The 55,728-nt window shown below is 49.1% G+C and overlaps 1 protein-coding gene, 1 long non-coding RNA gene and 2 other non-coding genes across 9 annotated transcripts; 2 read left to right on the top strand and 2 right to left on the bottom strand.

Annotated features, from left to right (window-relative positions):
• Positions 1–38,553: 38,553 nt before the first annotated feature.
• TRNAG-GCC lies at positions 38,554–38,624 on the top strand. Its single transcript has one exon. It is a non-coding gene; the product is annotated as a tRNA-Gly (tRNA).
• A 436-nt stretch (positions 38,625–39,060) lies between these two features.
• On the bottom strand, positions 39,061–39,134 carry TRNAM-CAU. Its single transcript has one exon. It is a non-coding gene; the product is annotated as a tRNA-Met (tRNA).
• Positions 39,135–45,200: 6,066 nt separating this feature from the next.
• On the top strand, positions 45,201–49,399 carry LOC100830418. 4 transcript variants are annotated; one of them, XR_001406491.2, is made up of 8 exons: positions 45,307–45,691; positions 45,797–45,860; positions 45,936–46,017; positions 47,924–48,015; positions 48,104–48,192; positions 48,874–48,911; positions 49,008–49,068; positions 49,169–49,399. It is a non-coding gene; the product is annotated as an uncharacterized LOC100830418 (long non-coding RNA). The 4 variants fall into 4 exon arrangements; XR_730408.3 differs by having other exon boundaries at positions 45,309–45,691; positions 45,936–46,116; XR_002963438.1 differs by having other exon boundaries at positions 45,201–45,691; positions 45,792–45,860; positions 45,936–48,015.
• A 2,558-nt stretch (positions 49,400–51,957) lies between these two features.
• LOC100835397 lies at positions 51,958–53,635 on the bottom strand. Of its 3 annotated transcripts, none has more exons than XM_010232797.3 (4): positions 53,506–53,635; positions 53,269–53,420; positions 52,481–52,674; positions 51,958–52,379 (listed from the first exon to the last, which is right to left on the bottom strand). In XM_010232797.3, the coding sequence occupies exons 2-4, from the start codon at positions 53,389–53,391 to the stop codon at positions 52,172–52,174; spliced, it is 525 nt and encodes a 174-aa protein (XP_010231099.1). In that variant the 5' UTR covers positions 53,392–53,420; positions 53,506–53,635; the 3' UTR covers positions 51,958–52,171. The 3 variants fall into 3 exon arrangements, with proteins under 3 accessions (XP_010231099.1, XP_010231098.1, XP_003565989.1); XM_010232796.2 differs by having other exon boundaries at positions 53,269–53,424; positions 53,506–53,627; XM_003565941.3 differs by having other exon boundaries at positions 53,269–53,634.
• Between the last annotated feature and the right edge of the window lie 2,093 nt (positions 53,636–55,728).

Below are 55,728 nucleotides of genomic sequence, written 5' to 3'. Positions count from 1 at the left end.
GACTAATGTTTTTAACATCTAAATCAGTAACACCCAAACCACCTTGATCCTTGGGTTGACATATCTCATCCCAATTCACAAGGTGGTACTTCTTTTTACCTTTATCTTCTTGCCACAAAAGTCTGGCACGAAAGAAATCTAATTTCTTTTTAACCCCCTTGGGGATCCTAAGTAGGGACATCATATAACTAGGAGCATTGCTAAGACAAGTTTCAACTAAAATGAGCCTACCACCCATAGATAAAAGGCTACCTTTCCAGCCACTCATCTTTTTCTCTACCCTATCCTCAATATACTTCCAATCACTATTGCACAAATGTTTATCTTTGATGGGAATCCCCAAATATTTGAATGGTATTTGACCACGTTGGCAAGAGAACATTTTAGCATATTCATCTTGTCTCTGGACAGACTCTCCAAAACAATAAACCTCACTTTTATGAAAATTAATGTTCAATCCAGTCAAGTGTTCAAACATACAGAGAATAAACTTTAGGTTTCTAGTGAATTCAAAATTATCTTCCATAAGAAAGATGGTATCATCTGTAACAGCCCAAGAGCAACATTTACATTTAAGCCCTTGTTTGGACCTGTTTGTAATTTAATTCTTGTTGCATAACATTTTACATTTGCATCCATGCCATGTCATCTCTTCTTTGCTTCACATAAATTTGAAATTTACAATTCAACTTGTTGGTTGAATCTTGTTGTTTGAATTTGCTAGGAGATTCAAATATGAATCATCCTTCTTTGAGTTTGAATTCCTTTTCCTATATTTTACAAAAGATATTCAAATGGGATTTGTTTTTAAAACCTTTATCCCATTTGAATACTCCCAAATATTAGTGCCATATTTGATTTCTCCTACTTCTCGGCTATTCAAAATGGTATTTGAATTTTGAATCAAAGACTATTTGCAAAAGAGAAAATAGAAAAGGAAAAGGAAAAAGAAAAGAAAACTTACCTTACCTCAGGCCCGAGCCGGCCCAGCAGCCGCCTCGGCCCACTTTCTCCCGCGCGCCGCGCAGCCCAGCAATGCGCCCCGCGGCCCATCTTCTCCCGCGCGTGCCCGCGTTGCGCCTCCCAGCCGCGAAGACGTAATCTCCAAAATGCGCCACCTCTCACAGCGTCGTCTTCCTCCTCTGCTTTTCTCCTTTCCGACTGGTGGAGCCCCCGCGCCACGTCGTCGGCGATGGCGACAGCTCTTTCGGCGCCTCCTTATAAGATGCGCCGCGCCCCCCCTTTTCCTCCCAGCGCAAGGCAAACCCTAGAAGGGTTTCCTCTCCCCCGTTTCTTGCGCCGCCGCCGCCGTTTCTTCCGGGCCGTGGACGTCGCTGCGTCGCGCCGCCGCCTCCGGCCGAACCACCACGCACCGACCGCGTCACCTGCTGCGCCTCGCCTTCCTCCACGCGCGTGTGCAAGGAATTAGAGCGAGATCGTCTACATCGACGCCCGCGACGTCTTCTTCCTCTCCGGCCGCCTCCCTTCTCCGGCCAAATTCCGGCGAGGTCATCCGTCTCTTCCTCGTAAGCTTCCGCCTACGTCACCGGGGTGAGCTCCTCTCTCTTCCGCATCTTTCCGTGCTCTCTCTGGTGCACCGTAGTGCCGTAGCCGTGCGCGCACGCTCCGGCTTGCTGCCGGCAATCTCTAGCTCATCGCGCCGCGCCGACGTTCATGTTAAGGTTCGTGTGGTGGCCTTCGTGCCACCTGGTTTTACTTCTCCGCGCGCTGCTTTCCGTGCTAGGTAGTTTCCTCCGCCGCTAGCTTGGTCGCCGGCGACATGCCTCGCCGTGGCCGCCGCGCGTGCCCCAAGCAACCAGCTTGGGTTAGTTTAAGAGGGTTTGCGCCCTAGATCTAGCAAGATCCGATCCGCAGCCCGTTTGGTTACCTCGCTCGTCCGTTCGCTCTCGTCAGATCGGACCCGGGTTCGATCTCCCTTGGCTGCAAGGTAAAACCCAACCTTTTTACCTCTTGACCGACCCTGACAGGTGGGACCCATTGGTCAGTGATCGCGGGCAGCCCGCGCGCCTCGTTAGCTCTCCCGGGCGCGCTGTCAGCCGCACAGGCTAGCTGCGCCCGAGTAGTTTTAGTTCTCAGTGTGTTTTCGTTTTGTTTTAAAATTCCAGAAGTTGTTTTATCTTGTTTAATTCCTAGTAATTGCATGCTAAATCCAATTTGAGCAAACCATATATGTTTTTGAATCAGAAAAATGCAAGGAATTTAACTGTGCAATTAGTTTTACACCTTGTGTCGTTGCGCGGGGCTCCGACACCGGGATGCGCGGGCACCCCCTTTTTAGGTTCGGCAGTGGCTACGGGGATCGCTCCGGCGATCGCCGGCGGGGCCAATGCGAAGCGTAAGAACGCATCAAGAACACTATCAGAGACACATGCGCACGCTTTTTACGCAGGTTCGGGCCACCTTGCGGTGTAAAACCCCACGTCCTGCTTGTTTGAGCTTGTATTACTGTGGAATCGGCTGTTTACAGGTTGCCGGGGGAAGCCCCCGAGTGGTCTCTTTTTGGCTAAGTGTTGCTTGCTACTCTGGGCTAGTGCTAGTGCCGAACTATGAGTTGGTAGAACTGCTTGTTCGTTGGATGTGCCTGCCCCCCAAAAAATGGAACCCTTTGACCGCTGGCGGGGGTCCTCCTTTTATAGCCAAGGGGATACCACAGGTGCCACGGTGCATGGTTTACAAGTGGCGAGTAAGGAGCTTCGACAGCTCCTCCTCGGTGCGCTGGCATGCATGAATGAGTGCCAACCCCGCAGCTAGGGGTCTAAGGCCTAAAAAATAGGACTAGACTGCTACTGTTCGTCCGACTAGACGGATAACGCCCCTCCTGGTGGCTCATTAAATGCGCCGTGCGCTTCACTCCTTGCCCTGGCGAAACTGCACACTGGGTGCCTGCCGCGCGCCCACGTGGCGTCTTTGCTCTGCTCGCTCGGCCCGCCCTCACGGCGGGAACCTGCGCCCGGGAACACCTCCTCCCGGCAAGTGCCTTCCCGGGAGGTGCCCAGGAGGGAATATTCCCCGAAGCCCCGCTAGCCCTTCCGGGCTGGTAGCTTGCCGGGCAGCCTATACGTTGCCGCCCGGGGTGAGATCCTCCCGGGAACTCAGCGGTGCGACCCACGCGTCGTGCAACGGTGGTACCCCGGGTGCCACTGGTGTGACAGTAGTCCCCGGGCGTGGGCCGGCAACACCCATTCCCGGGCGAACCCTTCCCTGGTCAGTTGCCTGGCTACGCCCCAATCGATGCGTAGGTCCTGACTCGCCTCGGGCCCGCGTCTCTTCGCCGTCCCACGTACCCCGCCGTTACGGACGGAGTAGTGGGTGCGAGATTTCCGCTGTAACCTCCCCCTTAAACAAGGAAGTTAAGGCCACTCTTCGCATTATCCTTTTGATTAGGAATTATCCCAGCGCGCCCATAGGGTGCGGAACTGGCCATTACCAAACGACGGGGGTGCTATAGAGCTTTTATTGTTGTAGTGAGGGGAAAACACTCTGCTCCCCAGGCTTCGTCTTCCATCTTCTTCGCATCTTGCGCCCAAAAGCTCTGCTAGCCCCCGCCCTCGCTCCCCATGGCGCCCCCCACCACGAGGAAGGGAAAGAAACCGGCGGCCAGCAAGAGCGAGGCGGCCACCAAGGCCGCCGCCGACAAAGACCAGAAGAAGCGGGCGATGAGGGCCACGCTCGCCTTCTACCGGCCCAGCTACAACGGTGAGGCGCTGGCCAAGATTCGGCACGCCGTCGCCTCTGGATTCAACGAGCACGGGGACACCCCGATCTTCCCCACGGGCGCCAACCACCAGGAAAACGACTTTCGGGTGTTCGGGCGCTTCATCCTCACCGGGTTGATGCCGCCCTTCTCTTTGTTCCTCCACGCGCTCATGGAGTCGTACCAGCTGCGGGTGGCGCAGCTCCACCCCACGTCTCTCTACGTCCTCGCCACCTTCCAGTTCCTCTGCGAAGCATTCGTCGGGGTAATGTCGTCGGTGGCACTGTTCCGGCATTACTTCTACCCCCAGATCGATAACGCGAATGCGATGTCATCAGGGGTGGTGTTCCGCGCCCGCGACCGGATGAAGTCCGAGTTCATCGTCCGGTCGGAGAAGAGGATCGAGATGGAGTGGCGGGGCGACTGGTGCTGGGTCCGGGTGCAAGACCCCGAGGAGTTCGTCCTCTCACCCACCGAGCTGCCACAACCTCACAGCGGCTGGCAGGACCGGTACCACCGCGATGCCGATCTCCTCCCCATCGTGGAGAAGATCAAGGCTTTGCGGCTGGCAAGGGTCACCGATGTTGACGTGGCGCGCACCTTCATCACCCGGCGCGTCGTGCCACTCCAACTGCGCTCCCGGCCCGCATGGATGTACACGGGGCCCGGGGACAGGACATGCTTCCATCGCGAGGGCGTGGACCGGGAATCCCTCCAGGTGTGGATGAAGGGGATCTCTGGCGAGGACCTTCCCACTACGGGGTTACCGCCGGGGGTTATCTCCCTCCACGCCGGTGTTGCGGTGCTCAACGACATCGTCGCCTCCTTCCCGCCCTGCAACGAGTGGGGGTTGATGGACGACTCCCCCACTCGGACCCCGCGCGCTCCCCCACCGGCACCTCGCGGGGGTGAGTCGGAGATTAGCTGGCCCTCCCTTCGGTCCTCAGACGACGTGGCGGGCCAACCTGCCGCGTCCCAGGTAGTCATCCCTGTGGACGACGATGAGGAGGACAGCAACGACGCGCCCCTGATCGTGCGAAGATCAAGGGCGCACGCAGCGGCCGCGGCGACCTCCATGGTGGCTGCGACGGCATCTGCCCAGCGGCGACCACCAGCTCCGTGGCGGCAGCCGCCCTGGGGGCGTCCGCCGGCACCTCGGCGGCGACCACACCTGTGGCGGTTGCCGGAGCCCCGGCGGTGACCGCCAGCGGCTACCTCAGCAGCAGCTGTCGGGTCGCGGCGGCAGCTACACCGGCGACGGTCCCCGTCGTTGCGGCGGCCTCGTCGTCGGCGCCCGCAGTGCCCTGGGCCGCGGCACCCCACGGGCACCCACGGCCCCGCCTGCTCGGGGGGTCTTCCGGGGCTTCGCGCTCCGGCGCAACCCCCCGAAGGCCGATTCGTCGGTGAGCGCCAGCAAGAGGGGGAGGGACGACTGACCGCCTGCCGCGCCGAGCAAGAAGGCACGCGCGGACGCTGGCAGCGCTGCCGACCCGGCCGGCACAAGGGCCAGCGGCGCCACCATCGCACCTTCCGGCGACCCAGCCCCAACGGAGGTGGCACCGGCAACAGGTACGGCTCCTTCCCACCTCCTTCCCTGCACATTAGATTCTTACCAAGCCCGAGATGCTGCAATTTTTTTTTTGAAATTCATGAAAAGCACAAAGCAGCAGTATGGATAACTCTCGTGCCTCCCAGCCCCCGGGCACTGAAGGGTCGATACCAAACTTGATTGTGAGCACTTTATTTCCCAGACGCAGCGACTGCGTGATGCACGTTGCGGGAAGCCCGGCAACTGCATGTCCTGTGATGCACGTTGCGAGAAGCCCGGCAATTGCATGTCCTGCGATGCACGTTGCGGGAAGCCCGGCAACTGCATGTCCCGTGCGAAAGTGGTCCGGCAACGGGTTTTATGTTTTCGAGGCTCCGGCAGCCCCTGCTCACAACTAAGTATGGGAAGAGACTTCTGTACACCTAGGGCAGGAGACAGAAGTGAAAGGAACACGCAAATAAACGAGACAATCTTAAAATTCAGGAAACGGCACTTATTTTTATTCACAGTAACTAGTGGTTTACACACGGGGGCTGTCCGGCTACACTAGTTCGAGAGGTATGCCGCATCACCTCAGGATTGGGCTCCGCTGCTTCACGGGTAGAACTTGCGCAGGTGCTCAATATTTCAGCTATTTTGCACCGGCAAGCCTTCTTCGGTTTCCAGCCAGACAACCCCCGGCCTGGTCACCTGCACTACCCGGAAGGGGCCCTCCCATTTCGGAGTCAACTTGTTCCCAGCCTTCGTTCCTTGTATTCGGCGCAGGACAAGGTCTCCGTTCTCGAGCCCTCGGGGACGGACTCGTCTGTCGTGATAACGATGGAGTCCCTGCTGGTAGCGCACGGCTCGCACAGTAGCCCGTCATCGAAGCTTTTCGATGAAGTTCAGATTGTCAACCCTTTGCTCGTGTTGGCTGGGGTTGCCGTACGCGCGTACTCGGGGAGATCCGTGCTTGAGCTCGAGGGGCAGCACCGCTTCTGCCCCGTAGTCAAGGGCGAAAGGAGTTATGCCCATTGCCCGACTAGGTGTGGTCCTGATTGACCACAGCACGGGCTGGAGTTCTTCGACCCAGTGTTTCCCGTGGCCTTTGAGCTTGTCAAAGGTTCTCGTCTTGAGCCCCCGCAACACTTCCGCGTTGGCTCGCTCCGCCTGCCCGTTACTCCTTGGGTGAGCAACGGACATGAAGTGTATCTTGGTGCCCATGCCCTCGCAGTAGGCCTGGAACATCGCGCTCGTGAATTGCGTGCCGTTGTCGGTGATGATGCCGTTAGGCACACCAAACCGGCACACAATGCTCTTGAAGAACTTGATTGCCGCCTGGGCGGTCACCTTGCACACCGGTTCCACTTCCACCCACTTGGAGAACTTGTCGATGGGCACGAGCAAGTACTCGTAGTCGCCGACTGCTCTCGGCAGCTTGCCGATGATGTCAAGCCCCAGACCGCGAATGGCCACGAGGACGGGATGACCTGCAGGGCCTGCGCCGGCTAGTTGCTCTTCTTCGAGTGGAACTGGCACGCCTCGCATGTTTTTACCAGCTGCTCCGCGTCGGCCAGGGCCGTGGGCCAGTAGAAACCGTGCCGAAACGCCTTGCCGGCCAGCGCCCGGGAGGCCACATGTTGAGAGCATGTGCCTCGATGTATCTCCTCCAACAGTGCGCGCCCTTCATCTTGGGGCACGTAGAGGAGCTTGACTCCATTTGCACGCCTGCGGTATAGGTTCCCGTCCACCACGGCGTACATCTTGGCTGGCCGAGCCACTCGCTCCGCGGTGACATCGTCTTCTGGGAGAGCCTCCCCCTTCAGGTAACGGGCGATTTCCACCGCCCAGGGAGGGGTCTCCCTGCCAATGCATGCCGCTACGTCAGCGGCATGGACCCCTGCTATGGTGGGGTTTCCTTCGGTTGCCGGAGGGGCTTCCTCGGCAACCGGCTTGGGAGCGACTGAAGGAGCCGCCTGCTTGTGGCAGAACACCTCGGCCGGGGGCCTCCGGCGCTCTGCTGCCATCTTGGACAGCTCGTTAGCCGTGAAGTTGTCCTTCCGCTTGACGTGCTCGAACCGCAAACCCTTGAACTTGCGTTCTAGCTTGCGGACTTCCTCCACGTACGGTGCCATCTGCGGGCAGTCGTAGTCCTTGTTAACCCGGTTGATCACGAGCTGGTAGTCCACGCGAACGACCAGGCACTTGATGTCCAGGGCGATTGTTACCCGCAACCCGGCGACTAAACCCTCATACTTTGCCGTATTGTTGGTGGAGTTCGGAAAATTGAGTTGGACAGCGAACCTCAACTGATCCCCCGTCGGTGACGACCCCGGCACCGGCTCCCTAGAGACTGAACGCGCCGTCAAAGTAGAGGACCCAGTGGCCTTCGTCCAGCTTGCCCGGCAGGCTGGTCTCCGGCGCCTCCTCTTCTACACCCGTCGACGTCCACTCCGCGACGAAGTCCGCCAGGTCCGCACTCTTGATGCTCTTTGAGTTGGTGAAGTGCAGATCGAACTCCGACAGCTCCATCCTCCATTCGGCCACCCGCCCGGTGGCTTCACGGTTGGTGAGGGCTCGCCTGGAAGTAGTGGCGCAGCTTGCGGGAGGCGAGCAGAATCCCCAGAAGGAGCTTCTTCACCTGTGGGTACCTCGTACGGGCGTCGCGTTGCACCGTGCTGACAAAGTACACCGGATACTGCACGAGCCGCTTACGCGGTGCCGATGCTGCCGGTTCGGGGGTGGTCCCGGGGTCCGAGGTGGCTGCCGGGGGCCGTTCAGCCCCCTGCCTCGCAGCCTCAGTCCCCGGGACGTCTTCCTCCCTCTCGGCAACCAGAACCGAGCTGACCACCTGGTCAGTCGCGGCTAGGTAGAGTAGCAGCCTTCTGTTTTATATAATCTATTTAAATAAAATACTTTTTCAATTCCAAATAATTATCCAAAAATCATGGGATAGGTTATATATGCATTGAACCCTTTTTTATAAATAAACCCTATTGGTTTGAAGATCCCTTGCATTTGAACACTTTCAAAACCCTAAAATTTGCCCAGAAAACCCTTCTGCAAAAATGCTTTTATTTGATTTTGGGCTTTGATCTTGCTCTTGAGTATTTGCATTTTAACCCATGAGGGTATTGCGATAAAAAGGGATTTAATGCATATATAAAGGTATCCCATAAGTTGGCCTTTGAAACTATTTTAAAAAAATAAATTTATTTTGATAGCCATTTTGTAGGCAAATGTATTTTTAAATATTTTATTTTGAGGAAATTCTTGTTCCAAAAGTTAGATCATATGAAAATATGATTTTACAAATTTTGTTGCATTTTATTTGGAGTGATTTGGAGCTTCGAATCAATTTTGAGGTTCAAAAACAGAAAATAGATAAAAGAAAAGGAAAAACCGAAGAAAACCGGTCAGACCGGACCGAACCGGCTGAACCAGATCAAACCGGACCGGCCTAGCCCGAACCCTCCGGCTTCTCTCACTGACCGGTGGGCCCCACATCTTCTTCAACCTCCGTCCGATTTTCCCGGCCACGCACAGTCCGAGTCGCCCACGACTCCCCCTCCAATTTCTCCGCGCACGGGCCGTTTCCTCCAAATCCCTGCGCGTCACTCCGGAGCCCTCACTTTTCTCCTCCACTTTCCCCAAACCGCTCGCCTGATTTCGCATCGGTTAGAAAGTAATTGCTCGCCATAGTTCGTTGTTGCCGTCGCCGTTCTTCGCGTTTCGCCGTCGTTCCGGTGAGCTTCTGCCAGCGCCGACCCCATCTCCTTCCTCCTCTCTCCAGCGCGAATGCCGTGACGCGCTCAGCTTCGTGTTTGGGCGCCGCCGGTCGCCGCGCCGCCGTCTTCCCCAACGCCAGCCCCCGCGCGCTGCCCGCGCTCCGCCCACCCGCGCGCCGCCCGCGCCCGTTCCGCTCGGCCGCGCCCCGCGAGCCCGCGCCCGTGCGCTGCCGCCCGCCTGCCGCGCTGCCCCGCTGCCTGCCACGCTCGCCGCCCGCCGCTGCCGAAACCCTAGCCCTGGGCCAATCAGTTGCTGCCACGTGGCGAGGCCTTTTTATTTTATTTTATTTTCGGCCGAATTAATATTGCACTTTTACAGAAAAGCCCCTACAACTTCAAAGCATCATATCATTCAAACCGTTTGACCAAAAATTGTGGTCTGCACCTTTCTGGAATCGTCACAACTTGTAGAATATTTTGGCACTGTCTAATTTCAGTTTTGAACAATTTAGTCAGAAGCAATTTACAGAATGGTTGAATATGGTTTAAATTTCAAATGAATTGTTTCAAAATGGTTTGGAGCATGATATCTTGCTGTAAATTTTTTTAAACTTGTTCTCTGTCCATTAGGACCAGAAGAGAAATTATTTTGTGAATAATAATGTCATACAAGTTTAAATCTTGTTCTATGTTGCAAAAACCACACAATCTTTTAATTTAAACCCTATCCTTGTTTCCTGCATATTAATTACCTCTCTGTTAATGTGTAAGTTGCCCAAACCTTTTGAAAAACTTTTCAAAACAGAAACAAAACTTGTTACATTAAAAGTAACCAAGTGTGCATTAACATAGCATATGCATCATGGCATGATTTTTGCATTGAATGTTGTGTTTATTGTGTGCATGTTTGTTTTATTTTTAGATTGTGTGGAGTGTATTCCTTGTTGTTGCGAAGAGTGCGAGAACTATCACAACCTTGGACAAGGCAAGTTCACTTTGATCATATCCCATTATTATTGTTGTTTTAAAATACTTATGCATTAGTGTTGTTGGTAGAGATGCATTGATAGGACTATTACTCGTACCTCTATGCTAGTTATAAATCTCAGGTAGTATAGTTTACCCTCGCCATTACCTTACCACCAAATTGCCATCGATAGTAGTTGAATGCTAAGCTATGTTAGTATCGTGGGGAAAATAACTACATTATGATATTGTTATGCCGTTGGCTATATGAAATGTTTTTGTTAGATGTAAGGCAAAACAACTAATTCAATGAACCATCCTGGGTGGGCTGCTTTGAGGATTTTGAGGATTAGCGGCGTCAGGTCCATTTCTATGGGTCCCTTTGAGTCGAGTTCCTGTGGATTCAGGAATGGATCGTCCATGGACGTCTCTCCCGTGGATTCGAGGAGCGCCTACGTTGCAAATGTGGAATGCCACCTGGGGTAACAGAGACTGGACTAGTTTCCTGTTTAGTAGCTTCTAGTACAACCACATGGTAATATGGGCTCTGCCAGGATGGATGTAAGACATATGATCCTGGATCCGAGGGATTGTGCAGATGTAGCCGTGTAGGTGGGAACGTAGGTCCCTCATGTGGTCTGGATGATTATGGTCTGAAAATTCCTGTAATTGATGCCGTTGCTACTCTACCTTGAGGACAGCAAGGGATTAAAACGTCGATTTCTTGTGGGTAAAGTGTACAACCTCTCGAGAGTGTCAAACTAAGTACTTAGCCATCTCCCCGGTTACGGACAATCATGAGCAACTAGATATTGGGGCTGTAAGGAAAGTCTCACTCATTCCAATTTCTTAAATAAAATGAATGGTTCGAACAGGGTAGGGGCACTTGATGAATCCACTTCAATGTGCTCTAGGTTAATAGGAGCATGGGTGTGTCTACCCCGTGTCCAATAGTTGACATTATTATAACATTCCTTTGTAGTAGGGTAATTTATGTTCTGCTTCCACGCAAACAGCCTGAACTCCATCTTGCCAAATACTGCATATACTTGTTAGGTCTGTTATAACCCTTTGGTGTACTTGCCAATACATTCAATGTATTGACCCTAGTGGCTGCATCGTTTAATGATGCAGGAAGTTCCGACGACGAGTAAGATGTACTGATGAGGACCTCCCACATGTTGATACACCCGCAGCACCTACAGTCACATTACAAGGACCTATCACAAGAGCTCGCGCACGCCAACTTAATTATCAGCTACTTTCGTTTCTTGGAACGATTGTTCACATACATGAGAATATGATGCTGCCTAAATCAGATGTGTTTGTCACACTTAGGAATGATGGACCTAGCATGGATGAGAGGGACAAGCATTGGAGCATGATCACGCATGGAGATGAAGGCAGCAAGCGTGTGAGGACTGACGATGGCGCCGCAACTGGAGATTTCAGAATGTTGAAGCCACCATAATGAGAGATGAAGACGTGGGCGAAATATAGAGCTTTTCCCTTCATATTTTCGTCCACATAATTATATGGTGTTGCGTCACCTTTTAAGTTTGGGCTAGGCCCATGTAATTTTCGTCCACATACATGGGATAAACTTTTGGAGTCCGTATAGGTGAAGGAAACCAACCTAGAGTGGGTTTCGGCCTCCTTTCCCAAGGCTGGCCGCATACCCCTCTAGTCCTCCATATATACCCCCGTTAGGTCTTCGTTTAGAATCGGATTTTGTTTAGTTTGAGACTTAGCTATTTGCTACTCTTCGCCATAGGCACAAGTGTCAAATCGACCTTCTGTACTACGCGCTTGCAGAATCCCATCAATAAAGCTTCACTTTTATTCGCAATATCTTGATTGCATCTATAATTCTTGCTTGTTCTTCGGTTGCATGCAGGGATTGATCCTTCGTGATCAGGTTGATCTAGCTCCGGCGTGGTCAATAACCTCGGAAGTTGGTGTAGCGATCGCTAAGGTGCAACGTCTCGCACGTTTGTAGCCGGTTCGTCAACGTCGACATCCACCCAAAAATCGATAGCTACCGTCGCATCGAAAGATCGGGCACCTTTCCCCTATCATGTACGTTCTGCTTGTTTGGGTTACGGGCCTACATTCCAACACGCTCTCACCGTGGTGTTGATGTGCCCTTGTATCTTTCGTTTTCCGCTGCTAAACGGTTGTTTTATTTCCAGCTAACTCGTGAGGTTATGCGAGTTGTAAGTACCTTTTAAATTCTGGATGATTCGTTGTAATATTGAGACCTTTGTTCTATGATATTACATCTTGAAACTGTGTGTGCTAGTGAGTCGATCTAGGGACTAGCACTAAAGCACAGAGATCGAACCCGTGTACGGGGGCGGTCGCTTCAGGTGAGTCATGGGCTTCTTGCAAAATCAACTTTCTGAGTTCTGGATCCTGCGGTACGCAAATGCGTTTTCCGAACCATATAGTTCCCTGGTCGTCTTCTCGAAAATCTTTGGCCTTTCCAATAACCATATTTTCTTTTATTTTCTTAATTTCCGAGTCATCCTTTTGTGCTTCACTAATCTTAGCTAGCAATGTGGGTTGCACTTCCAAAGCGGCTAAGTAACCTTCAGGTACTATTTCCAGTCTGAGGTCTTTGAACTGTTCGCACAACTCTGGTGGTAATTCTCCAGCTGTTAGTCCATTTATATAGCCCTTGCGGCTCAAAGCGTCGGCTACGACATTAGCCTTGCTTGGATGGTATTGTAAATTCGGGTCATAATCATTTATCAGTTCTAACAATCTTCTCTGCCTCAGGTTCAACTCCTTCTGAGTGAATATGTACTTCAGGCTCTTGTGATCGGTAAACAACTCACAGTGTTTGCCCATCAGGTAATATCTCCAAGTCTTCAGGGCGTGCACTACTGATGCTAATTCCAAATCATGAGTGGGATAGTTGCCTTCGTGGCTCTTTAGTTGCCGCGAAGCGTACGCTACAACTCTTCCTCCTTGCATTAAAACTCCTCACAATCCTTGACGTGAGGCATCACAGTAAACTTGAAAATCCTCCTGCAGGTTAGGTAACACAAGGATGGGCGCAGACACAAGTCTTTTCTTCAATTCCTGGAATCTTTCTTCACAGTTCTCACTCCAGATAAACTTCTTCTCTTTCTTTAAAAGCTCAGTCATGGGTTTTGCTATCTTGGAGAAGTTCTCACTGAATCTCCGATAGTATCCAGCGAGTCCTAGGAAACTGCGGATAACTCCAACGCTCTTAGGTGACTCCCATTCTGTAACTGCTGCAACCTTAGCTGGGTCAACGGCTACTCCGGCTCCTGACACTATGTGTCTAAGAAAGCTGACTTCTGACAACCAAAAGTCGCACTTGCTGAACTTGGCGTACCACTTGTGCGCTCTCAGCTTCTCCAATATCATGTGCAGGTGCTGCTCATGCTTTTCCTTGCTCTTGGAATATACCAAGATGTCATCGATAAAAACCATGACAAACTTGTCCAAGAATTCCCTGAACACCTTGTTCATCATGTTCGTGAAGTATGCTGGTGCATTGGTCAAACCAAAAAGCATCACGGTGTACTCATACAGTCCATACCTAGTGGTGAAAGCTGTTTTGGGAATATCCATCTCTCGGATCTTCAGCTGAAAATACCCTGATCGCAGATCGATCTTTGGGAACACACAGGCTCCTTTCAACTGGTCGAAAAGATCGTTGATGATAGGCAAGGGGTATTTATTCTTTATCGTCACCTCATTTAGTGACCGATAATCGATACACATCCACTGGGTCTTGTCCTTCTTCTCTACAAACAGGATAGGTGCTCCCCATGGTGATGAACTGGGGCGGATGAAACCTTTTGCTAACTGTTCAGCTAGTTGTTTCTTTAACTCCTTTAACTCATCCACAGCCATCTTATATGGTCTCTTGGCTATGGGTCCACTTCCAGGCTTCAATTCGATGAGAAACTCTACATCACTGTCTAGTGGTATACCTGGCAACTCTTCCGGGAAAACATCCGGATACTCATTCACTACTGGAACCTCGTCCAGGCTAACCCCCTTAAGATGATTGACCTTAGGTCTCTTAAGTTCAAAAGCAGACTCGAAACGGATTCTCTTATTTTCTGGGGTGGTGAGGGTGATGGTTCTTCTGACACAATCTATGAGTCCCTCGCACTTGGTCAGTCAACCCATTCCCAGGATGACGTCCAAATCCTTCGAACATCTTCGGGCAATCATCCGAGTAGTGCCCCGTCTTGTGGCACTTGAAACATTCCACTTGACTCAGGTTAAACTGGGTGAATTCTTCATTCTAATTCTGTCCGTTGTTGTTTCCACTGCCCTGACCAATGGTGTTCCCTTTGCCATGGTCAATGCCCTCGTGCTGGGGTCGGTGTCCATTCCCATGATAGTGCTCATGGTGGCCATTCCCTCCATGGATGTGGTGGTGATGGCTGTTGTTGTTGGGGGCACGTCTTGAGGCATTTGTTTAGGTAGAATAGATGAGGAATAATAGACAGAATAGAGCTAAGGATAACTAATCCCCCAGAACAAGATATTAACTCAAGCATATATCAATCATACACTCAATCATTCATAAAAAGGTTTTGAAAAGATAGCAAATCACACTTGTTCACGATGGGACACTGCCCATAAAAAAAAGAGTACGGAAAAAGCAAACGGTCTACATTGCCATACACATAGATTGTATGGTCAATGACTAACTCGCCAATACTGATAACGATAAAGACTGATAAAACCTGGCAGGCATCGAGACTAGGGAGATGTGGCTGACGTCGTGGCCCCATTCACCCTCTTCCTCTTGGAGCGGGTGTTGGTGGCAGGGGTGTCCCTTTCGTGGACCTCCTGGGGCTCCTCCTCCTCGGTCAGCGCTCCCTCCTGAGGTACCACCTCCTGATCCTGTGGTGGAGGTGGGGCCTGGTCTGGCGCCGGTGCGGGTGCTGTCTCGGCTGCGGCTGGGGCGGCAGTTTCAATGAAAGCCTTGAACTACTCGCTGTAGTAGCGGGCCTGGTCCCTCTCATACTGCAGCTGCTCGATGGCGTCTCCCATGTTGAGGACAGTGTTCTCCAACACGGCCTTGTCCTCCAGCCACTGGGTCTTCTCTCCCATCAGATTACCAACCTGCTCCTCGTCTAGGTCGGCCCTGGTCATCTCATGCTCGAGGCAAGACTCCAAGTCCACGGTGTTTATCTCCATGTTCTCGAAGTGGGTCGTCACTGGGGTTGCATCCTCGTCGTTGGTTGTAGCCACTGCCGAGCATGCATGGTTCCGCCTTCCAAAGAGGAGGAAGTGGGAGTCCTCAGGGAACTCGTGCCGATAGTCCCGGCACACCTGTGCGAAAGCGCACTACATGGCGAACTGAAGGCCCTGCTCGAAAGTGGGGTAGCGGCTGATGAAGGTGATATCCGGCGTAGCTGGCGCGATCTCACGCCCGCGGATCTTCGCCTCGATCTCCCACCGTGGCTGCCATCCCTCGGGTGCGGTGGTCTCGACTCGGCCTCTGAACCTGGGTGGTGGCAGGTCGAGGAAAGCACACAGTGCCGCCAAAGGGGCACTGAACAACTGGTCGTCGTCCGTGGAGGGGTAGTAGATGCGGGTGAACGGTGGTACATTACCGAACGGTGTTGGGCTTCCTATCTATAGGAAAATAAAGAAGGAGATAAGGGAGTACCAGTGACATGATCAAATGGTCGAATGTAAGTAAAAATAAAATAAAAGTGGTAGAGTGGGAATCAAGTGATAAACATTAATATCAAAGGTGGAAATGTAAATATAAAATTGGATGCATACTAACATGTGAACAACATGGCAACATGATTATAGTGGTGTATGGTGTAAAAAAAAATCAAATATGCATCTGTGGTATAGTATAATAAACATGCATATGTGGCATAAAACATAGTATTTGGTGTATATGTGGTATAAAACAATAAACCTGTCACTTCCTCAAAGCAGCCCACCCAGGACGGTTTATTAAAGTTGTTTTTGCGAGGTTTCCAAAATACTTTATAATGACACTTTCATGGTAATAGAGATACCCTCCCATGTATACTAACATAGCGTAGCAAATCAACTACTTACGATGGCAATTGGTGGAAAGGTAATGGCAAAGGTGATCCTATCAGTAATAGGTCAAGTCATAGCTAGCATAAGTACGAGTAATAGTTCTATCAATGCATTTCTACAAACAACTCTAATGCATAAGTATTTTAAAACAACAGTAATAGGATGGGTCCGTCCCGGGTCCCTGGTCTGGTCAAGAGTGAGGCGCACGCGAGTCCCCCACAACACAAGGCAAAATACGCAAAGGCTTAAAGGGGCCACCTCGCTAGACAGCATCAGGAACAAACGAACTTGTCGAAAAGTTTACTCAACTAAGAGTTAACACTGCTTCGCCAAGTGTGGTCTCGGAGCCTGCGCGTGGCCGGGGTGTGAGGAGGACGCTTGCGGGGGGAGTGCGCTCCCCGTGTGGCTCCCGGGTCCGTCCCGGGAGGGCATGGCTTGGAGTAGTTACCCCGCAAGTGGAGTGGCTCGCCGCCTACCGCTTGGCCCCAGGTCGGCACCACGGGTCCGTCCCAGGTCCCTGGTCTGGTCAAGGGTGGGGCGTGCGAGTCCCCGGCAACACAAGGCGCAACACGCAAAGGCTAAGGGAACCACCCCGCGAGACAGCCTCAGGAATAAGGGACAAAAATTGAGCAAATTAACAAGCTTGATTGACTAAGTGCCGAATGATTACATGGACTAATCAAAAGGTTATTGCTCAAACGGCGCTAAGCGCCATACTTGCAGGGAAAGCAAACAGAAGAAAGTACAGTGGAAGTAACGAGTACGGCTGGGGGCTGCGGCAACTAGTTGTCGCCGTCTTCGGCCGGGGGGTCGGCAGGGAGATCAGGCTCCGGCTTCATCTGCATCCGCTCGACGACCTCGTCGACGAACTCGCGCACTGCTTGGGTGTGCGTGGGCTCGTCCTCGCTGTCGGACCAAGCATCCAGCAGGGACTCGAAGGGGAACTCCGGGTCGCGGAGGTGAATCCGCGAGAGGATTGTCCCTGCAACCTCCTGAGCGCAGTTGGCGACTTCGTTGGCGCCATACCTGGCGATCCAGACATTGAGCGCCCCGAGCTTCCCCACCAAGTCGGAGAAGAAGGGGATCAGCGTCGTGACGTCTGTGCCGTCCACCTCCGCCGCCTGCAGCTCAAACTTGGGCAGTAGGTCGCGCAGCGACTGGGCGATCTTCGTCAGCTTCTCCGTCTCAAGCTGCCGTTGCCCGATCAGCGTGCCGTGGTGGAGTCGGGCATCTTGCGCGGCCATCTTGGCCCTGCTGACGCGGCCCTCCAGCTTCGCAAGCTCTGCGGCCTTGGTCGCGTTGGCCTCGCCGGCCTTGGCGAGCTCCTCCCGGACGGCGGCCAACTCGGCCTCAAGCCCGGCCGCTCTGTCTTTGGCGGAGTTGAGATCGGCCTCGTGCCGAGCCGTCGTTCTCGCTGCATCCTCGGCAGCCTTGACTTGCACCTCCAGCAAGACGCGGAGGCCTTGGATTTCGCCCGCGGTAATTGGCGATCAGCTCGCTCTTCTCGTCCAGCCGCGTCTGGGCCGTCGCGAGCACCTTGGCATGCTCCTTCCGGGCCGTTTTGAGGGTTGCCGCCATCATGTCGAGCCTTCCTTGAAGCTCCACGCGCTGGGCCTCCAGTTGCCGACGGAACTCGGTCTCCGGGACTACCGGCTCCCGGGCGGCCTCCAAGGCTTGCCGGGCCAGCCGCGCCTCCTCTTCGGCGAGGCGCGCCTCCTCGCGCAGCCGGGAGAGTTCGCACCGCTCTCTCTCCATGGCCTCCCGCACCTCGCCGAGTTGATTCTTGGCGACGGTGTGGTGCTCCCTCACCTCGTTGTATGAGGTGACGAAGGCAAACTGCTGGTCCCGGACGGCGTCCAGGAACCTGTGCCCCCGCTCAAAGACGCTCGGATCCCAGGTAAGGGGGTTCCAAGCGACCCCGGTGAGGGTGCCGTGGTCGGTGCTGGGGAGAGCCCTCTAGGATGATGAAGCCCCTGCTGCCGAAGTGGGGCTAGGCGCGGGGTCACCAACTTGCTCCCGGGAGTCTTGCCGTCCTTCCCCGGCAACTTCCCCCGCGCCTGCGCTCAGGGACCCCCGGGTTGGAGAAGGCTCCCTGCCCCCGGCGGGGGTTGCCCCCTGTTGGACGACAGGTGAGCCCGTGCCAGCCACGTCCGCGGCTTCGGGCACGTCGCCAGGTGCCGTCACGGCGGCGGCGGTGTCCTCTGCTGCCGTTGTGTCCGTCGCAGCGGGGCCAGACGTGAGAGCCGTTTCCGACTCCACCTCCGCCCCCGCGGCCTCGACGACCGAGTCAGGGTCAACCACGGGTGCGCCCGTTCCTGGCAGGGGCACACCTGTGCCTGCAGCAACGAGAAGCATGAGGATCGGTGATGGCTGGAGCCATCGAAGGCGAACAAGGGCGACCGGGGCGGTTACCTTGTGCGGCCGTCGGGCTTGCCGGGGCAGCCGCCCCTACCTCGCCTGCGCCTGCGGGAGTGTCCAAGAGGCTTGCCGCTGGCGAGCTGCCACTCACTGCAGAAAGAGAAGGTATGTTCATGAGCCTAGCTAACAGAAATTGCAGTTGCAGAGAATCAACAAGGACATACCCGGTGCCGGCCCTGTCTTCGTTGGGGCTGAGTCGCCAAGGGACACGCCCGCGCTGCGGCGGACCCCTGCGGCAGCGGGGTCGGCAGCGCCGCCAGCGTCGGCGCGCGTCCTATTGCTTGGTGTGCCGGGCGGGGAATCGCTCCTCGCCCTCTTGCTTGCACCCGCCGGCGATGAGGACTTCGGGGGGTTGCGCCGAAGCGCGAAGCCCTGGAAGACCCCACGAGCGGGCGGCGTCGTGGGCGCCCGCGGAGTTGTCGTAACCCGGAGAGCTCCAGGTGTAGACGGTGATGCCGCCGCGGCGCCTGGAGCCAAACTCGCGGAGGCCCCCGCTACCGGGGCGAAGGCCGTTGCCGGGGCGCCGGTGACCCCCGCAGGCGCTGGCGCTGCCCGGGTACCGGCGGGCACCCCGGGACCGGTTCCCGCCGCGGTGCTGGCGGCTGCCGCCAAGACAGGGGCAGCTGCCGAGGCACCCGCAGCCCCTGTTGCCGCGGATGCTGTCGAGGTATCGATGGCCGCTGCTGGGGCGGACGTCGTCGTTGAGGACACGGCTGCAGCCGCTGCGAACGCCCTCGATCTTCTCACGATCAAGGGCGCACTGTCACTGCTCTCCTCGTCGTCGTCCTCCACGGCGACGACTTCCGGGGACGCAGCCACCTGGCCCGCCTCGTCATCCAGCGACCGGAAGGAGGGCCAGCTGGGCTCGGACCCACCCTCGCTCTCCTCGAGCACCTACTTCCCACGGGGTGCTTGCGGGGGAGCGTGCGGGACCCGGGTGGGGGTGTCGTCCATCAGCCCCCACTCGTTGCAGGGCGGGAAGGCGCCGACGATGTCGCTGAGCGCCTTGACGCCGGCGTGGAGAGCGGAAACCCCTGGTGGGAACTCCGTCGACTAGAAGATCTCGCCGGATGCCGTCCGCCTGGAGGCGTGTCCTGTCCCCGGAGCCCGTGTACATCCACGCGGGCCGGGAACGTAGCTGCAGCGGGGCTATGCGCCGATGGACGAAGGTGCGTGCCACGTCAACATCGGTGAGCCCCGCTAGCCGCAGCACCTTGATCTTCTCCACGATGGGGAGGAGATCGGCGTCGCAGTGATACCTATCTTTCCAGCCGTTCTGGGGAACCGGCAACTCCGTCGGCGACTGGATGAAACTCCTGGGGGTCCTCCACCCGGACCCAGCACCAGTCGCCCCGCCACTCTTTTTCAATCTTATTCCCCGACCGGATGATGAACTCGGACTTCATCTGGTCGCGGGCGCGGAAGACCACCCCTGACGACATCGCCTTCGCGTTGTCGATCCGCGGGTAGAAGTAGTGGCGGAAGAGCCCCACCGACGGCATCACCCCCACGAACGCCTCGCAGAGGAACTGGAAGGTGGCGAGGAGGAACAACGAGGTGGGGTGGAGCTGCGCCACCCACAACTGATAAGACTCCATCAGTGCGTGGAGGAACAGAGAGAAGGGCGGCACCATGCCGCAGAGGAGGAAGCGCGCGAACACCCGGAAATCGTTGTCCTGGTGCTCGACGCCCACCGGGAAGATCTGCGTTTCCCCGTGCTCACTAAAGTTGGAGGCGACAGCGTGCCGGAGCTTCCCCAGCGCCTCGCCGTTGTAGCCGGGGCGGAAGAAGGCGACTGTGGCGCGCATCCCCCGCCGCTTCTGGTCCTTGGCGGCGGCCGCTTTGATTGCCGCCTCGGTCTTTCTTGTCGCGGCCTTCTTCGAGGTTTGGACCTCCTTCCTCTTCCTGGTGGTGGGGGGAGCCATGGAAAGCGAGGGTGGAGGCTGGCAGGAGCGCAGGGATATGAGATGCGAGAGTGGATCGAGGCGAAAGGGCAAAGTGTTGTTCCCCTTTTGGCAACAGTAGAGGCTTTATGACGCCCGGCCGTTTGGTAACGGCCGGTTCCGTACCCTACGGGTGCGCAGGGATAACTCCTAATCACTGGGAATAATGCGCGGAGTGGTCTTAACTACCCTATTTAGGGGGGGAGTTAGGGCGGAGATCGCGCGTCCACTGCTCTGCTTGTAACGGCGCTGTACACGGGGCAGCGAAGGGATGCGGGCCCCCGACTGATCGGGGCCCACGCGTCGGTTAAGGGCGTAGCCCGGCAACCGACCAGGGGGAGACCCTCCTGGGAACAGGTGATGCCGGCCCACGCCCGAGGGCTACTGTCGCACCAGTGGCACCCGGGGTAGCACCGCTGCGCGACGCGCGGGCCCCTTTCCCGGGTTCCCGGGAAGGTCCCATCCCGAGGAGCGCCTATGAGCTCCTCGGCAAGCTACCAGCGCGAAATGGGCTAGCGGGGCTTCGGGGAATATTTCCGCCTAGGCACCTCCCGGGAAGCTGCTTCCCCGGAGGGGGTTCCCGGGTGCGTTGGGCCCGGGTGCTTCCCGGGGTCGACTTGCTGGGACAGGGGGTTCTCGGGCGCGTGCCCCCGCCTCGGGCGTGGGGCCCAGTTGACAGCGCCACGCGGGCGCATGGCGGGCGCGGGACACGCGGTCCCACCAAGGCAAGGAGCAAGACGCGCGGCTCAGTAAACGAGCCGACCGACGGGTAGTTACCCGTCCGATCCAAGGAACAGTGGTTGTCTAATCCTACCCTAGGGTCTTAGGCCCCAAGCAGCGGAGGTGGCACCCATGCACGCCACCAGCTCACCGGGGGGAGTTGCATGCCTCCCCGTTGGACACTTGTAGCTCATGCACCGTGGCACATGTGGCATCCCCTTATGTATAAAAGGAGGACCTATGCCGACGGTCAAAGGGGTTCTGGTTCTCTGTTGGTTAGTTAGGCAGTTAGTTGGTTCGGGCAAAGCTGGCTCGAGGGACGCATCATGGCTCCAGTAGGCAGCCAACAGAGAGCAGTAAGGAGTACTTAGACATTGAGAGCCCATAATACCATGTGGTTGTACTGGAAGCTACTAAACAGGAAACTAGTCCAGTCTCTGGTTACCCCGGGTGGCATTCCTCGGTTGCAACGCAGGCGCTCCCATAGAAATGGCGAGACGACTCATAGAAATAGACCGATAGAAATGGACCTGACGTCGCATACATCTCCACTTCCTCAAAGCAGCCCACCCAAGACGGTTCATTAAAGTTGTTTTTGCCAGGTTTCCAAAATACTTTATAATGACACTTTCATGGTAATAGAGATACCCTCCCACGTATACTAACATAGCGTAGCAAATCAACTACTTACGATGGCAATTGGTGGAAGGGTAATGGCAAAGGTGATCTTATCAGTAATAGGTCAAGTCATAGCTAGCATAATTACGAGTAATAGTCCTATCAATGCATTTCTACAAAGAACTCTAATGCATAAGTATTTTAAAACAACAGTAATAGGATATGATCAAAGTGAACTTGCCTTGATATCAGTTGGTATTCAAACACTCTTCGCAATCACACTGATCGCTCTCCGAGAAAACTAAATCAAATACAAACAATACATACATAAACATACAGCACAATCAAATGGAAAAGAGTATGCCATGATGCAATGCAAAACATGTGTCATGAGTGGGTTGATTTTATTCGGGTGATCAACTGGTCCTAAGCATTGGTAATTATAAACACATGCATAGGGTTTTAAACAATTAGCAAAGGTTGGGGTTTAAACCCTAAAATGAGGTTTTATTGGCATCAGCCAAACAAATTGATTCAAAATGTTTATTTCTCTATCCCAATGGACTGAGGACAATTAAAAAAAACTTTGGGCACTGGTTTCATTCAAAAAGGACTTCTAAAAAATTAGTTATGAATTAAAAGGCGTAAAACCTTATTCTGTAATTTGAATGTGGTTCAAATATTCAAATTTGAAATTGGACAGTGCCAAAATATTCTACACTTCCTAAGGATTCCAAAAAGGTGTGGATCATTAAATTTGGCCAAACAGATTAAAAGATATGACCATTTGAAGTTACAGGGGCTTTTCTGCAAAAGTGCCATTTAATTATTCCGTGCAATTAAAATTAGATTTTCATTTTATAAAATGGGTGCCACGTGTCAGCATACGATTGGTGCGTACCGGTTCGGTTAAGTGAATAAAAATAGATCTAATCTACACCGTTGATCTCGATCGGATGGACGAGGGGAGGTTAGGCTCACCTAGGGTTCCGGCGAGCTTCTCCGGCGGCGGCGCGGCACGGGCGGCGGCGGCGCAGGGTGCTTCGGCGACGCGGGAGGCACAAGGAAGGCACGGGCGCGTGCGGCTCGTCGAGGCGAAGGCGGGGACGCGGTCGGCGCGGCACGGGGCGGTCAGAATCCTCGCCTAGGTCGAAGACGAGGCGGCGGTGCGGGTGGCGGATTCTGGCGAGCTTCGGGTTCCCGGCGGCGAGGTGCTGCGGTGCGCCATTGACCAAAAAGAGCACGTCACGGTGTGCACGAGAGGGAGAGGAGAAGAGGGAGGGCGGCGGCGTCGAAGATGGCTCACCGAAGTGATGACGCGGGGCGAGAGACGGCGGCGGGCGGCGGCGTTCTCCGGCGAGCAATCGCGGCGGCATGGGCGCGTAATTGACTGGGGAAGCAAGGGGGAAGAAGAGAGGAGGTCACGGGGTTTAAAAGGACGCGCTCGGGGCTCCGAAAGAAGGACGAGAGAGGAGATTGCGGCGGAGACGGCGCGCGGCGGCGAAGAAGGCAGGCGGCGCGGGGATCGCGGGCGCCTTCCAAACGAGGAAGACGACCCTGACAAGCGGGCCCCGCCTGTCAGCCGTTCGGTGCGGGCGCGCGCGTGGACCAGGCCGGTCGGTTCGGCTCGCGTGTGCGGAACTAGGCTGGTTCAGCCAATTTTGGCCGGGCCGGTCCGGTTTTCTCTTCTTTTTTTCTCTTTTAGCCTTTTCTTTTTCTGTTTTTCTTATTTCTTTGATAACTTTTGATTTTGAACTCCAAATTGGTCCAAATAAATTCCAGAAAATTTGTAAAATCATGCTTTACCATGATTCAACTTTTGGGAGTGATTTCCCTTCAAAATAAAATATGTAAAAATACATTTGCCCTATAAATGCCTTTAGGGCTATATATCTATTTAAATAAAATACTTTTTCAACTCCAAATAATTATCCAAAAATCATGGGATAGCTTATATATGCATTAAACCCCTTTTTATAAATAAACCCTATTCGTTTGAAGATCCAAAGTTCAAATGGGTGTAAAACCTTAGGGTTTAAATTGAAACAAAGTCTTTTAAAGCCTTTTGAGATTCAAATTTGAATTCAAATATGCAATTGTGGCTTGATGCTGATGGATGCAATGCATATGAAAGGATTTGAAATTTTGGGGCCGCACGCGGGTCGATCCTCGAGTCACCAGCACGCTTGGGGGGCATGGTGGCTGGCTCTGTCGTCGAGAAAGACGAGGCCGATGTGGGTGCAGACGTCGCCACTGGTGGTCACCGGCGAGCTCTCCTCTCGCGCCCCCTACCTGGCGCGCCAGATGTCGCCGCGCGGGGCTCCGACACCGGGGATGCGCGGGCACCCCCTTTTTAGGTTCGGCAGTGGGCTACGGGGATCGCTTCGGCGATCGCCGGCGGGGCCAATGCGAAGCGTTAGAACACATCAAGAACACTATCAGAGACACATGCGCACGCTTTTTACCCAGGTTCGGGCCACCTTGCGGTGTAAAACCCAACGTCCTGCTTGTCTGAGCTTGTATTACTGTGAAATCGGCTGTTTACAGGTTGCCGGGGGAAGCCCCCGAGTGGTCTCTTTTTGGCTAAGTGTTGCTTGCTACTCTGGGCTAGTGCTAGTGCCGAACTATGAGTTGGTAGAACTGCTTGTTCGTTGGATGTGCCTCCCCCCCCAAAAAAAGGAACACTTTGATCGCTGGCGGGGGTCCTCCTTTTATAGCCAAGGGGATACCACAGGTGCCACGGTGCATGGTTTAAAAGTGGCGAGTAATGAGTTTGGACAGCTCCTCCTCGGTGCGCCGACATGCATGCATGAGCGCCAACCCCGCAGCTAGGGGTCTAAGGCCTAAAAAATAGGACTGGACTGCCACTATTGTAGTAAAATAAAATCCTTAAATGGGCCGGGCCGCAAATCCTACATGGCGACGACCAACTCAATATTTCCAAGCATAAGTCAAGACGCCCACGTGGCACGGTCAATCCTGCGTGGCAAGGGAAGACAAGTCAACAATTCAAACCCTCTCAAGCCATGGTCAAAATGTCAAATGAGCTAGAGTGGGGGGCAAGAAAGGTGAGAGGAGGGGGCCCTTAGTCCGTGGTGGGCCATGAACCAAGCCTTAGTTTTCTCACATGGTGCACGCAAAAGCTATGGACCAAACGAGCTACTTTTACCATTTTGCTCCCACTTTTCTCTCTCCCTCAAGGGTAGCCATGGTCTTTTTTCATGGACCCCTAGGCTATAAATAGCCCCCATGGGGGCATGTATCATTCACTCTCACTTGAATAACTCAAGGGGAGAGGGCTAGAGTGCTCCCTCTAAGGTTCGCTCTCGCGCGCCGCTCTCGACTCGAAGTCGATCGGCCTCGAGGAAGCCTTCTAGGGGACTCTAGTTTCGAGGCTCCGAGCTAGCCTTGGTTGGCTCAGGCTCGAAGGAGAAGGGGTTGGGTTAGAGTTCCGAGGGTAGCCTAACCTCGATACTTGTAAAGACGCGTTCGGTCCAAGTACGAGGCGGCCCCGACGAACCTCTCGCCGAAAGGTGTCTTGGGAAGATCCGCTCGGCCCAAGCCCTAGGCTAACAACCCCCTCGAAGCCTTTCCTAACATAGGATTAAGTCGCACCCGCAGGGTCGACCGAACCTATTCAAAAAATATCGACGTGTCAACTTGTCCAAGTGTACGGCGACCTTCGCTATAAGGCCAGCGTACACGCCCAACCTTTATTCCCGTACTTGTGCGATCGAGCATTGGCACCCCTTACTCTAATTGTTGTCAAGAACAACAACAGTGGCACCGATCGTGGGGAACCCTCGCCGCAATTGAAGATTTAATGGCGCCGATGAAACCTACTTCATCGGGTACCCAACTTGCTGCGAAGTCTACACGGTCGCAAACAAAGAAAACAAGTGCCTCGGGAGCTCCCGAGGAAGAAGGAAACATCACCAATCCGGACGCTGCCGCAAGCATGGTCGCCACGACAGAAGTCGCGGTCGCCCCTCCGCTACCGGCCGTCCCGGTAGGAACTGAGGTGCTCAAAACCGTCGTAGGTGGTCCCTCGACACTCACCAACATAGTGGCAAGGATCGGCGAGCTGCCTACGGTTGCCGCCCCCGTAGGGGATATGGAACTCGGCATGCCTCGCTCAATGGGCTTCGCGCCACCTTCCCTACAACCAGTGGTAACCCTGCCCTCGGAACCTACAAGAGGAAACAATGTGGCGTCCGGAGGATCCGTGCCAGAAAACCAAGGAGTCCCGGCCTACGACCCCTCCAACCCGGCATTACCTCCACTGGCGCTCGGTTCTTGTCACGATGCCTCTAGTATTACATAGCTTTAGTCAGCTCTACTAAAATGCCTGTTGTCTTGTTCCTTATCCTATTACCATGTCACATGTTTGTTATTTCCCTAGTTGGTCATTAGAAGTTTGCTTAGCTTGCTAGTCTAGTGTCCTTACTTGGGGTTATACAATTGCTACATCCACATGCTACTTTCTGTAATTATTTGCAATTATTAAACTTTGACATGTTATTGCCTGCACAAGGCAACGATGGGAGGCCGTGCTAACGCATTGGTGTTTTGTTCCATTGGCTCCTACCTAAGGGCTGAGTTCTCGTTTTCGCCGACCCAAGAAACTTCGCGCTAACCGCTCGTGGGAGAATATATGGGTTCCCCCTCGGCTTAGTACTCGTTTCATAGCTCTTCCAGGGGCCACATAGTTCGGGCGTTCCATTTGGCATATCGCATATACACTGGTATTGTGTTGGAGATTTGTTGGTACTTTGCATACATATAGGATTGCGGCACTAGTCTGGAGTGGTCATTCTGCAAACACTGAACCACTACCAGCTGTCCTCGCAACTCTTGAGTCCTTATGACGCTTCGGCCGGGCTCTCGTTTCGGATTACACTCAGTTGGGTGGTTCCCTTGATTAGTTGTGGGGCTTGGAAACGTCGTGTCGCCCAATCCTGCCGGCACATGCTTTTGCGTGTGTTCCATTCTATAGTGGCATCAAGGGTTGGACGAACGTGTACGGGTAAATTGGCACACCCTGCAGAGATAAATCTTTCTGAAAGCCGTGTCCGGGTTAGGGATGACTTGGTTGGTCATTACTTGATCATAGAGAACTTAATCATCTTAATCAACTTAATCTCATAAATTTGAGTAGTAATTAGCCTTAATCATGGATATGCTTAAAACTACTTTAGTGTGAGTTTCCTTTGGATTGGTTCCTCACAGGGTGTTCAAGGGGTGATATGAGAATTGTGTTGTTTGGTGTTTAGTAAATAGGTTAATCACTTTCACCTGGTAGACGCTTCTCATCCTCTCATTAGACGTTGTCATTAGTGAGTTTCTCCAGATATATTGCTGCTGCATAACCCCACCATATTATCCATCCTTTGAGACTTGTTGCATATCTAGTTTAGATCTCCCGTAAGTCTTGCGAGTACCTTGTACTCAGTTGCTTTGCAACGTTGTTTTCTCCAGAGTTCCCAGAGGAGCAGGTGAGTGGCTACTTCGTGGAGTTCGACGACGATAACTTCGACGTTTAGCCAGAAGATTCCAGGGCAGGGTTCTGTGAACTTGTGGCGGGCTCTCTTTTCAGTTTCAGCCTCTTAGGCAATAATTGTAATTTGTCCGTACTCGGGGCCTAATTTGCTTCCGCTGGTGTAATGATGATTGTGGACATGTGTCCGTGAGTTGTAATAACTTGGTATTTCGCTCCTTGTATGAGCTTGACTTAATTTCGTGTCTTAGAAGTGATGTAATGATATCATTTTTGTTCCAACCTGTGGTGAACACATTGCGTGTATGTTGTGAAGTGTTCATCGTAGGGAGGCACTGTGACTTGATTTATGTGTGAGTTAGCATTTGGGGCTAAATTGCATAAAATCAGTCTTGGGGTCTCACATCATCTGCATACTGCAGAATTGAAATCCCATTCCCAATGAAACCACTAGCTAAACCTTTGAACAAACCTTGGTCTTCTGCTCTCTGAACTAAAACATTTAATGTGTCAGCAGCTAGATTAAAAAGTAAAGGAGACAGGGGTCTGCCTGTCGAAGTCCTTTTTTAGTTTTGAAATAGGGGCCTAACTGATCATTAACCATAATTGCAATCTTCCCATCAGTAACCAATTTCATGATCCAATCCACAAATTTGTTTGGGAACCCCTTCATTCTAAGAACTGAAAACATAAAGGTCCAATAAATTTTGTCGTAAGCTTTCTCGAAGTCAATTTTAAATAGGACCCTAAGTTATTTGCAGTGATGTAAATCATCTAAAATTTCATCGAGCATAACCACATTGTCTAAAATGTACCGACCCTTGATAAAAGCAGCCTGAGTATCTGCAATGCTTTTATCAGCAACTAAAGCACCTCTATTATTAACTACTTTAGTAAAAAAATTGAAACTGACATTAGATAAGCAAATTGGTCTATACATTTGAATCTTGTTTGCCCCCTGTCCTTTGGGGAGCAAAGTAATAATGACATAGTTAAGTCTAGAGTTATCCAGGAGCCCGTTACTAAAGTCTTTAAAAAGCAGAAGCAAGTCATTGCAAACAAGTGGCCAAAAACGTTGATAGAATTCGATTGGAAATCCATCAGGACCATAGGCCTTATTATGAGACATATTAAAAACAGCCTCCTTAATTTCAGCTAAAGTAAAATCTGAACTAAGCATGATCCTATCCCCATCATTAAGCATCATATCTAAAGGCTGTGACAGAGTAATATGTAAGTCATTTATTGGTCCAAACAATTCTTTATAAAAGTTTGTAGCATAGAGGAGGATCTCCTTCTCACCTTGGATATTCCCCTCCTCCTGTACAAGTTGAAAAATCTTATTCCTACGCTTCCTACCACTTGCTTTAGCCATAAAGTAAGTAGTATTACTGTCACCTTGTAAAAGATTGATTTCTTTAGATCTCTGACACCATTTAATATCTTCTGCTCTAATAATGTGGTTGTACTGAGCTTGCAACTGGTTCCTCAAGTTATATGTTTCAATTGACAGTCCCAGATCTCACTATTCTTATCTATTATATCTAACTGATCTCCAATTTCTTTCTTGGCTTTCCTAAAGAAACTTTCATAGTTAACATTCCATCCCTTCAAAGTCCTCTTCATATTCCTGAGCCTCCCTTGAAAAACATCCAATCTATCTTTACCCTTAGTTCCTGCCAACCAAACTTTTCTTACAACCTCTAACAGATCCCCTCTAGTGAACCAGCTTAGTTCAAATCTAAATAATTTCTGATGCAAAGGGACATTTTCCCCAGTATTTAAAATCATAGGGGCATGGTCAGAAACTCCTCTTACCAGAGTCCTGACAGTAGCTAAAGGAAACTTTCTTTCCCAATCCAAACTCACCAAAATTCTATCTAATTTCTGAAAAAGTGGGTCAACCTGATTGTTAGACCAAGTAAAATTCCCGCTTGCAATTTCAAGCTCTTTCAGCCCCCAATGTTCAATGATTGCATTAAAAAGGAATATCCATTTTGACAGCCTTTTAGTCTTATTACGTTCATTAACTCTTCTAATAATATTGAAGTCACCTCCAATAATCTTGGAAAAATCATTACTACGGATAACTTGTACTAGTTCCAGAAGGAAGTTCTTCTTATCCCTACTATGTGGAGCACCATAAACATTGACTAGATTCCACTTGAATCCAATCTCCTTGTCTAATACAACCATGTGTGTATAAAAGTCTCCAGCTTCTAAGTTACCTACTTCGAATTTATCTTCCCTAATTCCCATAAGCATACCACCAGAAGCTCCTTTGGATGCTGCCCAGTACCAAATAAAAACATTTCTACCGGTTAAACTGTTCAGCCAAACATCCTCAAAAACAATTTTTTTAGTCTCTTGGATACAAATAAAATCCAACTTTTCATCGAAAATGACACCCTTCAAGTATCCTTTCTTCTCTATTTCACCTAAGCCTCTAGCATTCCAAAACATCCCTATCATAATTATTTTTTCTTCTTTTTCCTAACTACCTTTTTCTTTGGTTTCACACTGGCAATCCCAGGGGAACCTTTCCTACGAACTTTTTGATTAGATCCTAAAACTAAGAGATCATCTAGTCTACTATCCGGTTCTAAATCATCAGCCTTATCCCCATCAGAAAATAATTCCTCAAAATCCTTAGGATCAAAGCCATCCAACTTTGCTCCCTTCTTAACAGCCTGGTAGTCTAACTTTTTTTGATTAGCCATAAAGATATTACATCTAGCAGCTTCTAGATTTTTAATCACACTAATACAGTTATCAACCTCCTTTTCAGATCTGCCCAAACTAACTCCTAATTTATTTGCTATGTCTACCAGAGTTTCATCTTTGGTATAGAGCACAGAAGGAAGTGCTACACCATTTTTTATCAACTAGAAAATCTTGTAACTCAGCATTATTATCTATATCTACACTAGAATCTACACTAAGAAACTGAACCGGAGTAGACTTAGTTAACAAAACATTAGGAGGTGGATCATGAGAATTACCAGGTGAGATCTCCAGGTTTCTTCTCTTCAGAAGCTCCTCTGCCCTGTTCTGAAGTGGTACATCATCAGCCTGCTTGTTTCTCTCACTCTTCCTTCTATTCCCCTCCTCTAACAACATGTTTCTGCCTTTCCCTGTTTTTGGAGCAACCCCCTGACCATTCTTAACTATGTCAGCATATGCAGTCCCAGATCCAGTTGCATTGGTTTTGACTTGAAACTTGCCCAACTCTGAAAAAGGAGTATCAGTAGGGATCACCACCTCAGGGCTCTGATTCTCCTTGTTTTCCTGTGAATCAGTAATATTCACCTCACCCTCCTCATTGCCTTCCTCAAGGCCAGCTTCAAACTCTTTTTACAAAGTACTAATCTCCTGAGTACTGAAGCCTAGTTTTCGGGCATAGCTGTCAGGATCATTTTCATCACCATAATCTAGTTGTTCTTCTGCCTCTTCCTCAGTTTCCTTGTCAATGTCATGGAATTGTTGTACCGACCGCCCCCGTACAAGGGTTCGATCTCTGTGCTTTAGTGCTAGTCCCTGGATCGACTCACTAGCACACACAGTTTCAAGATGTAATATCATAGAACAAAGGTCTCAATATTACAACGTATCATCCAGAATTTAAAAGGTACTTACAACTCGCATAACCTCACGGGTTAGCTAGAAATAAAACAACTGTTTAGCAGCGGAAAGCGAAAGATACAAGGGCACATCAACACCACGGTGAGAGCGTGTTGGAATGTAGGCCCGTAACCCAAACAAGCAGAACGTACATCTTACTCGACGTCGGAGCTTCGTGCATCATTAAACGATGCAGCCACTAGGGTCAATACATTGAATGTATTGGCAAGATTCATTAGGACTTATATCAGAGCCTACCAAGTATATGCATAATGTGGCAAAGTGGGGTTCAAGGCTATTTGCGTGGAAGCAGAACATAAATTACCCTACTACAAAGGAATGTTATAATAATGTTAACTGTTTGACACGGGGTAGACACACCCATGCTCCTATTAACCTAGAGCACATTGAAGTGGATTCATCAAGTGCCCATACCCTGTTCAAACCATTCATTTTATTTAAGAAATTGGAATGAGTGAGACTTTCCTTACAGCTCCACATCTAGTTGCTCAAATTGTCCGTTGCCGGGGACACAGCTAAGTACTTAGTTTTGACGCTCTCGAGAGTTTGTACACATCCCCCACAAGAAACCGACGTGTTAATCCCTTGCTGTCCTCAGCGTAGAGTAGCAACGGCATCGATTACGAGATTTTCAGAAGTAATTCCCTAAACCACGAGAGAATCACGCTCCCCCTACACATTCTACCTCAGTACAATTCCTCGGGTCTAGGTTCATACAACTTACTCTTGTCTCGCCAGAACCCATATAGCATTGTGGTTGTACTAGAAGCTTCTAAATAGGAAACTAGTCCAGTCTCGGTTACCCCAGGTGGCATTCCACATTTGCAACGTAGGCGCTCCCCGAATCCACGGGAGAGACGTCCATGGACGATCCATTCCTGAATCCACAGGAACTCGACTCAGAGGGACCCATAGAAATGGACCTGACGCCGCTAATCCTCAAAGCAGCCCACCTAGGATGGTTCATTGAATTAGTTGTTTTGCCTTACATCTAACAAAAACATTTCATATAGCCAACGGCATAACAATATCATAATGTAGTTATTTTCCCCACGATACTACCATAGCTTAGCATTCAACTACAATCGATGGCAATTTGGTAGCAAGGTAATGGCGAGGGTAAACTATACTACCTGGGATTTATAACTAGCATAGAGGTACGAGTAATAGTCCTATCAATGCATCTCTACCAACAACACTAATGCATAAGTATTTTAAAACAACAATAATAATGGGATATGATCAAAGTGAACTTGCCTTGTCCAAGGTTGTGATAGCTCTCGCACTCTTCGCAACAACAAGGAAAACACTCCACACAATCTAAAAGAAAAGAAACATGCACACAATAAACACAACATTCAATGCAAAAATCATGCCATGATGCATATGCTATGTTAATGCACACTTGGTTACTTTTAGTGTAACAAGTTTTTCTTCTGTTTTGAAAAGTTTTTCAAATGATTTGGACAGATTATACAATACCAAAGAGGTAATTAATATGCAGGAAACAAGGATAAGGTTTAAATTAAAAGATTGCGTGGTTTTTGCAACATAGAGCAATATTTAAACTATGCCATGATTATTCACAAAATAATTTTTCTTCTGGTCCTAATGGACAGTGAACAAGCTTAAATAATTTTACAGCAGGTTAACATGCTCAAAACTATTTTGAAACAATTCATTTGAAATTTAAACCCTATTCAACCAATCTGTAAATTGCTTCTGACTAAGTTGTTCAAAACTGAAATTAGACAGTGCCAAAATATTCTACAAGTTGTGACGATTCCAGAAAGGTGCGGATCGTAAATTTTGGACAAACGGTTTGAAAGATATGAGGCTTTGAAGTTATAGGGGCTTTTCTGCAAAAATGCATTATCTAATTCGGCCGAAATAAAATAAAAAAAGACTCTGCCACGTGGCAGCGCACGATAGGCCAGGACCTAGGGTTCCGGCCGGCGGCGCGGACGGCGCGGGCAGGAGGCGGGCGGCGGCGGGGTGGCGCGGTGGTGGGCGGCGCAGGCACGCGGGGTGACGGCGCGGGTGGCGGGCAGCGCGCGGGTTGAGGCGGCGGCGCGCGGGCGCGCGGGGCGGCTGGAGGCGGCGCGAGGCGTGGGGCGGCGGCGGGCGCTCAGGGCGGCGCAGGCGGCTGGAGGCGGGGAAGAAGACGGGCGGCGCTCCTAAAACAAATCGGTCCGCGTCACTACATGTGCAACGAAGAGAGGAAGAGGATTAGAGGGTCGGCGTGGGGAGAACCTCACCGGAACGGCAGCGAATCGCGAAGAACGGCAACGGCAGCAACGAACTCCGGCGAGCAATTAATTTCAAACAGGTGCGAAATTGAACGTGGGGTTTGGGGTAAGTGGTAGAGGAGTTCGGGGGCTTCGATATGACGCGCGGGGTTTCGGATTTGGAGTCGTGTGCGCGGAGAAATCGGAGTGGAGGTGTGGGCGGACTTGGAATGTGCGTGGCCGGGAAAGTTGGACGGAGGTTGAAGAAGACGTGGGGCCCACCGGTCAGTGAGAGGGACCGGGCGGTTTGGGCGGGGCCGATCCGGTTCGGTCCGGTTTGACCGGTTTTCTTCGGTTTTTCCTTTTTTTTTATCTATTTTCTGTTTTTGAACCTCAAAATTGATTCGAAGCTCCAAATCACTCCAAATAAAATGCAAAAAAAAATTAAAATCATATTTTCATATGATCTAACTTTTGGAACAAGAATTTCCTCAAAATAAAATATTTAAAAGTACATTTGCCCATAAAATGGATTTTAGGGCCCTTAGGCTATCGAAATAAATTATCTTTCAAAATACTTTCAAAAGCCAATTTATGGGATATCTTTATATATTCATTAAATCCCTTTTTATACCAATACCCCCATGGGTTAAAATGCATATACTCAAAAGCAAGATCAAAGCCCAAAATCAAATAAAAGCATTTTTTGCAAAAGGGTTTTCTGGGCAAGTTTTAGGGTTTTCAAATGTGGTTAAATGCAGAGTGACATGATGCTCATGATATGCAATGCATATGAAGGGTTTTGAAAATTGGGATGTTACAATTGCTCCAACATCTGACAGTCCTTGTTATGTTTTTTGTTGATCAGAGCTACAGCTTTAGCTCCAGGGGATGCCATTACAAACTGGACACTCTTAGTTTTCTTATCAGTTTCTTTAGCCTTGTCATCAGCATGATCACCAGCAATCTTCAATTCAGATGCAAGTAATTTAGGAACCACATCAGAAGTGATCTTTGGAATAAAAGGTACTTCATGCACAACATCAACTTGTTTGTGTAACAGTGACTCCTTAATAACAGGGTTAACATTGTGAGGACCCTCAGTAGTCTGACCTTGTCCAGTTTTGTCTGTCTTCTCATCCTCTGTTACAGCAAGTACTGGAGATGCATCCACTATCTGAATAGTTGAAACTTGTTTAGGCCCACTAGCTCCAAAAGTTCTCTGTCCCTGTCCACCACCCGTGTTATATGCACCAGCCCCATCACTACTAACAGTACCACCACCTTGCTCAACATTTTTCTGTCTTTTCTGCAACCCATCATACTCAGCCCTTGCCCTAACATATGCATCTCTTTCCTCATTGCTTAGAAGCACTCCATGTTTCATGACCCCCCCCCCCCCATCTCAACAATGCTCTCAATCTCATAGAAGATGTCATAAATATACCCATCTTCCTCAATATCATGTGACCCAGGAATAAGACTAGGATCTCTAACAGCAATTTTCATCCTGATTATATCTTGTTTTCTGTAAAAGCTCATATCCACCTCTTTCACAACCCCTAATGGTGAACCAACTTCACAAAAACCTTCATAGTGCAATAAGGATTCAGGCACCCCACTGACTCTTACCCAGACAACATACATCTTATATTTGGCCATCGAAGTGTTAGTCCATCTAGTCACTTTGACAGCAACCTTGTGACCTGCCAACCCAATATACTCACATCTCTGCAATTCAATGATGCGATGAACATATGGAAATTTGACTAAGAAACTGCCTGTAGCATAAGGTTTAGCTTTCCATTCCCATCCCTAAGGAAACATAATGGCAAAACTGTCTACCAGCTGCTGTACAGTAAGCCCAGCCTGATCCCCAGAGTGAATACTAACCAGAGCAATGGCTTGTTTGTTAACATCATTATCCACTTTTTTTCCAGTTCTACCAGCAAACAATTGAAGTCCTTCTTTAGCCCAGCCTACAAGAGCTGCCACTGGTTTTGGTTGATTTAACAAAGCACATTTGCTTGATAAGTGTGTAGTCTTGGTACAAAAGTCACACAGCAGCACAGCTTTACAATCTTTAACCCCATGACCTGTCCCCTCACATCTATAGCAAATCAGAGGTTTAGAACTGCCACTTTCATTCTTAGGATCAAATTGAGCATTATCTCCACCAGATGTTTGCCCCTGTGGAAACTCAGAGTTCCAGTTCTGCATAGCTGAAGTCTGAGTAGTGTCAGAAGAAGAAGATCCCCCAAAGCGATTCGAACCAGTTCTAGATTGACTTCCTCTCCCAGCACCTGGACCAAAGCCTCGACGAGCACCATTCCTCCCTCCGTTGCCGGCCCCTCGCCCCTGATTCATCGGCCCATTCCCCCCTTCTTCCCATCTGAGCAGGAGGAAAGTATGGTCCGGATCCTTGCACATCCTAAGCCAAAGTTGGGAACATACCTGGGGGTGCTGCACGAGGATCAGGAAATTGGTATGGTCCACCGTAACCATCGCCGCCGAAGTGCTGACCACGCCCAAATTGCTGTTTCCCGGACGGCGGCTCCATGGGGAACTGCGAAGGCGGCGGTCCCCGCCAACCGTCCCATCCATGGCCGCGACCGCCCGGTCCTCCGGCCATAGATCCACCACTCATTTGTCCGCCACCTCTGTTGCCACGCCAATCCCCTCCGCCTTGCATCCGCACCACTGTGGCGAAGCTTGACGCGGGATGTGGAACGAGAGGGCTTGGCGAAACTCCACCACGCTGTCCAACAATTTGCGGCCACCTAGCAGTATCTCCCTCGAAATCCAGATCAGGAGCGATGAATTTCTGCTGTGGGATGAACCAACCCCCTCTGAATTGCTGCCGGATAGGACTGTCACACGTCCGCTGGAAACCGAGAAGAGAACGAAGCTTCGAATTGGGATTAGAAACCCTAGATGGGTCAACAGCAACGTCGCCCATCCACCACATGTGTCCTATGCCCTGGCGACCCAGGCTGGATCCGCCCTGGACTGTCCGCAAACGCCATTGATGGGCTGGGCTCAGATGGCCACGACCCATCAGAACACAAAGACGAAAAAGTAAGGCTAGGTTCCTTCCCGCGCAAGGTAGTTTCCATCGTCTCGGAGCGCTTCCATGGCGGATCTTCCCCCAATTTGTGCGAGGTCCATGGCTCCACAACCACCGACGATCTGCACCCAGCAGGAATAGGAGGAATACAAGGAAAAAACCAAAATCAACAACAAGAAGAGGAGACGGAATAACCGGTGAATCCCCTGGATGGATCCCTGGCGGGGTACCAACCCCAGTACTCGCCCTCGCCTCCGTCGCCTCTTCCACCGCACTTTGAGATGAACCACCAAAGGGATCCTTCACCACCTCCGGGATCCGGGACGGAAGATCGACGGAGTCCGCTGATGTATCAGTACGAAGAAACTCGCAAACGAAGTTTTCCATCGGCGCATGATCCGCAACCCATGACTGCCTCGCCCACCGATGCTTCGCAATCCAATCATCGGTAACCAGGCGACCTTCCTCTTCATCTCTCGCAGGGATGGATTGATCCGCTCGATCCTCACACTTGATCCTGCGAAGGTATGCACGTTCTTGCTCACGGAGACGCTCTCGTTCGTCCTCTGTCAATGCCATGTGTCATGCCTGCGTTATGCCCTTGTTGAAGGTGGTGGCTCGAAGCTTGGCTTCATCGGCGCGTCATCGTCGTAGGTGCGACGTTCCTTCTTGAAGGCTTTGTCGAGGATTTGTGTTTCTTTTCGTTTGCTTCGGCATGTACCATAGGGTTAGTGGGTAGTTTGTCAGTCTAGTGGAGTCTATGTTTTTTTTGAGTAAATTGCACAAAGAGACATATCTAGCGACTCTTGTAACAAAAAACCACGAACACAGGAAATTTCAACCGATACCCACGAGTACAAGACTAATACGTAACAAAACACCCAAAACTCATAGCTTTGGCCAAGTTAATGGTCGTGGCCCACCTGTCATGCAGGAGCCATTTACGTGGCTCAATTCTCACTCCCGGCCAGAGCCTCACGCGAGCCGAGCCGTTACCTCCTCCTCCCGTTTACCTTCTCCTTCCGTTCCCCTCTCTCCCTCCCCCCTCTCTCTCCGGGTGCAGAGACAGCTCATGAGCTCCTCCCCCTCTTGAGCAACAGCAGCAGCGCGTGGCCGCCGGCTTGGATGGCGATGATGCGGTATTATGCTCGTCCCTCCCCCTCTTGAGCAGCAGCAGCGCGTGGTCTCCTCTCTTGAGCAGCAGCAGCAGCGCGTGGCCGCCGGCCGCCGAGGACAGGTCGCTCCCGCCGCCCGCGGCCAACCGCACGGCGCGTCCCCCTCCCCCGTGACCCCGCTCGCGCCGACGCTGCTCTAGGAGCACCTCCCATGCGCCTGTGCCACGACGGCCCCGTCCTGCCATAGCAACTCCGCTCGCCGGCCCGTCAACCCCGCGCCCGTCCGCTCGCCGGCCCCTCGTCAACCCCGCGCCCGCGCCCCGCCGCGGCAGCCGTTCGACCTCTCCACCGCTCCGCCGTTCCACCTCTCCACGAGTTCATCTGCAGCCGAGATCCAGTAGTAACACATAGCCGATGAAGAAAAGGAGGAGGTCAAGGAGGTGGAGGAGGGGCTAGAGGGAGGTCGCCCCGGTGCCAATCGATGCAGCGGCGAGCCGAATCGTCCGTGGCGCGGTCGGATTGAAGGCGGCGGCCGGCAGGAGTCGAGGGCAGAATTGATGCAGGGTCGACCTCAATTCCGACCGGAAATGTCAGCGAAGGTGGCGGTGCTGACCTCCTCTGGAGCGGCCTCGACCTCGCGCTCGAGCCCGACCCACCACCTGCCGCCACCTAGGAAGATGCTGGCCTTGTTCGGCTCAGCTCTTACCTCGGCTCAAGCTGATGGCTCGAAAAATCTTGACCCAGAAATCGGCTCATGAGTATGACACGTGGGTCCGAATCATTATGATTTACGGGTTTTTTTGTTACTCATTAGTTTTCGACTCGTGGGTATCAGTTGAAAACCTCTGGTTCGTGATTCTTTGTTACAAGAGCCGCGGAACATGTGTTTCTCTGTAATTTACTCTTTTCTTTTTGGTCGACTTTGTTCGGCTTTGCTGCCTGGCTTTGGCTGGTTTTAACAATACATGGCTGTGTGCATCGGTCGATGCAGAGAACGGGGGTTATCCTCCTTTTCAAAAAAAAAAGATTTACTACCAGATTTTATGGTCAATGAAGATGATACAAAATAAATAAAAAGGACATTTCTTCGAAAAAATTCGAATAGTGAGACGCATTAAAACGCAATTTGCGTTCCGAATTGCTACCTCTTCTCTTTCAGTATTATGAAATTACATTGCCATTAGAATATTGATTGACAGACAATAAAAAAAAGAAAAACTCTAATATAATAGAAAATGAAACGGTCGACCCAGACATAGACGGTCGACCCAAGCGGATATACGCTATAAAATATATTCCGTAGCGAGCGTAGTTCAATGGTAAAACATCTCCTTGCCAAGGAGAAGATACGGGTTCGATTCCCGCCGCTCGCCCGCTTACTTTAGTCAAGTACTATGAGAAAAAATTTAGTCTAGTTGAATGTTTAACTACTTAGAATAAATTATATATTAATTAGGTGTTAGTCTAGTACCCTATCCCTTATTACCCTTACTTTTTAGCCCACTCAAAAAAAGGAGGGCTCCGGAGAGGGAAATAGAACTCGCCAACAGGGGGGTATTCACTGAGACAAAGAACTGGCAAACTGCTTTTAAAGGGAAGGGAGGTAGACTGTGCGTTTCTTTCATTTTTCTTTTCTGCAGGGTAGGGAGAAACCTTGCCTGTTCTTCTTATGGAGGCAGGCGGCTTCGCAGACTGCTCAATTTTGCCCTCTAAGGCCAGGAAGTAATGAATAAAAAAATTGGATTGGATACCACCCAACCCTGTACCATATATATAGAAATGGAATAGTCCTTTTATAGAGACTGCTAAGTGCGGAGACGGGAATCGAACCCGTGACCTCAAGGTTATGAGCCTCGTGAGCTACCAAACTGCTCTACTCCGCTCTGCAGTACCAGAAAATGGTGAACGGAAAAGGTTAAATACGGGCCTCTACTATGTCTAGACAAATAGAATACTCCTTTTATACATATACAGAATGGAGCGGGTAGCGGGAATCGAACCCGCATCGTTAGCTTGGAAGGCTAGGGGTTATAGTCGACGTTGGTTGATTATTTATAACGTCTCTAATTCAAAACCGAACATAGAAATTTTCATTTCATTCGGCTCCTTTATGGATATTCTCACCACTTAACATCTATGTCAGCTTTTCTATTTGAATAGAACCAAAGCTCTCCGCTTTCTAGATGATCCTTATAGAGTAAGGAGATAGAAATTCGATCTAAATCCATCTAATCTACTTACTTCGTTCCCTAATTTCATTCAAGGGATCCTTGAGGAAAAGAATTGGGTTTCCACCGAGCTTAAACAATATGCTGATGGTTCTAGTAAACCAAAACTACCGCTTTTAGCTATTTGGCTTCCTTTTCCCTTTTTGAAGGTAAAGGAGATTTAGTTACGATTGGAAAAAACTTTTTTGTATCTCCATCCATAGATCCTTTACTCATATTTTTAATATATGGAATACTTAATCCAATGTAAATTATGCTTCGCGACTCTGTACTCATAATCCTATTTGTATTTTGGATGCAATTTCAATTATACAAATCACGAGAATGTATATTGTTCCTCAATACGCTATTGAGAGGAAAAGGATGAAATCCTTTATAAGAACTAAAGTTTTCATCAGAATAGAAAAAAACTTAAGGATGCCTTAAGTATATCATTTTAAATTCAGTTATTAATAGAACGAATCACACTTTTACCACTAAACTATACCCGATACATGTAGATTATGATACAAACGCAACCCTTTGTCAATGATACCCATTCGAGAAGGAGGTGAATTTCCCCTTAGTGAATCAAATGGAGAAGGTTCATGGCAGTGAGCCGTTGGTACTTCTACTTCGATTGCAGGCCTTTACTTTAGGATTTCGATAACCCCTATGGTCTGTAAAATACACCTCTTCTTACCATGCCAATAGCATCTGAACTGTCCCTATAAACCCCTTTTTTCCACTCACTCAATTTCAATTCTGGTTTAGTAGATTCTTGTTTTTTATGATCAGGAGTAAAGAAGTGAAATGTTGAGATCTCTCATATCGGGATACCCAAGCGACCATGCCCCTTTTTCATGTTGACCAAGTCCCAATTTGTATTTGTTTTTTCGATAAAGGAAGCCTTAAGTCCTAGTTTGCTAACTGATAGTATTTCTTAAGACCCTCATACTTTTGATTTTGTTTACCTAACGCAGAGGTCCATGCACCTACCGTATCTGATGAATTGGTCAGCCACCAAGCATATGGCATCAGAGCATCTACGGCAGATCCTCTATCCCACACCCAATTACAAAAATCAGATAATAAAACCAAATTTTCATGCTCCAGCAGATTACCTATATATGTCACCTCCGATCCCAACACCCTTTAGGAGGTCGCCGTCTAATCTCAATTCTCAAATCCCACCCTAAATATAGGACGGCCAACAACCACCCCTTTTCTGCATTTACTTAGCTCTTTGCTCTGTTTCAGTAACATATAGTTTATAGTAGTTTGTAAAAGAAATAATTTGTGGTACATCAAAATGGATATCATAACATGTCACATGTGAAACAAATATTAGAATGAAGAAAAATGCCGTTGATATGGTCTGTTTCAACTTTCCAATAACGTGTGTTGGTTATGCTGATTGGTGACAAACTGTATCTCAACCTCATCCTCGGACAATTGGAAAGGATAGAAAATCAGACCTGCATTATTGCTACACAACAGAAGGAATCTGGACGGCTTGATTCAGTGAAATTCAAACAAGGGTGCTGCAATAGACTAGCAGTGATATATGCCTAACCCAAAACAAACTTAGCTATAAACCCAAGAGGTGTACATGTAAAAGAACGAAAAACATGTAACGTAGGAGATGAAAGGGGTTACATCAAGATGTTCAGACTTCAGAGCACTCATCGAGTCGCACTGACTTGAGGGAGCTAAGGTAAGCTTCAGAACATCCTTGCCTAAGTTTATCAGTTTCTATTTTAGCAATACGTAAACTTGATGATTCCGTCCCTTAAGAAAACTTGTATACTATGATTCTATCTATATATATCATGCACGAGGAACCAGGTCTGCGAGGAACTACTTCAAGACAAAGCTGCAGATGCACTTGCTGAGCTCATTTGTAGCGTTTTAGCAATCACAAATCCAGGTCATATATATGAGCTCTGGTAGTGAAGAACAAAAATGGAAGGTTCTAGAAGCCTTCGTGGATCAGAGCTGGCTTTAAAGCATCTCTGTGAGAAATTTGGACCATCATTATAAACTCCAAAAGTTATGGGATTGCGTTGCCGAGCTTATTGAACCTGTGAAGACCGAACATGGCATTCGGAAAGATGATCCAAGTATTGCAGAACTAGGCGGATCTTGTGAGAATAAATAATATCCAGGTTTGTTCCACTATTGGATTCGGTGTTATCGTGGTTGCTTAAGCTTGTTTGGTTGCATTTCAGTCACGTGTCCATATTTCTAGAAGGGGCATACGTTTTTGGGCATTAGCACCTTGAGGTGCGCACTAGACCACAGAAAAATCATCTGCGAAGTTGTGGAAATATCTGGTGAACATCTATTTTTCTATTTTATTATTTTTATGAAACGCAGCGAGCGCTGCTTTATTTATTTATTTTTTGAGCAAAGAGCGCTGCTTTATTGATAAATAGGAACAAAGTACAGAGTGTACAAGGAAAACAGAAAATGTACGAGGCTAGCCGTCCCGAATTAAGTGAGGCTTCAGACCAATCTAGCTAAAAGTTCGGCCCACTTGATCAACTGCTCTGATGATCAGCGTGTGGTTGTGGAAAACACCTTGCACTGCCAGGTTCTTGGGTTTCCCTGCCAAATACCTTGGACTTCCTCTCAACCTTGGGAGGGTTTCGGCTGCTCAGTTGGCCCCGATTGTGGACAAGGTGGCGAATCGACTTCAGAGTTGGAGTGCAAAGCTTTTGTCGTCGGGTGGTCGCCGGCCTGATCCTTGTTAAATCTGCGCTCTGTGCAATGCCAATCAACCCTATGCTCTCGTTGGATTTGCCGGTCCGAATCATCGACATGATTGAGAAGTTATGTCATGGGTTTCTTTGGAAGGGCCAGCAAGAGGTGCATGGCGGTCACTGCTTAGTGGCGTGGAACGAGGTCTGTACTCCGACGTGGCTTGAGGGATTGGGCATTCCCAACTTGAGGCTGCTAAGAGCGAGTCCAGCGGTTCTCCCAAAGCCTCCCCTGTACAAAATTTAGGAGAAAAAAAGTCCAAAATCAACATCCAGCAGTTTCCCTAAAGCGTCCCCCAAATTTCGGCTTCCCCTATCAGGGCTCCTTCTCCCCGATGTATCGGGGAGCCCAATCCCTCCCCCGATCGACGCGAGGTCGTCCCTCCCGCCAAAAAACCACGTCCCCGCCCTCCTTCTCCTTTCTCCCGCCACGAGCCAGCCGGGGCCAGACGCGAGGTGCGGCGGCCAGCGGCGGCGGCCAGACACGAGGGGCGGCGGCCAGATCCGTGCGGCGACCAGCAGGGGAGCGGCGGCGGCCAGATGCGGGCGTGGGCCAGCAGGGGGACGGCGGCGGCCAGCACGCGGGCGTTGGCCAGCAGGGGGGGGGGGGGCGGCCAGCACGTGGGAGGAAGCAGAGAGGGAGAGGCGCGGTTGGGGGCGGCGGCCAGCACGCAGGAGAGGAAGCAGAGAGGGAGAGGGAGAGGCGCGGTTGGAAGAAGGGAGAGGAAGCGGAGAGGGAGAGGTATGCTCGGTTGGGAAGAAAGGTGGAGAGGGAGAAAGAGATGGGAAATAGAGGAGAAGTGAAGAAATAGATGAAATTGTTGCAATTTTGCTAGATGTGCATTACGAGAGAAACATTGCATTATGTAGAAAATGAAACAGGCACCGCTTACACCCCACCATAATTTAAGAACATATTAGAGATCTCATACACTACATTATTGCTACCATTTATGAAAACTACATCTCTTCGCGGATCTGCCACAAGTGCTCAACTAGATCAACTTGATGCTGACAATGAACTTCTTTGTTTTGAAAAGCGTTGTGAGCTTGAAAAAACTGAGTCAATGTAGCTGTCTCTTCACGAGAAGGTATCACCAGTTCTCCCATGTTCTGAAATCGGTAGTCTACAGACTTTCACACTCATCTTCTTTTATCATGTTATGCAGGACGATACAAGCTGTCATGATTTTTCCGAGTGTTTCCAAATCCCAAAACCTTGCTGGTCCACGTACAATGGCAAAACGAGCTTGCAGAACTTCAAAGGCTCGTTCAACATCCTTTCAACAAGCTTCTTGGCATCGTGCAAAATGTTTATTTTTTTTCAGTTGTCGGATTTGGAATTGTCTTCACGAATGTGGCCCATCACGGATATATGCCATCTGCAAGGTAATACCCCATGTTGTAGTTGCGACCATTGATGGTATAATTCACTTCTGGAGCATGCCCTTCAGTTAGATTCGCAAACACAGGTGAACGGTGAAGAACATTTATATCATTATGGGATCCTAGTAAACTAAAGAAAGAATGCCAAACCTAAAGGTCTTGTGAAGCAACGGCTTCAAGAATGATTGTGGGTACACGATTATGGCCAACAAAAAAACCTTTGTGTGCAGTAGGGCAATTTTTCCACTGCCAATGCATGCAGTCGATGCTTCTAAGCATACCGGGGAATCCCCTTTGCTCTCCAATTGCAAGTAATCTAGCAGTATCTTCAGCATTTGGAGATCTCAGGTAGCGACCACCAAAGACCTCGATCACAGCACGCACAAATGATCTAAGGTTATCTAAAGCAGTAGACTTTGCTAGCCGACAATACTCATCAGTACCATCAGCTGATATCCCATAAGTTAGAATTCTGAATGCGGAGGTCAACTTTTGATAAGGATGTAAACCAGGAGTACCGGCACAATTTCTTCTCAAGGAAAAATAGCTATCATGTTCCTCTAGAGCTCTTACTGTTGTGAGAAAAAGAGGACGGTGCATTCTATACCTGCTACGAAAAACTTAATTAGACATGAAGGGTGACTAGTATGCCGGAAAATAAAAAAAATTGCACCAGTTACATACCTATTGCGAAACATCCTTGCGTTGAAGGTACATTTCACAGCAAAATAGTCTTTGTGGAGACACTGAAAGCGTTCCGCAAATTCGCGCTGAAGAGAATGTTGTCCTGGAAGTGAACCTCGATGGCGCGGAGCATCCAACCCCGCCTGTTCTTTCTCGGTTATGACTGCAACCATCATGAGATCCTCATCATCAGACGAGGAATCTTCGCAAAATTGACATGCCAAGCTTCGGCGGTGACTCATTTTGTTGTCGAAAGATGCAAGAGATATGGTGAAAGCGAAGTAGAAGAGGAGGCAGAAGCAAGATTGTGAGAGATATGAGAGCGAGCTGATCATGCATATATAGATAAAAAAAACTAACCGTTAGAAATCCGGCCATTCAAAAACTAGCCGTTAGAAATCCGGCCGTTTAAAAACTAGCCGTCGGAGAGGTAGACGTTGGGTTTCAAATAGAATAGGGAAGATCTTTTAGGAGAACTGCTGGAGTCGAATAATTTTTAGAGGAGAATTTTTTTAGGAAAGTCCTCTATTTTGAGATATAGGGGATACATTTTAGGGGAACCGCTGGACTTATCCTAAACGCCGCTATTCAGGCTAAGGGTGATGGCTCAAAAGAGTTGATATGTCCAGACCTTGGTCTGAGTTTGATATCAAGCTGTCGCAAATGGCGACGAACATTTTTGAAAGTGGTTCGGTGGCCCTGGTTCATGATGGTCAGAGCACTCGTTTCTGGACAGACCCGTGGATTGATAGCGGACGAGTTAAGGATGTGGCTCCTGCTATCTTTGCCGCCAGGGGAAACAATCTGGACATCTCGTGGCTGAATGTTTACACAACAACTCGTGGGCCCTCGACCTGAAAGGCTGAACCCTAATTTGTGTGCTGTGGTTATTCACGAACCCTTTTGCTAGTGCACAGGCGCCTGGTTTTCTTTTTTTTTAGAACCAGGCGATTTGTGCACCGTCAGATCTATGCTTCAAGATTGGTGTCCAGCGGCTTCTTACCCCATCGCACATTCTGGTCAGTGGGAGACGGAGCAGACGAGGGCGCGCCGGCGCGGGGGGAGAGGAGGGGGGTGGGGCGCTAGGCACGGCTTCTGTCCCCGTCTAGTGAGGTCCTGCGGGGTCGGGCGGGCGGCTAGGCGCAGCTTCTGTCCCCGTCCGGTGAGGTCCCGCGGCGCGCGGTGGGTAGGGGCCTGGTGAGGTGAGGCAGGCCGCGTGGCTTCTGTCCCCGTCCGGTGAGGTGCTCACGTCCCTGCCCGGTGGCGCGGGGCTGGCTCGTTGCGGCTGCTCCACCACGATGGTCACGACGCGGGCGAGCTCAAGAATTTCGGGAGTGCGAGGTGGTGGGGACGAGGCGATTCGCATCTTCTTCGTCGGCACCAGAGGGGTCCCCTAGTCCGGTGAGTCCCCTGAAGGCGTCTCTAGCTTTTCTGCGATCTGTGGTTTGCTCGCTGCCCTTTGCCCTGATTTTATTTTTGCTTTCGCTTGTGTGTGGGGAAGCAAAGACAGCAGAGGCGGGGGAGGATTTGGATCTGCACTCGTCGACGGTGAGGTCTGGTCTGCTGTCTGGTGAGTTGCTGATTGGTTTCTGCATCCTCTGTCATATGGTTGTACTAATTCACTAACATGAGTTGTGTTTTGTAGCCGATTTTGCTTCCCTCTTTGGGGCGAACTTGGCGAGGCGGAGGCAGTAGAGGTGAGGCATGTCATGGGTGGCGCGGGCAAGGTGAGTCCTTCGTTTCCTATATCCCAGACGAAAGCCCTGGCCAAATGGCAGATCTATGTTGCATTCCTCGAGATTGCGTATCGTCTGGCTCTTGCTGAGGTTGGTACTCACGCCGCAGCAGTCATAGCTGATTTTTGGGGCTCATTCATCTGGCTCTGTGTTGGTTTATCGGATTGGATTGTGCGTTGATTTGGGCGTTTTGTGTTGCTGTTATGTGATGTTTCTGAACGCCGGCTAACTTTAGCATTTATTAGAGCCATATTCAGATTCAAATTGAAATAGTGCTTCTGGTCATGATTATGTGTGTTGGTGGTGCTTTTGATACTGAAACTAACGATTACCGAAGTACTAATTGTACCCTACTTGATTGATCTTGTAATAATCTAGCAATTTTCATTTCGTTGTTATTTTCTGGTGGTAGGGGTTTGCCTAGCATAAGTGTTGTGTGCACTGAAACTGAAACTAAGGGTTGTAACCTGATTCTTACTGTTGTTTGTTGGTTGAGTATGGTTCAATGCTAGGAGCAGTTTCTGGTGTCCAGAGGATTTTGAAGCTTTTTTTTTGGCATTGCAGTCATGCTAAAAATACATAAGAGTGTGCTTTGTGTTTATGCATTTTCTACTGTTATACATAATCCGCATGAATCATTTAGTAACCATTTTTAGTTAGGGTATTTAAGCGGTTTACTTACTGTGCCATCTAACATCTCTTCCCATGTATTGTGATTCATATATCAATGGTGTTAGGCACTTGTGCATTTTTCACAAGTAACTTATCTATTTTTTCACAAACTGTACAATGATTTTTTGGAGTGTAGTATATGTGTTTGCCCATGTTTGCTTATGCTAGGGTTTTGTTATTGTAATGTAATAGCCTTACCCACAGCCCTTTCCAATGGGTTTTCCAATCTTTTCTCTCTCTTTTCAATTTGGCACCAATATGCAAACAATTCATATGTAGATTTATCTGTCCTATCATATGTGTTGTCCTCTGTGAAAGACCAATTGTACTTCTTTTTTTGTTTTCTGTATGGCTTGCAATGACAGCCGACTTAAATTACATATGTTGATTTCTCGAAGAACCAGCGCAACCCCCTGTAATTGCACCTGTATTTTTTTTTGTAATGATGTATGTTTGTTGTTCCCCCCTAGTGCAATTTATGGCATCCCTTAGTGCATTTACACTTTTTTTGGGAGTGCAATTCTGGCCAATTAGTAGCGCAATCGAGATTATAGCTGTATTCAAACAAGAATCAGATTTTTCTGAATCCTGGAAAGGTTTTCCAAGAGTAGTGCAATTTTACCTAATTTTTGTAGGTGCACATCTTGATTCATCCTAGCGCAATTCTTTTTGTGTGCTGCACATGCATTTGGACTTGTTATTTTGTTTTAATTAACTATGGCCATACACTTCTGATTGTTTGTAGTCCATTTCTTTTCGCAACTCCCCCATCGCAATTAATGGAGTCCCTTAGCGCAATTGCACTTCTTTTGGGAGCACAATTCTGGGCATTAAGAAGCGCAATTAAGATGATACCTATATTCAAACAAGAATCAGAGTTTTCTAAGTGCTGGTGTGCTTAATACAAAACTTTGGATCTTTTGTTCCCCATATGGTGTGCTTAAAATCCCCTTTCACTTATATTTTCCGCCCAAGAACCTTTTTCTTCTCTTTTTTTTAATGTACCAACAAAACAGTACTGCAAGGTGTACTCTTTTTTCTAAGTGCAGTTGCACCCTTCATCTTCAATAATTGCATTTTCTCTGTTACTAATTTTGCAGCATCTGATTATACTATTTTGTACATGTCTTCGTCAATTCGCAGCTTTGTATTATCTGCATTCTTTCATCTAGGTGCAAGCGACATTTTGCTTGACGTCCTCTTTAAAATTTTGCTTTTCATCTAGGCGCAAGCAGCTTTGCATTATCTGCAAGGTCTACTTCTTGTTGCTCTGTACTTTTCTCAGATATTACAGCCGACGGCATGCTGATTGGCCGGGTGCGGTTTTGTCCCCTGTCTATAATTAGAGTTCTCACGTCTTTTAAATGTTCATTCTTATGAATTTTGGTTCCCTTTTTCTGCCCAGAGTTGAACATATGTATGCTGCGTGGACTGGTGTGGGATTTCCCTGAAGGAAATGAAGCCCCCATGTCGGTGGCTGCATAAATAAAACAGGTTCGCTCACTAGCGATGTTCGCTTGGGGGTGATGCTCAAATTTTTTGAATCTGTATTTGGTGTTTGAATTTTTGGTGGCAATACGTGGGCATGGTTTGCTTTCTGTGTACTTCTCTGTGTCCAGTTATTCTGTTGAGATTTCTTGAATAATACATTACAATAGTTAGTACATAATAGCTTAAGTGATTGAAGCAAGTGCTTCTTTTTTAAATGTGTGCGTTTTATGAATTTTTGAGCTGTCTTTTATGCCCAGATGATTTGAACATTTTATGTGTGTTGAGACAAAAGCTATAACAGGTTTATAACAGAATTTATAGGTTTGAAAATTTTGATTGTTTTTTGATGCAGATTTTTAAAACAGGGTATCTGAATGATATTTTGTCAGTTGGAGTTTGTGTCTCTTTGTTCATATGGATACCCAATGGTTATGGTCATGATTATTTGCTGTAGTAGAACTGAGTACTCTAAATGCAATGAGCATGCAATCTTTTGGTCATGTAACGAATGTTGTGTTTTGCAAGTTGGTTTCTATCATGTGTGTAAATGGATGCTGCTCTATCTTTTGTATCTTGGGAACTCACTACTGTAAATGCAGCCAGCATCTAAGATTTGCCTATGTGTACATTTTGAACTGATAAATGCTTGCCTTTGTTTTTGATAATTTTGGTCTCACCTGGAAGGATTTTGGAGTGAGAATGGTTCTGCATAAAGAGATCAGGTTTGCAGTTGCTTTAGCTCCTATCTATATTTTGGGAACCAACTACTGTACATGCACTCTGCATCTAATCTTTTGCATGTGTTTTCATTTTTGGAGTGATGAATGCTGCCCTGGAAAGATTTTTGGATTCTGAATGTATCTGCATGGAAGAGAACAGGTTTGCATCTCCTCTAGCTCCTATCCAAATTTGGAAACTTTATTACTGTAATTTGCAGTCAGTTTCAGTTTCTTTGCCCTATGTGTAATTTTTTTTGCAGTGATAAATGATGTAATGGAAGGGAGCTTAGAGTCTGAATCTCTCTGCACATCTCTGTGCACAAAAGAGCAAGAACTTTAAACAAGTTTGCACTACAAAATCAATTTTTTTCCCTGATCCTTTTTTTGTATGCATTGTTATATGTTTCTGGCGCCAAAACCTAAATTTGCAGTTTGAATCTCTTTGTTTTGGCACCAAAGGCAGCCAGTTGTTGATTGTTTTGCAAAACAAACTGCTTATGTGAGATCTGCCTGTTTTTGGCAGAAAAGGCAGGCGTCTGCTTTTGTTCCAAATAACAGGCGCCTGTTTATATCCTCCAAAACAGGCGACTGTTATTGGATACTAAATCAGGTGCCTGCTCATTAGACAGTCCCATTCACGAATACCTAGAGCTTTGGGATCAGGTGGAAGGACGGTGCTGGAGGAAGGGGCTCATTCCTTCAGGTGGCGTTGGTCAAACACTGGACAGTTTTCTGTCAAATCGGCCTACAGTGCTCTGTTCGAGGGCAGGGTAGAGATGCCGGCTTGGAATCTTGCCTGGAAGTCCAAGGCCCCGACTGTTGCAAGTTTTTCATCTAGCTGGTGTGTCGGAAGAGATGCTGGACGGCCGATAGGCTAGAGCGACACGGTCTCCATCACCCGGATCGATGTCCACTCTGTGATCAACTTCCGGAGAACTCTGGTCACCTGTTCCTCAGTTGTGTCTTCGCCAGACAGTTGTGGTTCGTGATCCTCAGTGGCTGGAACAAGCTGGAGTGGATTCCTACGCCGGACTCCGTTTTGGTAAATTGGTGGAATGACTTGCCAGTCAGCGGCAAGCCTAGGAAACAGCTCGCGACCTCGATCACGTTGATTATTTGGACGATATGGAAGCATAGGAATAAGATGGTTTTCGATGACGAATCTGTCCAATGTGTTTGGGAACATTCAGATGGAGGGCGAGGCTTGGCGCCGAGCTGGTCTTCTTTACCGACTCCATGTTTTCTCTTTTTTCTGGTGGGCAGGACGAGTGGATAGATTTTTTTTTTCTTTGAGAAACATCTGGCTTTATTGATTCAATAAACAAAGTACAAATAATCGAAATTGAAACGAAAATCAACGACAAAAAACCTAATGAAACTAAAAGTTACATCAAGATTCTTTGAAGTAAATAACTCTTGATCCGTCATTAGTATCTTGAAAACTCTTCATGTCTTCGGTGATGAAATTGCAGAAGACCAGATCTGCACAAGCTGGACTAACGTTATAGGTTTTGAATAGCCACATGAGTCGCTCACCGCAACCGATGAGAACCTAATATCGTTGAACGCACTCTGGCCGGGGATACACCCCTTGCAAGGCAGGTTGTCGATTTGCTGATTCGTCGCCGAACCAACTAGAAAAAAGACCAAAATAACGAAAAAACAAACCGCGAGATCCGCGAGCTCCATGGAGTAGATCGTGTTGACTACACCAGGAAGAGGATGGAGCGAGAGACTATTATTCCATACGCCGTCGCCTCCTCCACCAAGACGTCGTCGCGAGGACACAAAACCTCACAAAGAAGGTAGACAAACTGCATGTTGTTCCGATTGCCATTCGGTAGACTAGCTTGGGAAGTGCCATTCAGATCCTATCCCAGAAAACTGTCCCCGGGGGCAAATGGCCAGTACAAGGCAACAACCTTACTACACAGCCCTGGATGGAAATTGATAGACTGTAACCTCAGTGAACAAGAAGGCACAGGTTGTGGACCAATCGGGCAGATGCTAGCTGTTCGATCCCACCGAGTCATCGACCCCGCGACAGTGACCGGCGCGATGCTATACCAAAAGTTTAGAAGGTATAGATTTTTCCTGAATTTTTATTTCAAATTTGGCAAATTGGCTCAGTTCGAGGGGACTTAAAAGGTTTCCCCCCGAACCCCCCCCTTCCAAACCAGATGTTGATCTATGGTTCCCCTCGTCACTCGATGCCTAATCGGCGGTCGGAGACGAGGGGAACCGGAAGAAAAAACGCTGATCGGAAAACTCCTGGCGGCCTCCTGCCTCTTGGCGGCTAGGGCTTGGAACGCGGAAATTCCCGATCAGGCTGATAGCTGGACGAGTGGATAGATAATGGCTAATTGACCTTGTAATCCTCGGCCCGATTGGGTCTGTAACTGCATCGCAGTCTAACTTCTTCTTTATACACCTGCTACGGTGTATTCTTGAAAAAAAATCCACGTCAATTAATTCGGAATGGAGGGAGTATTATGCCTTAAAACCATGTTCATTTTTTTTCTTGAAAAGGAGGTCGAAACCTCTAGCCTCTGCATCAGAATTATGCACCAACCAATTTTATTAAATTTATTTATCAAGCTTGACAAAAATGAATACATCAATCAGGTCGAAGCCACTATGCTATACCTACAACTATAAGTTTGATGAAGGTGGCCATTATCGAGGCCGTATGACCTGACTGCACACCACCCATCTAAATTCAGAGACCACACGAAAGGCACATCCGGTCCAGCAAATCTTCAACGCGCACCGCATGCACTCGGATCCAAGTTCGGTTTGCAGCTTGAAGAAACAAAAATGGCACATCAAACCGTGGTAGTATCAACATAATACTCTTCGGTTCATCTTTGAATTTTGTACAAGAGAAATCTGATCGGTTAAGACTGAAGATTGTTCTTTTTCTTAAGTTCTTATTGAACTGGATGAGCTTCGGATCAGTCACTGCCAAAGACGGGTATGATCTGAAGCAGTTCCTGGCCCAGCTCAAGCCTGTACGTGTACTGTGCAAAGTAAATTGGGCCCATGAATGGATTTGTTGACAACAACAGATTTATTTATTTATTGAGCAAAGATCATGAGGAATTGAGGGACACCAAATACACATGAAGATAGTTTATTCGGTCTACAAAGCTATCAGAGACCCTCGATACGAAACACTGACTCAAGTACAGCAAACATATACATTTCAGAAAGCTAGCATATTCATCTTTGCTTTTTTTATTTCTGATGAACTCGTCATCCGATCATCTTCCATTTTTCGACTGATTCCACTGATCTTGCTTGTTCCACCTGTCCATGACTAACTTCTTCATGCTTTCTATAATTTTCCTTTCTGGATCTTCTACTTCTTTGAGACACCATATGAAACCATCTGCAAAGATACTGGCACTCGTACATACCCCAACTAGCCACATAAAACGACCTCTTATCCTTGAATTTCGACACGAGCGCCTACATGTGTCAGATGATGTAATAAGCAGAAGAATGAAAATAAGGGGGAAATGTATATCTATGCATATAAATGTGCAAATTGTCTGAGACTATATATGTACCAGTGGGGGTCGTTGGATCTAGGCTTGACTTGCACGGAAAGCACCTCCAGCAGCTGTTGATTCGGCCAGGCTACCCTGACAGGAACCTTGTACTTCGTTTCAAACTCGGCAATCAGATTGTACATCTCCTCTTTCATCTCATTGATTTTGCCTAAGCGAATCGCGACGTCTTTCTTCTCGTCAATGGTGGAGGGCTGGATGTAGCAGGTTAATTTTGCACAAGCACACAAAAGATTGAGTTTGTGCTAAAGAAGCGTAATACTCCCTCCGTCCCATATTAAGTGACTTTCTATTACATGTATCTAGACGCTTTTTAGTCATAGATACATCTATATTTGGATAAATTTGAGTCACTTGATATGGGACCGAAGGAGTAGCAGGGAATTCTACAAAAAGATTCATGGAACCCAAGTGGAATGTACCCAGTACATTGTTGCTGCTAACTAAAGGATAGGAGGCAAACATGGATGAGTGCAACCTTCTCTTATTAGTTACATGGATCGAGGTAAGATTCGAGATATGGGCATGGGTTAACTGTTTCCGAGTTCCAAACCAGGAAAACTAGCTGTTTGAATTAGATGATAAAGGAAGAAAATAATAATCCATTATCCTTTTTCGAAAAGGTCTAAATCCTCCATCTGTATGAAACTAATCCAGAGGTATTATGGATGGAGAAAACGACATACGAAACTAATCCAGAGGCATTATGGATGGGGGAAACGATATATTGAACTAATCCAGAGGTAGAAAACGATACAAAGGAGATGTTAATTTTGCACGGAACGCACCCTGGTGTGGAGGAGCCTTGTCTGAACCTGCCGTCGCTCCTCTGAGATGATTGCCGCCTGCGTTCGCTGGAGTGCGCGGAGGCCGCCGAGCCTCGCCGCCGCGTTTCGAAGCGCCGCTGCCATTGCTGCTTCCGCTCTCTTCGATCGGATCCCTGCCTGGCGATTGTCGATTAATTGTACATATATAATAGAGGATCGAACACGAAAGTGCTACGGAGTAGCTAGGCAAAACGAAACTGGAATCGAATAAGAAGAGAAATCGGATCGATGGGGATAGGGTTTCGTTGCTCGCTTTCCTCCGCCGCCTCCGACTCCACGGTCTCGACTCTCGAACTCCGAATCTCGGTAGAGTACGTGAAAGTCGAAGCAGAACGCAATTTCTAATGATTTCTCGAAGGTGCGCCAACGCCAGCAGGCCCAGCCCACATCTTCAGTTTGTGATGACACAAACCCAATTTCCGGGATCCATTGCCGCCCGGCCAGCCCAATTGGATGTGAAGCCTTATCTTTTCATTTAGTAGTATTTTTTTCCGGGTTTTTATTATTCCACTTAAATTTTCTCGTTATTTTTCTTATTTTATTTTATTTTCCATTTTTTCAACTAAGATAATAATTCCCGACACTAAGATACCTCAGGAAACTTTTTTCCGTAAAAAAAAAATCTACTCTGCATTTTCTTTTTGGAAGTTTCCTGTGCACTTCCTAAGGGCAGCTCCAATCCTTATATCTTAAATCACCTTAAGGTAGGACCCTGCTATAACGAAATAAGAGTTCCACGATGCTTAAGGCCGACCTGAGCCATAAGACGGAGCCCACATGTCTGAACTTTTTTTTCCCCACCAACCTCGCCTCTTTCCTTCCCGCGAGCAACCGGAAAATCCCTAGTCTCCCCTATCCTGGAATTCCACCGATCCCCAATTCGACAGCCCGATCCGTCGATTTCTCAAATCGCCTCAATCCCAGAGCAGATCAACAGGCTAATGGCCTCGTGCTAGGCGTGGTTGTGGCCGGCGCCGTGTCGTGCGTGAAGGTCGAGGACGAGAAGATTGCGGCGGGCTTCTTCTTGATGCGGCGACGGCGACGGCGAGGGTCTTGCCGGCGGGGTTGTCGTGTGCCTCCAGCCGTCGACTGCCTCCGCAGCTCGCGTCCAGCGGCCATCCGCAGTTTGGGTGACTGTCTCAGTTTCAATTGATTCCTCAGCTCTTCTGTGTTCTTTTGCGCGCCGCTGTTTACTGTTTGTGAAAGGGGGTAGAGAGGTTTGATGAGAAGAGACATTGTTGCCTGGAGACCCTAAGACCACTCCCAATTCATCGTCTTTTAGGTGCTGTCTCTCGTTTCATTATAAATGCTAAGAACCATATTCCTAGTTCATTGTCTTTTAAGGTGATATATAAAGTAGCAGTTATTTACTAGCTTGTGTGAGAAAATTAATGACTTAGTGTTGGTTTGCGTGAAGAGACGGTCGCTAGCATAAGAGACAGTCTCATCATTAAGAGGATGCCGTGTCAGCAAAATGTCTAAGATGACGTGCTAAGAGACTAGCATTGGGAGTGGCTTAATATCACAGGACCTGAGGACCGGCCCTGGTGCGGGTTCGGTGAAGCCAGAAGGATCCACCGCCTTATGCTTCACACATTCGGAAAATTCTGTTCCATCCTCTTGGTTCAACAAATCAAAGATCTTGTGGCGGAGGTTTTTTTTCCTGAGATTCTGTTCTTGCTACCCTAAACCCGTGGCCATGTTTTCTAGCTTCTGGACCTTTTTGTGCAAACAAGTTCACGCCACTTATTTTTTTTTCGAAAAGGAGGTTGTACCCAAGGCTTCTGCATCAAAAAGATGCACAATACATATTTATTGATTTATTAACCGACCTAACAAAATGAATACATTGATCAAACACTCTCAAAGCCACCAAACTATACCTACAAGCCTGACGACGGGGGTGACCATTATCAGGGCCGTATGTCCTGACTGCATACTGAGAGGGCATTTCTCCCTAAGTAGTTTTGGTGGTGATGACAACATGTGTGGTTATCTTATTTTGTGCTAAGTATTTCAGGTTTTATAAAGAACTCGACACAAAATGAGTTGTGGACTCCTAAAAAGGAAAGAAGCGTAGCGGTGTTTAGCGGCTTTTTCGGTTGATTTGAGTCGTAGGACATCCGTACTATTAAGAGGGGATCCACAAGGGAAGATAACGGGTGAATCAATTTCACGTACACATCTACACCATATTGCACCCACTAAAAAGCCTACCCAAAAAGGTGTTTGTCGAAAACATGTTTCAAGTTGTGTTTCAGGCTGTTTTGGATTCTAGGCGGCGGAAGTTCTGGTGAACTTCCGCCCGAACCTCCGGGTGCCCTCTGTTAGTCCCGGAGGAATATGCGGAAATTCCGATGAATAACCGAAACTTCCGGTCAGCCGGAAGTTCCGGCTATTTAGCGGAAGTTTCGGCCTATC

This window comes from Brachypodium distachyon, chromosome 2 (genome assembly GCF_000005505.3).
Source record: "Brachypodium distachyon strain Bd21 chromosome 2, Brachypodium_distachyon_v3.0, whole genome shotgun sequence".
NCBI lineage: Eukaryota > Viridiplantae > Streptophyta > Magnoliopsida > Poales > Poaceae > Brachypodium > Brachypodium distachyon.
The sequence above is the reverse complement of the archived record's forward strand: the minus strand, read 5'-3'. Positions and strand labels throughout refer to the sequence as shown.

Bases quoted from the DNA above. Each gene is read 5' to 3' on its own strand.
- LOC100835397 (XM_010232797.3), bottom strand. From the start codon at position 53,391: ATGGCAGCGGCGCTTCGAAACGCGGCGGCGAGGCTCGGCGGCCTCCGC. The intron at 52,675-53,268 runs GTGCGTTCCGTG...TGCTACATCCAG, and splicing joins CAAGGCTCCTCCACACCAGG to CCCTCCACCATTGACGAGAA. The intron at 52,380-52,480 runs GTACATATATAG...TGACACATGTAG, and splicing joins AGATCCAACGACCCCCACTG to GCGCTCGTGTCGAAATTCAA.